This window comes from Pelecanus crispus, chromosome W (assembly GCF_030463565.1).
Source record: "Pelecanus crispus isolate bPelCri1 chromosome W, bPelCri1.pri, whole genome shotgun sequence".
NCBI lineage: Eukaryota > Metazoa > Chordata > Aves > Pelecaniformes > Pelecanidae > Pelecanus > Pelecanus crispus.
This window is the reverse complement of record NC_134675.1, coordinates 12,623,096-12,695,184: the sequence shown is the minus strand read 5'-3', so window position 1 is coordinate 12,695,184 and position 72,089 is coordinate 12,623,096. Positions and strand designations below refer to the sequence as shown.

The following is a 72,089-nucleotide window of genomic DNA, read 5'->3' as shown; positions in this document are numbered from 1 at the left end:
CACCCTCATCATAAAAAAAATTTCTTCCTTATATCTAGTCTGAATCTACCCTCCGTTAGTTTAAAACCATTACCCCTTTGTCCTGTTGCAACAGGCTGTATTAAAAAGTTTGTCCCCATCTTTCTTATAAGCCCCCTTTAAGTACTGAAAGGCTGCAATAAGGTCTTCCTGCAGCCTTCTCTTCTGCAGTCTGAACAACCCCAACTCTCAGCCTTTCCCCATAGGAGAGATGTTCTATCTCTCTGATCATTTTTGTGGCCCTCCTCTGGACCTGCTCCAACAGGTCCATGTCTTTCCTGTGCTGAGGGGTGGTTGGAGAGGGAACCAACAACAACAACAAAACAAAATTGTCCAGGGTATGGAGGATTATGAGTGGACCACCTCACTACTGGAAAGTAGCACAAATTTGGTAAGAAAAGTTTTGTTTGGGGTAGCCTTTTTTGATTGTAATGTCCCTGTTTTGTTGGTTAAATTCTGTTCTGTACAAAGCATTCTCAGGTGAGACACCGTCAGTATCATCTACAGCATTAATCAGGGAACTCTTATGTGGTAGAAAGCAATGAGGAACCATTGGATAAAAACTTCTAAATCAAGTGCTCCTTGATTTGTGTGGCTAGCTTAAACTTAACATGGAAGTCTGTAATACTCGAATGCATGCAAGGAATTTTCCTTTTTCAAAGAAAAATGCTTTATTCACTGTTACTTCATTGCTATAGTTACAGTGCAGGGAAGGTATCTTGGAATACTAATTATGCTGTGTGAAATATGTGGTGTATTAGCCATTGAAGAGTAACAGTTTTAGACTATATAGCAAAGCAGTGGCTGTGTTTAAGTGACCTTGTTGCTTGTAAGTATTTTCTGAATACAAGTTATGTTTGTCTTCTTTTAAGATGTTTTCTGAAGTCTCATCAATATTTATCTCGGTATATTTTTCTTTCCTCTTAAAGCATCAACGGCAACTTCCTTTGACACAAACAAAATCTTCCCTGAAGAGAGGATTTTTCAGGGAGGAAACAGATCATTTAATTAAAAACATTTTGAGTAAAAGAATTGGCAAGTTCATAAATTCTTCAGATGAACCTCCTAATAGCTTCAGGGAATTTTATGATAGCTGGCACAGTAAACCTGTTGACTATCATGGTCTTCTGTTACCTTGCATTGATGGCCCTGAAATCAAAGTCTGGGCACAACGGTATTTACAATGGATTCCTGAGGCCCAGCTTCATGGTGGTGGTACTGAAACAAAAATTTGCAGATACTATTCCTCAAAGTCCGAACCTCTCCGTAGGAGGAAATGGAGTATTCAGAAAGTTCCCAAAATAAAGCTCAATAGCAACAAAGTTACTATTAAGCAGGCATCCTTTATTACAGCACTGGGCAGCACTGGGGATCATTCCACCATGAGTGCTCCAATGATTTGGCAAACTTCTAAAGATTATATAGGATTTCCGAGAATTCATCTACATAAACATGAGACTCATTAACATATGCGAATGTCCAATCCGCAGGCGTAGTCGTCCTCTTTAGTGGTCTTCGGGGGTCCTCTGGTGGTCTCCGATAGTCTTCCTCACTTGTCCGCTAGTTGAACTTTGGGCCTCCTTTGTCCATATATGGTCACTGAATTAGCTCATCAGTCCTTCAGCCTTGGAATGTTACAAAACCAGTTCCTTGAGTGCTCATCTTGGCACAGGTGTCCTGAGTCTATGTTATCAGTATTTTACACAGGAAGCCTAACGAGCTTGCTTAAGATCTGTTTTAATTATGCCAGACAAGGATTCACCTTCTTCGAAATATCTGTCCTATTTGTCTACTCTGCTTCAGCAAATAACTAAAACTATCTAAGTCAGGGATTGTCAGGGGTTTAGCCCCTTTCAGTACAATAGCCACAGCTGCCAATATTTTGGACTTGATGGAGGAAGTGCAAAGCTTGCAGGTGAAAATGGATGAAGAACATAGTCAAGCTATTTCTGGAGATGTACATGCTGTTACAATGCTGAGAAATTCTGCTCATTTGTCATCCTTGTTTCCATTTGCTTCACTTCAGAGAGAGTCTATCAAACCAGCTTTACCCACTAGCACCTGGAAAGACTTGGAAGATGAGGATGACTTGGTCAAGAGGGATGATGAATTTGTTGATCTAAGTGGTGATATGTCATAAAGTGCATATAAATTAAAGTATGAATTATATGTGTCAAAGCTGAGTTTTAAATGTTGTGCTGTATCCTAATATAAGGAACTAGCTCAAGCTTCTGCAGCCTGTTTAATGGGCTTGTGAGGTTAAAAAAAAAACCACAAAACTTGGTTGGAAAGAACTATTTGCCATGATTAACTGAGCATATTTTGAATTTGAGTATTTATTGCAGAAACACATTTTAGCATAGGTGTAATAAAAACAGAAGTCTAGGCTGGAGTAGCCATATGGAAACTTTGTTAAAAAAAAAAAAACATTATTTTCTGATGTTAAGGTGGAATACTAAATACACAAATCAACAATTGCTATTTTAACATAAACCCTCTTCCCCTTATGTTAAGAATAGGATTGGAAATACTGTGACTAGGAACTGCTAATGCATCTGCATTCCTCCCCCCCCTGCCGCCATGTAAAATAAACAGGGGAAGGTACAACTAAATGTGCATTTAAAAATAAGCTTTTTACAGCTGAGCAATAAACTTGTGGTCACCAGGGGTTTTCTGTCTACTGTGGCATCAACTGAAGTCATGTGCTTGTCAACCTCATCTTTTCTGACAGTGTTCATCTTTTGGCTTGCAGAACTTCACCTTGTGTGGTATTATAATAGCAGCTGTGCATGTGCTTAGTTTAAGGATCAGATGCAAGAGCTTAACTACACATTTCAAGTCTTATTGTGCGGCTGCTGTGCTATACGCCCTTGCTGCCTTAGAATATTGTCCCAAATGTTTGCTGTTAATTGTAAGAAATGGCCTGACTGTGAGACTATAATTTGCCATGAGTGGTTTTTTTTCTCCTTTTAATAGAGTGAGATTTTCATTCTGACTTCCCCATTTATGCCAGTTGCTTTTGAAGCTTTCTGTAGCTTGCACTGAAACCCTCCACACAGAAGGGAAGACTCTCTTTTTCTGTAATCCTACAGTGAAGCTGGATTTGCAGTCTGTTGCCACTTGTCATGAGTTGGTAGTACAGCTTATGAATGTGACGTTCATACTATACGAACACTTGCATCCTGTTGCTGGATGTTATAACAGTACCTCAGTGAAAAAAGCCATAAAGAAATGCCTGTTGACTTTGATCTACTGTGTGTATGTTTATATATAAGGTATTTTTACTGCAAATAATCGTCCTTTGTGAAGTTGAATATTATTTGACTGTCAAATCTATTTTGAACCCTTAAATTCTAGAATACCCCAAGAATGGATGCAAGTCATAAGATCGGTTACAGTGAGATGGTATACATTGAATGTTTTCTCTATTCTCATACCAATTTAGAAATCCATGCTGGAAAATTCAGGTGGTGGAGAAACTGTTGCTTAAATTGGATCAGCTCAGTGTAGTCAGGTATATTTAAATGGGTCACTTCACACTGAATTGCAGTTAATATATATAGCAAAAATTTATCAGCAGACCTCAAAATAAATTAATGTTAAAATAAATGTATTAATGGGGCAAGGGGGAAAGCTTAATGCAACTCTATGCCAAACTGAAGCTTCTGGACTCTTGATTGCCTTAAGTCTTGGTAGTGTAAGGACAATACTTGTGTTTGTAGCATTTTATTTAAAAATGCACTAGTACTTATGCTTTCTTCTGTGATACATATGATCTTACAGCTAGCACTTGCTAGAATGGGCTGTCTAGCACATGTCCTTCAGACTTTATTATTGTAATGCAAGTGACTCATGTATGCAGTAATACTTTGCATGTTGAATGAGCAATGCATTTTTATGGGGAAGAAATGCCTATCATTCTAAGGTCATTTGGGTTCAAGGGTTTTTTAAACATTCCCATTAGAAAAAATATTAAAATATTAAATGGATTTTTCTATATTTTTGATCGAACTGTTGTAATGTTTGTCATGAAGATTACATATTTATATTAAAGAACAGATGTTGGACATCTTATTTGTACATAAGTTATCAGAAGTTTATATAGAGGAGAAACATGTGGAATTGAACATGGGAACACTTCTAATGTAGAGTAAATACCATTGTTAATTGGTTTTCTGTACTGTGGGATTGGAAATGTACTCAATATTTTTACTCCAGGCTTCTGTTTATACCTCCAAGTTTTTACAGTGAATGCAAGCTAGAAGCTTTACAGGTTGTTGGTTTGGGGTTTTTTTAGGTTGTTTTTTTTTGTTTGGTTGGGTTTTTTTGTTTAGTTGTTTTTTTAAATACTGTTATTTCTCTCTAGCGGGCTGTTTGGAGAGTGTCAATAAAATATGCTTTGATATATTTGTACTGAAATGAGGATGTTTAAGCTCATATTTTGCAAATGATGCTTTAAATCATAGCAAACTTTATCATCTGCAGTGACAAGGCTTTTCTAGTTATACACTGGGTATTTACAGACTGTAATGGGGAAGAAGCTGTGCAGTTTTGACCTGACTATGCTTATTGGAGATTTGCTGTCAGCTCAGGAAAGAGAAAAGTTCAGTGCGATGTAGTAGGATGACTATGGGAAGTTACTAAGGTGGTCTAGACAGTGTCTGCTGAATGTCAGTATTTGGGGGTTTACTAAACACTGCTTATTTCAGTCTTAACAATGTACTTGTCTTTCCCCCATTTCAAGGGGGAACATTGTTCTTGCAGTATTAAACTAAGCAACTTCTTGAAATTACTACAACAGACTATTTCTCAAACCAAATGTGTATTGAGCATGGATTGGGAGATTGTCACAGTAAACTGTAGAGTACAAACAAAAAACATCTAATTTTTTTTTCCAGAGATTACAAGTTACTAGCTTCTGCATGAAAACAGCACTAGCACAAATCACACCTTCAAAAATCATGCAACTTAGGATATTTCCTAAAGAGACTGTTATAAGACTGTGACAGACTTGTTCTTGAAGTCTCATACAGTAATAGCTTATGCAGCAGCTGTGAAATGCTGGGTCCTGTTGTAACACAAGGTGTGCCTCTGCCTCACCCACATCTTCTAAAGATCAGTGAGTGTACTTTAACCGCTTGGCTTTAAGACTGCATTCACTATAGTGAAAATGTTCAGCCATTGATGTATATACCATATTGGAATGCAAATGTGTACTTTATAAAGGTACTTACAGCCAACTTGGCCTCCTGATCTCTTGCTCCAGTTAAAGCTTTTTCTATTCATGCTTGAAGCATAACTTATTCGGCAGGTAGTATATTTTCTGTGGTGGATGTCTTATGATGGGTTACTTTTGTCACACCAGAGATTATCTTCATTCTAGCCTTTAGCTGGAAACTTCATATGCATTATTTACTGCCTGGTATGCACTTGAAAAGTTGAGCTGGAGAAACAATTTTTTGGGGAGGGCACCTCCACATTGAATACAAAGGGAGTAGAAATGAGGCTGTTCAGGCTGTGTTAGAAGAATGTGGCAGAGACTGCAAACAGTTCTGAGTCCCAGAGAGGCTTGCTTGGGAGGTAAGTTTGACTTTAAAGAGTGTCAGTTTTAAACTAGTTATGGAGGCTGAGAAGAGGTTAATAGAGGACTGCTAACATCTTGGCAAGTGTTTGTATGGGCAAGGGATGTTTGATGCTGCCGTGTTTTGGACTACTGTGAAGCCTTGTCCTCATGTGGAAACCCTGTGGAACAGTAAAATGCTGTTGCTTGCAGCCTGTTATTCCACTTCCAGCAGGCATTTGGTTTCTCAGGTTTTTTTCATTTCAGCAATCCAGTAAAATGAATTAGGTATTTCCCTTAATGTTTTGCCTGGATGCTTAAAGCAGGCAGATAACAAATGCACTTCCCAGGTAAATGTTAATTTATTTTGTGAACAGCAGAACTATGAAGACTGATTTCCTATGATGTCTTGTCTGGCCATATTACAGTTCCCTCAACTTCATCCTTTCTTCTGGCATTTCCTGCCCTTGCTCATACCATAGCATCTTTGGTCTTCCCTCCATCTCCTCTCTATTCTTAAGTCATGCACCTTATCAGCAGTTAATAGATTTGTCATTGCTACTAACTTGCTGGACAAGCCAAATTTAGTATCTTGGTTCCTGGGGGACCAAGTAAATGGACATGACTTGGCTTGGCCAGGCCATATAGTCTCCAGACTGCCTGTTGGAATCTAATAACTTTTGAAATCTATTTCTGTCAAATATAATCAAAATTATCTACTGGTTACCAAAGCTTTGGTGCAGGTGGGTGGAGAAGAAACTGATTAGCTGCCCCATGTGGTTACTAAGGAAATAAGGGTGAGAGAATGAAACTAAAACCCCTGTACCTGCAGCTCAGGCATGATTCAAATCTGCAGTTTTCAGGCTAAAAGCAATGCATCTTCCAAATAGGTAAATCTGCTAATTTACAGTCAGATCAGGTATCTCAGTTTTCTCTTAATAAAAAAAAAAAAAAATTACAAAAAAAAAAATTCTTGGTTAATGTCTATTTTTGTGTTCTGAAATATACTTTTAATTATACTGTAGGAGCCAAAATTCAGGCTTAGGAACTGTTGAGTTTCCTGGAAATCACCTGGCATTTGTATGACTTCTGAAAGGTCACTTATAATCCTTATTGCTAATTGTATTCCCATTTTAAAGAAAAATTCCAATTAAGAACAGCTAACACAGCTAGCATTAATGTACAGGTTTGCTAATTAAGAGTGTAAATCCTCAAGTATTTTATAAATACTATTAAGCTTTTAAATGTCAGAGCTTTGTGGGCTAGTGAGCTAGCTCACTTTGCAGTCAGTGGGATTCACTTTTTGTTTTCCTACAGGCACTGATTTAAAGTATGTTTATGCATGAATGCGATGACAGAGAAGCAAATTTTATGCAGAGGATGTGAGTGCTCATTGCTTCATGTTTTGGTGATGATGCAAGAATATATTTCAACTTTCACTATGACCCCAATTCACAAATCAAAACAGGATGCTTCTTAACCAAGCTCCTTAAGTTCTCTATACAGATGAACACAGTTTCCTATAAGCCACTTCCTGCATTTTTCAGTTTCCTAGCCTGGACTTTCCACTGTGGGCTCACTCTTAAAAAGGCTTTCTTGACATGCTTTTCTGATGTCTGTTCGTTTAAGTTTGAAAAAGATTGTTTTTATACCTGCCATCTATACTTAGTTTTTCCTGTTGTGTTCTCCTGAGGTGATGGGAATATCTGAAAGCCAGACAAGAAGTACTACAGATGACTTAACTGGTAACAATTAACATCCAGTCTTTTCAAAGTTCAAGGTCCCTCACTTCCTGGTCAATAGGGAGCATTGCAGCTCTGGTAGTTGTCATGTAATAATAAAATAAATAAATTATTTTGAATAAATAAAATCCTATTGTGCAGCATTTTTCACGAATGACACCTGCATCAAAGAAAAAGCAGAGTGATAATCCCAAGCTGTGTTTTCTAATGCAACATATCTCCTGTAGCTTTCAGTACTTTGCTGTACTGATGCCTGCAATGAAGAGTCATGAGCAACTGAAGAATGATGATCTGTTCTCCCAGCAGGGTTTGGGTTATACCCGATGTGGGGCAACTGTAGGTGGCTGCCAAAGGGGGTCCTGCTGTGCACTGTTAACAGTTTCCTCCACAACAAGCCTCTCAGTAAAAAGTATAATTGCTAACTCTCTCCATGAGGTGATACCTGAAGTACAGTAATGACTTCTGTATGAAACCCAAGTACCAAAGAATGCTCAAGGTCAGGGGTTTGATAAGGAATCTCCCAAGCAAAATATCATGAATCACTGCAGAGCATAGCATACTGCACAAACCACCACCAAGCTTTAACATGTACTGCAAAAAAAAGAACATGGTGCAGATGAGATGAACTAATATCGTGACCGGCAATTGTTAACAGACTCCTTAATACACTCTTGTTAATCTGTTATTATCTCAAACCCTTCATGCCCCACGTTGGGCGCCAAAAAGGACTGTCGTGGTTTAGCCCCAGCCAGCAACTAAGCACCACGCAGCCGCTCGCTCACTCCCCCTACCCCGATGGGATGGGGGAGAGAATTGGAGGAGTAAGAGTGAGAAACACTCCTGGGTTGAGATAAGAACAGTTTAATAATTGAAATAAAGTAAAATAGTAATGATGATAACAACAATATAGTAATGATAATAATAATACACAAAGCAAGTGATGCACAATGCAATTGCTCACCACCCGCCAACCGATACCCAGACAGTTCCCGAGCAGCAATAGCTGCCCCCCAGCCAACCCCCCCCAGTTTATATACTGAGCATGATGTCATATGGTATGGAATAGCCCTTTGGTCAGTTTGGATCAACTATTCTGGCTGTGCCCCCTCCCAGTTTCTTGTGCACCTGGCAGAGCATGGGAAGCTGAAAAGTCTTTGACTAGCATAAGCAGTACTTAGCAACAACTAAAACATCAGTGTGTTATCAGCATTATTCTCATCCTAAATCCAAAGCACAGCACTATGCCTGCTACTAGGAAGAAAATTAACTCTATCCCAGCCGAAACCAGGACAAGTAAGAATGTAAGGTAAACAAAAGCAGCAAATCCAGTCTATGGACTTCAAACACACTTTGATGCTCTTCAAGCCTGCTGTTCCTTAGGCCATGCTTTGGTTTGGACTGGCAGAGTTTTTAAATACCATTATGCTGCCCGGGCTGTGATTAAGCAGTGATTGAGAGTGGCTGTTGAAAAACAAAAATCATGTTCTGACTTATAATCTGAAAACAACCATTGCTCGGAAAGTGGTTTTTGGATTCCTGATGCATTCCTGCTTTTCTCTTCTAAGCTTCAGCCACACATTGCTAAGCTGATTGGTTACTCTTCCCCCTCCCCTCCCCTTTTTAACATATTCTACTTACTACTCATTTTTGTTTAGTTTTAATGTGGGTGATGTACTTTGTCCATACACAGTCCATTATCTGTCTCAGGTGTAGGATGGAGCTCTCCATTCTGATTGAGACATCCTGATTTTCTGGGGATATTTATCTACCTAGTACTCTTCTGAAGGCAGTGGCCCTTTTTATAATTCAAATTGCAGCTGAATAGCTATCTGGCAGAGAGGATGATAAAAAGGGCTAGTTACTGAAATACAGTAATAGTAAAACCATTACTTAATGTTTTGGTATTAAGTAGAGACTGCATGAATATGGAAACCCTCTGGAGTTCTGCAGGTAATAATGGATGCTGGAAACAGCTGAAATACAATTACCAGGGACCTAGACTCACTTAGGCAGCAGGAAATGACCAAACATAAACATTTCTTCATAATCTATAAGGCTGTTCCCCCGCCAAGAAATTTCTTTTGAAAAGTTATATTAAGTTAGTTAAATAATTTCTGAGCATACCGAACTGGAGTTGAAAGGTAAATTTAATCATGGGACTGAAAAGGAATTCTTTTAATACACCTGAACAATCTTAAGTGAAGAAAGGAGGATTAGCTCTTCTTTCCATGGACATGTGGGGGGGAAAAGAAACAAATAGTTGCACCCTTTAACAGCATCTGTTCATCTGTGAGTTTATGGAAAGCTTTTATGGTGGGATTTTCAGTCCTTAGTGAAAATCCCTTTAGATATGACTGAGTTATAAAGGTGTAGAATATGTATTTCATGCATTTATATTAGCTTTTGTTCAGTTAATTTAACTATTGGTTTGCCACTAGGTACTGCCCAGACAGCTACACTTGCAGGAATCATAGAATCATAGAATCGTTCAGGTTAAAATCACCCACTGATTCATATCTCTCCTGAATGTCTTCCTAGGCCTGCTGTGAGAGGGTACGTGTTGCATTAATGCGCAAGTAATCTCAGCTTTTGGCTATCACCAAATCCTCACTGCTGAGCTATGGCAGTCTAAGCAGTCTGTCCTGAGTTGGGGCAGGCAATAGCTGCATAACCACTCATTGGTAACTTTGGTGTGTCAATTAGATTTTTGAGACATACTCAACGGCAGTGAGGAGGATGAAATGTATTGCTCTATGGAGAACTGGTAGGAGAAGCCTTGTAAAAGGGTTTGTGGGTCACGTGCTGGCTGTCTCCAGCTTTGATTTATACTGTGCTCAAAGAAGCAGGGCTATATAATTTTGTAAATAAAACAAACTGCATCAAGGATGTTTTATTCCTAACTGGAGTAACCTATTGGACTCTGAGCTGGCCAACTGCCCAAATCAAGAACAATCTCTTCCTGTGGAAGGGAAACTGGCAGATGGAGCAGAATTAGGAATTTTGATAGTTTTTTTATTTTTGTCAGCTGTGCTGAAGAGACATAATAAAAAAGTCTACTTTGAATTAGTTTTATCTATCTATGCATTTTCAAATTTGAAAATTATTTCTGTGCTACAGTATTTTTCCAATATGATCTTGCTAATGGAAGGTGGTAAAAATGGCATCTTCTTTCTTAGACAGTTTTGGTCCTCCTGTATATAAGTTCCTGCTACTGTCAGCTGTGAGTACACCTGCATAAAAATTATTTGCTGAAGTTTTTAGTTCAGTTGCAGTAGTATAGCTGAGAGTAATGTGGCCTTGTGAAACATCAGAAATAGCTCCTGTCAGAAAACAGGATGTTAGAAACACTTTAGCACCTTGTATTAACCTTATATTAACAATGACTAGTGAACTATCCTGGGCTGCATCAAAAGAAGCATTGCCAGCAGGTCGAGGGAGGTGATTCTGCCCCTCTACTCTGCTCTGGTAAGACCTCATCTGGAGTACTGCGTCCAGCTCTGGGGCCCTCAGCACAAGAAGGACATGGACCTGCTGGAGCGGGTCCAGAAGAGGGCCACCAAAATGATCCGAGGGCTGGAGCACCTCTCCTATGAGGCCAGGCTGAGGGAGTTGGGGTCGTTCAGCCTGGAGAAGAGAAGGCTGAGAGGAGACCTTATTGCGACCTTTCAGTACTTAAAGGGGGCCTACAGGAAAGATGGGGAGAATCTTTTTAATAAGGCCTGTTGTGACAGGACAAGGAATACTGGATTTAAACTAAAGAAGAATAGATTTAGACTAGACATAAGAAAGAAGTTTTTTACAATGAGGGTGGTCAAGCATTGGAACAGGTTGCCCAGAGAGGTGGTAGAGGCCCCTTCCCTGGAAACATTCAAGGTCAGGTTGGATGGGGCTCTGAGCAACCTGATCTAGTTAAAGCTGTCCCTGCTCACTGCAGGGGGGTTGGGCTAGATGACCTCTAAAGGTCCCTTCCAACCCAAACCATTCTATGATTCTATGATTCTATGATTCTATGAACACTTATTCAAATGTGATGTTTATAGTTGAGACCAATTTACAATCCTGGGGTCATGCAGATGTAATTAATGCTTTGGTTTTGGCTGCAGGATGTTTATGACTGATGGTGAAGTGCCAAGTTGGTTCTCCAGTTCCAGGCTGAGTTTGCAGCTAGGAAAACAGAGCCCATTTGATTTAAAAAATCTGTAAGCAGCAAGAGATTGCCTTGCTGGATTTCAGCCACAGGTGTGTTTTGATGCTTAAGGCCAGTACAAGCTTAAATGTTTTCTGCTTGTGTGTTTGTTCTGCAGAAGCATAAGAGTTGCATTTGCTGCTCCATGCTGTAGGATATGAACAATGAGACTAATTTTAGTTTTGGAGGATTTTTTAAGGATTTTTTTTTTTTTTAATTTCTCTGTGAAGGACTTACTATGTAGTAAATAGCTGTTAAGTAAAATCATTGTTTTATCCTTTGGCAAAGAGAATTAAGCTGGTGCCTAAGTAAACATTAGGGAAAACATTTAGTGAGAAAAGACCATATATACCAAAGTAGGACACCCTGATACAGATGGCCAACTCATCAGTGTGACATATTCTGTGTTAAATATGGAAAGCTGAGATGTCATTTGTTGTAACTCAGCAAGAGCAGAAAGAGATTTATTTTATCTTCCAAAGATGATTTATAAGCCAGACAATTCTTGACTTACTGTCTATGCATGTGAAAATATTGATATGGTATGCAGCTTCTCTCATTCCTCGCTGCAGCCAAGGGCCTCCCTTGCAGATGCATCAGTGTTGTTTGGAGACTCCTGGACCACACCAGGGCCACCGTCTTATGCTGCTGGATGTATTTCTATTACCAGTCATCAGCTGGGTTTCTCTGCTAAGTTTTTGTTTCTAACTTCCATTTTAATTTGCGACTGGTGATACTTTAGCTGCTAACCACTTTTTCTCTCTCCTCCCTGGGGAAGTCATTGGAGTCCTGAAGGTCTAATCCTGGCTTCAGTGACATAGCTTATCACTGTGAGCATCAGACCGCCTCTGGCAGCTGCAGGAAGCAGATTTTTGGGAGGCCCAAAAGGTAGGCTGTGTTTTGTAGCTAGTCCTACAACTACCCGCATCAGCATGGGAAAGCGATCTGATAGTCATTTGCCACACGTTGTTGTTACTATACTAGCATGAGGCTTTGAGGTGGACAGGTATCAATGTCCTGGCTTGAAGTTATAGTTTAACTAACGGTAGATGGATTCAAGAGAAAAGGAAAGCTTCTTCTGCCCTGTTCAAAGCTAACTTTTGCAACAATTTAGTACCTTTAAAAAGAAAGATAATGCAAAAGTGGCCATCAGCAAGACAGTAGTTCATATAATTGAACAAGCAATGCAAGCACTCTTTTACACTTTCTTTCCTTTTCTTCCCAGGTATAAAAAAAGTATTTTGGGGAACTTTTCTCATGCCAAGTTTTTCGACACTATTTTTTTCAGGCTCACTGGCTCTCTCCTCGTGCTGCTGGGGTAATCTTGGTTACACATACAAATTGGGGGATGAGAGCAGCCCCATGGAAAGAGATCTGGGGGTTTGGGTTGATGGCAAGTTGAACATGAGTCAACAGTGTGCCCTGGCAGCCAAAAGGGCCAACTGGGTCCTGGGGTGCATCAAGCACAGCATAGCTAGTTGGTCGAGGGAGGTGATTGTCCCACTCTACACTGCACTGGTGCGGCCCCACCTCAAGTACTGTGTGCAGTTTTGGGTGCCTCAGTATAAGAGAGATGTCAAACTATTAGAGTGTGTCCAGAGGAGGGCAACCAAGATGGTGAAAAGTCTTGAGGGCAAGACTTATGAGGAGTGGCTGAGGTCACTTGGTTTGTTCAGCTTGGAGAAGAGAAGGCTGAGGGGTGACCTCATCACAGTCTACAACTTCCTCAAGGGGGGCAGCAGAGGGGGAGGTGCTGATCTCCTCTCTCTGGAGACCCGCGATAGGACACGAGGAAATGGAATGAAGCTGCGTCAAGAGAAGTTCAGATTGGACATTAGGAAAAGGTTCTTCACTGAGAGGGTGGTCGGTCACTGGAACAGGCTTCCCAGGGAAGTGGTCATGGCACCAAGCCTGTCAGAGTTCAAGGAGCATCTGGATGACCCTCTTAGTCACATGGTTTAGCGTTAGGTAGTCCTGTGAGGAGCAGGGAGTTGGACTCGACGATCCTTATGGGTCCCTTCCAACTCAAGATATTCTATGATGCTATGTCTGGGCATGCAGAGAAATGTACTCAGCTGCCAGTTCACTCTGGAGTCAGTGAGGTTTTGGTCTAGTGAGTCCCCCGTCCCCATTCCAGGATTCCCTAGGAAAAAAAGCCATATAACTTTTCCAGCTATACTGTGTATTTCTAGTGCTGGTTTTTTAGCACTTTTTGGCTTCATGAATGAAGCCCCAAATCCCCTTTCTTCTTCCTCAATCTAGTTTTCAGGGAGGGGAAAAAAAAGCCACTAAAAGGCAAACACATGAGCATGCTGTAGATGTACAAGGGTGATTGTAAATTTATTGCTTTGCTGTGAGTTTTCAGATAGTTTCCGATTACTAGTCAGGTTTCTGCTGTGTTTGAATCAACTGATTGCTACAAACACTAGTATTAAAAACTGGAGACACTCTATAGTCACACACCCTTGTGCCTCATGGTTAGATATTGTACATCTTTACTTAGTTATGTGCAGGTAGTCTTGTGCTTGGTGCTAAACAAGTACATAGCAGGAGTTCTTACATATTTATAGATCATTAATGAACTCCTAGCAATGCAATTGGTATTTATGAAAATGTACTTATTCAACTGGACAGCAACATGTTTTTAAATAACTGGCTAGCATCAGAAACTATGTTGTGTTTGATGCTCAAATGCTCATCAATCTATACTACGCAGGTAACGTCCTAAGTGTCATTTGTCACAACAATTCAAATTATTACTTTAATTTGATCTAAGAATGTGGTCTGCAGTGTAGACTTCATTCAAAAACTCCTTGCAGATCCCCTGTGAAGAGATTTCTATTTGAATAGCAGCTCTTTAGCATCAAATGTATTAATAAACATTTGCATGGATGGTAAAGTGATAGCCAGTGAGATCTCTTTAAAAGCCATCTCATAGAAATTATCTAGTGATAATATCATTTTACAATACTGAAGATAAATGGTGTTGTACAGATATAATCCAGTGCAGAATTAACCCAAAGAAAATCAATCCACATTTGGCTTGTTTTAACCCTATGGGAAAATGTTCACAGGACAATATTCTCAAGCTTTCTGCTTTGCAGTCAACAGAGGCACCTGGAATACAGGTCAAAACAGAAAAATGGCAATGCCTGGAGGAGTGCTCTGTTGCTGAGTGAGCAGTCTGTGCTGGTTTTGGCTGGGATAGAGTTAATTTTCTTCATAATAGCTAGTATGGGGCTATGTTTTGGATTTGTGCTAAAACCAGCATTGATAATACAGGGATGTTTTTGTTACTGCTGAGCAGCGCTTACACAGAGTCAAGGCCTTTTCTGCTTCTCGCACCACTGCATCAATGAGTAGGCTGCACAAGAAGTTGGGAGGGGACACAGCTGGGACAGCTGACCCCAACTGACCAAAGGGATATTCCATACCATATGATGTCATGCTCAGCAATATAAAGCTGGGGGAAGGAGGAGGAAGGGGGGACATTTGGAGTGATGGTGTTTGTCTTCCTGAGTAACCATTACGCATGATGGAGCCCTGCTTTCCTGGAGATGGCGCTGAACACCTGCTTGTGTGAGTGATTCAGATCCTCCAGGGATCAGTTTCGTCCTTATCAATGATCTTGAAGAAGCTATACTGAATTATCACCAAGTCACATTAGCAGATTATGCAAGAATTGGGGGTGTGGGAAATAATGGAGTGACTTACAAAGTGACTTGGAGCTCTTGGCAAACAGGGTGCACCTAAAAAAGAAAAAAAAATATTTATATAAATATTTTATTGATATCTTAGATACATATTATATTATTTTTAAAAAGTCTATATCTCAATATGGCCAAATGCAATATCCTAATTGTGGACTAAAAAGTATAGGTCATCCTTGCATCTCAAGCACATTTATTGTGCAATAAAATACACTACCTGGAAACATATATGGGATTTAGCCTTGAGAAATAGTTTTGAGTTTTTGGTGTGCCATGCTCCGATACTGAAAATTACGGCTTACGGAAACTCTCTAGGACTAATTTTGGAGCTTTAGAAAGCAGGCATTCTTTATTTACGGCACCGGATACATGGGGGATACTTCCACCTAACGTGCATGCCGCACAACCAAAGACATACAATTTATCTAGGACAGAAATATACATATTCATCATATTTATTGGAAAAGGCGGTCTTAGGATAATGAATTCCCGGAACTTATTTACATATTCTCTCCCCAGGTGTGCATGCTCCGTGATTTGGGTCGGTGGTCCTTGGGGGTCCCTAGTGGTCTTTGTAGAGGGGTCTTTCAGTGTCCTTTCTATGAACTCCGGATCCTTTTCCTATATACAGTCATGAGTTGGCTCACTGAGCAGCTTATCACAGCTTTGCTACAATATGTGCTAGTCCTAACTGGTTTCTCTACACTTATCTTGGGTGATGATGCTCCTAGTTCCTCTAATCTTGGTGTTTGCTGGTTCTTAACGAACTTGTTCAAGGTACAGAGGTACCGTTTCAAAGAATCTCTAAACAAGTCCGCAGTTTCTCTCCACTGAGAGTTAAAGTCAGAGGCCGAACTTTTGATGCAAAAGTACAGATCTTACGTTCTATATCAAATAAAAGGCTAAAGGTTTGAAAAAGATGCCTCATCGACAGCAGAGCAGAGGGACTCCATTTACTCGGTTTAAAGTCAAGACTGTTGAGAGCTTAATTGATGAGTGTGTGTGTGTGTATGTATATATATATGAAGATATATTCCTGGGGGGCTGCACTAGCAATCAGACATGGTCTTGTGGCTAAAAATTAAATCAAGGAGATTTAAGGTTTTAAATAAGACACTTTTTAAGAAAAAAAAAATCAATTTAAGAGAGTGTGTTAGCCAGCCCCTGGCGGGCACCGGCTGACTGGCCGTCCCCCCTCCCCTCCGCCCGGAGTGTTGGATTAACTGTCCTCCACAGCCCCAGGTAACAGTAACAGTCAACAACAGCCGGTACCGCCCGCACTCCCTGAGGCTGAGGGGGCTGCGTCCCCACCTCCTGCCCCACGGGGGGCTCCTCCCGCCCGCGGCCCTTTCCGGTCCCTCCCCCGCGCCTGCCGCTGCCACATCCTCCGCTGGCATCAGCTCGCGCCGCCATATTGGAGAAGCCGCCTCCGCTAGCTCGGCCGCCGCAGGGGGGGACGCCGGCCCCTACTGCCGTGGCCTTTGCCTCCCCTGCCGCGGCCGAGCCCTGCTCCCCATGATTCACCCCGGCCGGCCATTGCCCCGGTGCTGATAGGGCGGAGGCAGGAGCGGCTCCTGTCCCTTCTCCTCCCCCCATCTTGAACTGTCGCCCAGCCCCTCTCCCCGCGGCGGGCCTTTGCCCTCCCGCCGCCTCCAGCCATGACTTCCCTGACCCAGCGCAGTTCTGGCCTCGTGCAGCGCCGGACTGAGGCCTCCCGCAGCGCCACCGCCGACAAGGAGCGGGGGGTGGGGGGCGGCTCGGAGGATGAAGGCCGCCGGGACGAGCCCGGCGACGAGAAAGGCGACTCCAAGGAAACGCGGCTCACCCTCATGGAAGAGGTGCTGCTCCTGGGCCTCAAGGACCGTGAGGTGCGGCCGGGGCCGTGGTGGTGGGTCTGGGGCGGGCCGAGGTGAGGGCAAGGGATGGCTGAGGAGTCCTAGTGGTGCTGGGGGGCCCTGGGGAGGGGGTGCCTGAGGGGACACCGGTTATTCGGGGGCTTATGGAGGTTGTTGATGGGATAGGGGAGCCGAAGTGGCGCTAGGGTGGGGGTGGGATGGGGGCAAGAATGCTGCTGGGTGAGTGTTGCTGCGGGTTTGGGATAGAGGCGTTGCAGGGGACTGGGACTGTGGTGTTGCTAGGGGCGCATGCTGGAACAGGCTTGGGATTTTGGAGGAGGTGGGGAAGGTGCTTGGATGTTGGGCGAGAGGGAACCTGGCAGAGATTTCGGATCGTCCTTTGGATGGTAGGGTTCACAGAGGGGCTCTAATGTTTGTAGCATCTCAAGGAAGGCAGCGTAGAGCTTGGGGGGGGGGGGGGAAGATGGGGACCTGGAGTCTCTGACAGCGTTGGTGGTTGACTTGGAGGCCCTGGTTAGACCTGTGATATTTATACTCCTATACTTACCCGTAGCTCTAATGTGGGAGCTTTGTCTACTCCTATGTATTTTGTCAGACACAACTATATGGTACTTATGGGGTTCTTGGGTGCTTTAGGATGCTTAGCAGCCCTTTTTAATAAGACTTTCCAGACTAATGCATGTTAAATGTCTTAAACTTCGGGGAGATACATTTGACAAAAATGGGTCTTGAATAATGAGAAGTGTGTCAAAATGAGGAAATGACATTATTATGTAATTCTGTGTTTTTATTGAATTTATAGCTTAATTGGGTGTCATGATACTGTGAATAACAGTTATTGAGGAAGGTATACTTCTACCAGTGTGCTGGATTTTTTTACTTCATTTGAAAGAGGTAATCAATATAAAAAGTACGCACACTGCAGAGAGTCAGTCCTGTCAGTTTAGTTTGATGTGGTGTATGGTGAAGCATAATATGCCTTTATTTTATATAAGAGTTATGAATTTAATTAAGCAACCTGCTTTTTTTTTTTTTTTTTTTAGTGATAAGTAAACTAATGAAGCCAGTTTATTGATTTGGGTGGAAGTCGTCTTAAAACTGTGTGTTCATGAGCACAGAGTAATGGGGGGGGCAATCTGCTAAGTTATATGTTCTTTGACTGTACGTTGCATCTAAAATAAATTTGCTGGTTGATAATGAATAGGTTAAAGAGTAGTTTTCCTAGTTAACGTTTGTTTTTTAACGTGTGTGGGTATATCTGTATATATACCTGCCACAATGACATATTTTATTTCTTTCTCAGATTGTGTATTTTGGGCCATATTCTTGTAATCCCATTTTTTTTCAGATGGACCTTGCCATGGTATCCTAATAAAGTCAGTGTTGTGTTCTTCCACCTGTTGAATCTGAAGACTTGTGCATATGCGTGTTTCTCTTTCTACACACCTGAATAGTTGCAGGAAAGTAAATTAGGTGTGACAAGATAGATATTTGGCAGGATTGTCTAGGAGGTCTTGCCTTGAGGAAGGTGGGTGTCAGTGGTTTAGCCCATCAGCAACCAAGCACCACACAGCAGCTGACTCCACCCCCCCACCCCACCCCCCGTGGGATGGGTGAGAGAATTAGAAGGACAAAAGTAAGAAAACTCGTGGGTTGAGATAAAAACCGTTTAATAATTGAAAAATAATAATAATAATGATAGTAATAAAAATTGTAATGAAAAGGAGAACAGCGAGAGAGAGAAACAAAACCCAGGGGAAAAAAAAAAAAAAGTGATGCAACCCCTCACCGCCTGCCAACTGATGCCCAGCTAGCCCCCAAGCAGCGATCGCTGCCCCCTGGCCCACTCCCCCCAGTTTATACACTGAGCATGACATCATATGGTATGGAATAGCCCTTTGGCCAGTTTGGGTCAGCTGTCCTGGCTGTGCCCCCTCCCAGGTTCTTGTGCACCTGGCAGAGCATGGGAAGCTGAAAAGTCCTTGGCTAGCATAAGCAGTACTTAGCAACAACTAAAACATCAGTGTGTTATCAGCATTTTTCTCCTACTAAATCCAAAACACAGCACTATGCCTGCTACTAGGAAGAAAATTAACTCTATCCCAGCCAAAACCAGGACAGTGGGATAGACTGGGTGATCTTCCAGCCCTTTTTTTTTTTTTTTTTTTTCTTTTCTCCCCCCCCCCGACTGTGTTCTAAATCTTCTGAATTTGTGGGTATTAGGCTGTAAAGATTTCAAGGCAGGGAACGTTCTGTCTGCCTAGAAAGAATATATGGTGCAAGTATTCCTAGTATATCAAAAGTTAATTATTAACATTGGACCTAAAAATCCAGCTTTGCACCAGCGTGCATCAAAATTGTAAATCATGTAACTTTGCTAAGTGCAGCAGTGGCACACACTGCAGGTAATCTAATATTTCTTTGTATGGAAAAAGGAACTAAGTGATTACAGTGGCACAGAGATTCATGACTCCTTTGAGATTTTGCAGTTGAGATGTCAGACAAAAAGAATGATAATGTCATCTCTAGGGTAGGGGGCTTATGTGCACCAACTGCAGCATATACCGTTTCTGAGCTTTGTTAGACATGAATCACTAGGGTTTGTATTTTGGTTTTGTGTCTGCTTGTACTCTTTTCTGTTACACTGTGTAAACCGCTTTGTCTCTGTTTTTTCCCCTTTTAAAACTGAAAATAAAGCTATAGATTCATTTTCAAAGATTTTTTTTGTTTTGTTTTGTTCTTTATTGTTCTAATGATAAGTAAGCAAAAATTAGGTACTTTATGTATCTGGAAATGCTTTTTATAAAGTTTTTACTTCCAATAGAATTGATTTTCTGTGACATTTGTGTGAGATTTTGTCATGATAGCAAGCAGCAAAAAGCAATATAGGGTCTGTAAAGTATAATTGTGAAACTACAAGAAGTGTAAGGGAAAGGCAAAGGCAGGTATGTGAGCTATAAGCTCAACTGAAAGCCAGTAGATTTAAAGCTGATAACATCCTTCCTTTTTATTGCAACAGGATAAAATAATTTAGTGTTGAGTTATAAATAAATAAATTAGTCTGAATTGGCCTAAGAACATGTTTCCCTAAAAATAGCTTCTCTCTCAGATAAGTCACTGATAACTGCATTGATAACTTAGCTTTGAGGGGTTTTTTTGGTTAATTTTTATTTCTAATATTAAACACTGGTGAATATGGCTTAACACTATGTAAATTGTATATAAGAAAAAAAGCCTTGCATGTAAGGAGCTACCATTTATAATTTTTAAGTGTAGATGGCAGAACCTTTACTCATAGGAGAGAAGAGTTTTTCAGGAAGATTCAGACAGTGATGGATTGACGAGTTCAGTGTTTCTAGGAGATTGTTAGATATTTATGTGAATCCTGCTTTCAGGATAGTGCAACGATTGTAACAACCATAGCAAAACTTTTGAGTTGTTGCCTGGTTGTTGCTGCAGTATGTGTTCAGTGATGGGAATGTCTAGCTGCCCTAAACCAAACAGCATGCCTCAATTCCATTCTTAATACTTGAACACAATTAACTGCATTTGCATGTGGTTTCTGGACATGGTCTTTTTTCTGTTTGGCCTAATTAAAATGTAGTTTATGTATGTGGACTGGTTGCTTTTTTTTTTCCACCAGTGGTTCCTCTTCCATTTGTATCTTCTGTGTATGCATAACTATTTCTGTATTCCAAGGTCAAGATAGGTTTTAAGGGGTACGTGCTGAAATATGTGCATGCTTGCATAACATGACAGATGCTGTGTCCTTGGAGGAGCAGGTAATATACTGGCACAAAAGGAGCATCACAAGAACACCTACAACTTATTTGGAAACCCTTCAGAAAAATGACTGGAGAAGGGAACCGTGTTCATCCATTTAGAATAGAGCAATAGCCTGTTGCTATAGGAATAAAAAATACTTACCAAAATAAAATACTTTCCTGTATTAGGTTAAAAATAGTATTGCAGTAGGATAGGTCAAAGCCACAGCAAAAGGAGGTTATTTTGTAGAACTACTGAAGCATCTGAGGTCATCACTCCCAAAAGAAGGGAGTGATAAATATTAAGTTAGCTTACTTAAAAATGGCAGCTGAGAGATGGGTACAGGTCAGTTTGTTCATTACAGCTCTTCTAGACATCTTGTAACTGAGTCCCATAGAAAACTGAGAGGTTGCTAGGTGGCTGTGCTCTATAAGTGTCACTCCATTTAAGTTTTTTGTACGTGTAGGGGTTTTTATGGTTGGGTTTATTTTTTTTTCACTTTTTGGAGTTATCCCAGTACAAGTTGGAAATCTATTAAAATACAGCAATGCACACAGCTGTTCCTGTCCTCTATACAATATGCTACAACTAAACAAATTGAAGCAGCTATAGAGACACGGCACCTACTTCTGTAGTTCAGATAATTATATTTAGTAAGATAAAATACTTATTTGATCTGTAACTAATTCCTTATTTGCTGAAAGAAAACTCGGATAAATTACACTGAAATAATCGTCATGTACTGCAGTCTGCTGCAACAGTAAATACTTCTGGTTTTATTTAAGCTTTTGTTGGTGAAGACTAAAATGTCATTTGTGAGAGTGAAGTAATATTAAATCACTTTGTTAGGTACAGAAATTCTCTTGGATCTTTGCTACTCGTGTTTGGCTTTCAGAAACTTCATTTATTGCTGAAGATTTAGTGTTACCGCATAGCTTTTTGTCCAAATAGTTCACATGAAGGTCTCCAGCTTATGATACTTTTCGTTGTATTGAAATAAGTTATTAGGGAGCCAGTTTGCCTGCTTCAGATGTGCTCTTTTGTGTTGATCAAATTAGTGCTAAAATGTAGTTTCTTTATTCTTCTTACAAATATGAGTGGCTGGATTTGTTACTGAATTTTATATTTTAATCCAAAAGAGATTTTTCTGAAAGGTGAAATAGAAATTTTGAAAACATTCAAAATATGGGTGGCATTTTCCCTGATCTTAAGATTTGGCTTTGTGAAATTCATATTATGATACAGAAGTCTGGGATTTTTTTTGCCTGTGTAACAAATGATTGAGTTTTCAAAAGACATCCTCGTATCTTTTTAGTTGTGCGCCCCCCCCCCCCCCCCCCCAAAAAAAAAGTTTCAGCAACAGCCTGAATGTCAATTCAAAAGCTCCCAAATTTTGCTGGAAAATTTCTGAGACAAATGAGTGAAACACGAAGAGGCATCTACTGGGAATTTGCATTTCAGTTGAAGAATGATGTGTGAATGTGTTGAAACCCTGACAAAGGTGTGCTTTTTTTCAAATCATAGAATCATTTAGGTTGGAAAAGACCTTTAAGATCATTGAGTCCAACTGTAAACCGAACACTGCCAAGTCCACCACTAAACCATGTCCCTAAGCACCACGTCTATACATCTTTTAAATACCTCCAGGGATAGTGACTCAACCACTTCCCTGGGCAAAATGTTCAGGGCCTAATAACAATAAAGTATGTAATGTCTGTGATGAAAAATTCTTTCTTTCATAGTTGCCTACCTTTTTGGTCCTTTTTTTATTTCATGTCCATACATAAATTACAGGCTAGCGGAAGATAGGAGGTGTGTGAGGAGTACCCAAATTCTGTGCGCTACAAGATTCAGTGAAGTGCCTCTTTACTGTGCTGCTGAGTAAATCTTGCTTTTGAGCTCTTTGGAAGATGACATGCTGATTTGGAAGCAGCACTTTGGATACAAGTTGACTTTGTGTTGAAATGGTGTTTGTTTCATGGTTCTGCATGCACCTAGTATGGTTATCCCTGCTCTTACAGCAAGGTTAATCTGTAATCTATGTTATTTATTCATGGATAACTTCCAGTGTAGTGTAGTCCCTTCTTTCATGTCAAACTGTCTAGTGTAGGATAATGGCAAAAACATTGTTAAAGCCTTTGTAGTGACACTTCTCAGTTTTTCTAAGCACTCTTAAAAACAAAGCTGTAACTCTTTTTCCTCTTCTGTAGCAAGCTGATTTTATTAACAATTTTGCATAAAGTACATCTGAGAAAGTATTGCTGTTAATTGCTAGAAGGGAAGTAATCATGGAACTGAAAACTAACATTTTACATTAAAGTAAAAGTGATATTATTTCAGGTGTTCTTTGATACTAAAGTAGTTCAAGTACTGCAGCATTTATCTCAATTAGTTAAGCTACATGTAATGGTCCTTCTTTGCAATGCTAAATTGACCAGGCTAAGTGTTACAGGCAGTATAGTCAAGAATGACTTTCCTACTCACGGAGCAAACAATTACTACAGCACATATTCACTTCTGTGTTGCATTACTGGGGGAATCGTAGAATGGTTTCAGTTGGAAGAGACCTCCAAAAGTCATCTAGTCCAACCCCTGCTGCAATGAGCAGGGACATCTTCAACTAGATCAAGTTGATCAGAGCCCCATCCAGCCTGATCTTGAATGTTTCCAGGGATGGGGCATCTACCACCTCTCTGGGCAACCTGTTCCAGTGTTTCACCACCCTCATTGTAAAAAAATTTCTTCCTTATATCTAGTCTGAATCTACCTTCTTTTAGTTTAAAACCGTTACCCCTTGTCTTACTGCTACAGGCCCTACTAAAACGTCTGTCCCCATCCTTCCTATAGGCCCCCTTTAAGTACTGAAAGGCCACAATAAGGTCTCCCTGGAGCCTTCTCTTTTCCAGGCTGAACAACCCCAACTCTCTCAGCCTTTCCTCATAGGAGAGGTGTTCCATCTCTCTGATCATTTTTGTGGCCCTCCTCTGGACCCGCTCCAACAGGTCCATGTCTTTCCTGTGCTGAGGGCTCCAGAGCTGGATGCAGTACTCCAGGTGGGGTCTCACCAGAGCAGAGGGGCAGAATCACCACCCTCGACCTGCTGGCCACACTTCTTTTGACGCAGCCCAGGATATGGTTGGCTTTCTGGGCTGCAAGTGCACATTGCTGGCTCATGTCCAGTTTTTCATCCACTGGAAGGATGGGAAGGGGAAGCTAGTCTGGAGTAAACACATGGCTTAGTTTCCTCTACATAGACAACGTTCTCAATCTCTTTTCTCATAACTTTTAGTAAAGAAAAAAAAATAGTCAATTTATCATGTGCCACTTTTAACTGGTTTTTTCCCAGCTTGCAAACAGGTCTTAGATTGATTTCAGTAATTTATTTTCTTTCCTTTCAGAAATTCTCATAAAATGTTACTGCAAATGATTTAATATACACGTTTCAGACATAAAAATTACAAGGTTACACATAAAATAGTGCACAACTTCCCTTCCTCTAAGTGCATCGTATGTAAGCCTGGATGAGTAGGAGCATGTAGGTGTGTGGTACTATGACTAAGCTGTTAGTGTGAGTGCAGACCTCTATTATGCATGTCAAGTCTTCCCCACCTCCCCCTGTATATCTTATACTAAAATACTGCATTTCAACCCTTCTTTTTTTTTTTTCTTCCCCCTGTTTGTGATGGACCATTAAGATAATAAAATAGTATGCCTTGTAAACTAGATCTTTGTAAATGGAGAGCTGTTAAACACTCATAGGTCTTTTACTATTTGTGGATGTTACAGGATTTATTCATCACACCAGGAAATTAGGCTATCGGGCTTTTTGCATATCTTTGTATTGCTGATATTCTTTTAAGCACTTGTAAGCTACTTATTGCTATACACTTTCTAGTCATCTGCCTTTATGTTCTTACTAGATAGCATCGTGGTTGTATTAGTTAGAGAGTCCTTAACTGCCAGGCTAGGTGTCTTTTGTACATGGGCTGTGCCATGAGTTTTCTGTTTAGCAAATAATTTTTGCACAGCACATTGCACTTCCATTTTTGACTTCAGTAGACACTTGATTTTACTCCGGCACTTCCATATTTGACAGTCTCTACCATGAGAGAAGCATTCCATACATATTATGTTGCCATTTCAGTATGTATTCTACATTGCACAGTGGAGAAGGCAGGTATAACATTTATTGGCTAGGTTGAGGTAAATGCCAGATGGATGTTTGATCTATACTAATTGCTTAGGAAGTGCTAATTACAACTGCTTTGCCTGTGCTGGATGTTTAAATGGGACTTCTGCTTTAGCAGCATCTGCAGTCGGTGTCTGAGACTTTCAATTTACAGTTAGTATATGTTAAGTACTAAATGGAAAAACTTGTTCCTTTTAATGCGAGAACAGTGAAATGAGTGGAATTTTTTTATCTCGTAATGAAAATGTTGACACGGCATTATAGAATCATAGAATTGTTTAGGTTGGAAAAGATCATCCAGTCCAACCATTAAGCTAACACTACCAAGTCCACCACTAAACCAATTAAGGGTAGAGTAGTAATTTCATATTTCCTGGCTTGGTGGCAGGATTATTTTTTTAATGAAAGTAAAAACTAGGAATCATTAAGGTTGGAAAGGATCTCTAAGATCATCAGTCCGACCATCAGTCCAACACCACCATGCCCACTAAACCATGTCCCAAAGTGCCACGTCTACCCGTTTTTTTTAACACTTCCAGGGATGGTGACTCCACCATCTCTCTGGGCAGCCTGTTCCAGTGCTTGACTACCCTTTCCGTGAAGAAATTTTTCCTAATATCCAATCTAAACCTCCCCTGGCGCAGCTTGAGCCCATTTCCTCTTGTCCTATTGCTAACTACTTGGGAGAAGAGACCAACACCCACCTCACTACAACCTCCTTTCAAGTAGTTGCAGAGAGTGATAAGGTCTCCCCCTCAGCCTCCTCTTCTCCAGACTAACAAACCCCAGTTCCCTCAGCCACTCCTCATAAGGCCTGTGCTCTAGACCCTTCACCAGCTTTGTTGCCCTTCTCTGGACATGCTCCAGCACCTCAATGTCCTTCTTGTACTGAGGGGCCCAAAACTGGACGACACAGTATTCCAGGTGTGGCCTCACCAGCACCGAGTACAGAGGGACAATCACCTCCCTGCTCCTGCTGGCCACACTATTCCTGATACAAGCCAGGATGCTGTTGGCCTTCTTGGCCACCTGGGCACACTGCTGGCTCATGTTCAGCCGGCTGTCTACCAATACCCCCAGGTCCTTTTCGGCCAGGCAGCTTTCCAGCCACTCTTCCCCAAGCCTGTAGCGTTGCATGGGGTTGTTGTGACCCAAGTGCAGGACCTGGCACTTGGCCTTGTTGAACCTCATACAGTTGGCCTTGGCCCATCGATCCAGTCTGTCCAGATCCCTCTGCAGGGCCATCCTACCCTTGAACAGATTGACACTCCCACCAAGTTTGGTGTCGTCTGCAAACTTAGTGAGGGTGCACTCAATCCCCTCATCCAGATCATTGATAAAGATATTAAACAAGGCTGGCCCCAAAACAGAGCCCTGGGGAACACCGCTCGTGACTGGTCACCAACTGGACTTAACTCCATTTACCACAACTCTCTGGGCTTGACCACCCTGCCACTTTTTTACCCAGCGAAGAGTACGCTCCTCCAAGCCATGAGCTGCCAGCTTCCCTAGGAGAATGCTGTGGGAGACGGTGTCAAAGGCTTTGCTAAAGTCCAGGTAGATGACATCCACAGCGTTTCCTTCATCCACCAGGCGGGTCACCAGGTCATAGAAGGAGATCAGGTTGGTCAAGCAGGACCTGCCTTTCATGAACCCATGCTGGCTGGGCCTGATCCCCTGGCTGATCTACACTTGCCTGTTGAGCACACTCAATATGAACCACTCCATAATCTTCCCCGGCACCGAGGTCAGGCTGACAGGCCTGTAGTTTCCCAGGTCCTCCTTCCAGCCCTTCTTGTGGATGGGTGTCACATTGGCAAGCCTCCAGTCATCAGGGACCTCCCCTGTTAACCAGGACTGCTGACAGATCATAGATGATGGAAAGTGGCTTGGAAAGCTCCTCTGCCAGCTCCCTCAATACTCTCGGGTGGATCCCATCTGGCTCCATAGACATGTGAGCATCCAGGTGGCGTAGCAGGTCATTAACTGCTTCCTCCTGGTTTATGGGGTTTCCATTCTGCTCCCTGTCCCTGTCTTCCAGCTCAGGCATCTGAATACCCTGGGGATGACTGGTTATTAAAGACAGAGGCAAAGGCAGCGTTAAGTACCTCAGCCTTTTCCTCATCCTTTGTGGCAGTGTTCCCCCCTGCATCCAGCAAAGGATGGAGATTTGCCTTGGCTCTCTTTTTGTTGTCAATGTACTTGTAAAAACATTTTTTATCTCTTACAACAGTGGCCAGATTGAGTTCTAGCTGGGCTTTTGCTTTTCTGTTTTCCTCTCTGCATGACCTAACAAGATCCGTGTACTCTTCCAGAGTTGCCTGCCCCTTCTTCCAATGGCAGTAGACTGTCCTTTTTTCCCCTGAGTCCCACCAAAAGCTCCCTGTTCAGCCAGGCCGGTCGTCTTCCCCGCCGGTTTGTCTTATGGCACATGGGGATAGCCTGCTCCTGTGCCTTTAAGACTTCCTTCTTGAAGAAGGCCCAGCCTTCCTGGACCCCTTTGCCTTTCAGGTCTGCCTCCCAAGGGACTTTCCCAACCAGTGTCCCGAACAGGCCAAAGTCTGCCCTCCGGAAGTCCATGGTAACAGTTTTGCTGCCCCTCCTCCTTACTTCGCCAATGTCCTGGTTTCGGCTGGGATAGAGTTAATTTTCTTCCTAGTAGCAGGCATAGTGCTGTGTTTTGGATTTAATAGGAGAAGAATGTTGATAACACACTGATGTTTTTAGTTGTTGCTGAGTACTGCTTATGCCAGTCAAGGACTTTTCAGCTTCCCATGCTCTGCCAGGTACACAAGAAAGTGGGAGGGGGCAGAGCCAGAATAGTTGATCCAAACTGACCAAAGGGCTATTCCATACCACATGATGTCATGCTCAGTATATAAACTGGGGGGGGCTGACCGGGGAGCGAAGTGATTGACTGGGGGGGGGGTGGCCGGGGAGCAGCGATCGCTGCTCGGGAACTGTCTGGGTATCGGTCTGCGGGTGGTGAGCAATTGCATTGTGCATCACTTGTTCTGTATATTCTTTTATCATTATTATTATTATTACTTTCTCTTCCTTTTCTGTCCTATTAAACTGCCTTTATCTCAACCCATGGGTTTTACGTATTTTTTTTCCAATTCTCTCCCCCATCCCACCGGGGTGGGGAGGATGAGCAAGCAGCTGCGTGGTGCTTAGTTGCCGACTGGGGTTAAACCACAGCAGTCCTTTTTGGTGACCAATGTGGGGCTCGAAGGGTTGAGATAACAACATATCTGACCAGAGCGTGTTAAAACAAATTTCTAATAAGCATTTGTTATATTAGTTTAATAATCGCTGGTCACAATGTTGATTTACTTGCTCTCAGAGTTGTTGCATTTGTTCTCAGAGTTGTGTTATGTAAAACCTTACATACCATATATACTGTTTATCAGTATTTATGTGCTGTTTATTACCTCTGGGAGATGGATTAAGGTTATTGCTTTGCTGTACTGTGTAACACTGGCTTATGGTATGATAAAATTATTGGTCGTGAGATCTGTCGTGGTTTAGCCCCAGCCAGCAACTAAGCACCACGCAGCCGCTCGCTCACTCCCCCTACCCCGATGGGATGGGGGAGAGAATCGGAGGAGTAAGAGTGAGAAACACTCCTGGGTTGAGATAAGAACAGTTTAATAATTGAAATAAAGTAAAATAGTAATGCTAATAGTAACAGTATAATAATGATAATAATAATAATGATACACGAAACAAGTGATGCACAATGCAATTGCTCACCACCCGCCGACCGATACCCAGACAGTTCCCGAGCAGCGATCGCTGCTCCCCGGCCACCCCCCCCCCAGTTTATATACTGAGCATGACGTCATATGGTATGGAATAGCCCTTTGGTCAGTTTGGATCAACTATTCTGGCTGTGCCCCCTCCCAGTTTCTTGTGCGCCTGGCAGAGCATGGGAAGCTGAAAAAGTCCTTGACTAGCATAAGCAGTACTCAGCAACAACTAAAAACATCAGCATGTTATCAACATTCTTCTCCTACTAAATCCAAAACACAGCACTATGCCTGCTGCTAGGAAGAAAATTAACTCTATCCCAGCCGAAACCAGGATAGATCAATCTTGTATTTGTACTGAGCATTGCCGTCAACTCTGTACTTCAGGAGCCATCTATCAGAAATTATTAATAATTACACTTTTTTTTCCTCCTTGGAGAGCCAACCTATGGGGGAGACACCTTCCTCCATCTTCCCCTTCTTTTCCAGCCTAATTAAAATAGCTCTTGAGAATGTTGAATATCCTTGGGATGTTCAAACCAGCATGTTCCTATTCCTATGTCTCCTGAATATGTGTCAGGTCTTGCTTAGGGTTAACAAACTATTTAAGAATATTGCAGCTACTCCAACCCCGGTGACAGGCATCGCGGTTACTCCAACCCCCGCGACAGGCATTGTGGTTACTCAAACCCCAGTGAAAGGCACTGCAGCTGAACCAGAGAACCAACCTGTGCTGGTATCAGTCGTCCACATACCCAAGAAGAAATCTTGGAAGCAAAAGTCAGCTCGTTTAGAAAGGGATGATGAAAAAATGGGGCCATCACAAGGAGAGGAGGAGGAGGAAGAACTAGTAAATGAGACGGAAACCACCGGATCCTTATCCCTGAGTGAGCTGCGAGGTATGCGAAAAGATTTCAGTCAAGTCATCGTCCAGGTGAGCACATAGTCACCCGGCTGCTCCCATGCTGGGATAACAGGGCCAGTAGCCAGGAATTAGAGGATAAGGAAGCCAAACAGCTGGGAATCCCTTTCTAGGGAAGGGGGCATTGACAAAGCAATTGGAAAAGGGACAAAAGCGCTCAGCCTCTGGAGGCAACTCCTGTCAAGCGTGAAGGGAAGGTATCCCTTCAAGGAAGATGTTATATACCGCCCAGGCAAATGGATGGTAGAGAGCATGCTGGAGGTGATTTATAGTGACCTGAACAATGAGCAGTTACCCAAAGATCCAGATGAAGTCAGGTACACACGACCCATGTGGCGGAAGGTGGTACAGAGCACACCAGCATCTATGCCAACTAATTGGCAATACTGACCTGGAAAGATGACGAGGCACCAGCAGTGGAACAAGTGGCTAGACGACGCCGGGAATACTAAGAAAATATCTCTTCCTCCCTTGTCTCAGCTGTGGAGAAACTGTCCCAGGAGGTCCAGCAACTCAAAGATAATATGTCCTGCTCTCCACCTATACGGACCAATATCTTGGCCATTAGGAGTCAGCGTTCTTCTGCTCAAGAGAGAGGATATAGAGGATACACACCACGGGGCATCCTGTGGTTTTACCTGCGTGATCACGGAGAGGACATGAGGAAGTGGTATGGAAAATCCACCTTGACCCTAGAGGCACAGGTGCATGAGTTGCAAGGAAAAACAGTCACAAAAGGGGGTTCTTCGAGGAAAATTGCTGCTCCACCTTCCAGTGGGCAGTTCCCCAGACAGAGTAGAAGGGCTGATCTTACTTCTGATCTTAATAGAGGGACTCCTGATTAACATTTACAGGAAGTGAACAACGAATACTATGACCAGGACTAGAGGGCCCCTGCCTCCAGCCAGGTGGAGGAAAGGGACAACCGGGTTTACTGGACTGTGGGGATTCAATGACCTGGCACATCAGACCCACAGGAGTAGAAGGCTCTAGTGGACACCGGTGCACAGTGTACCCTAATGCCATCAAGCTATAGAGGGACAGAACCCATCTGTATTCCTGGAGTGACAGGGGGATCCCAACAGCTAACCGTATTGGAGGCTGAAGTGAGCCTAACTGGGAATGAGTAGCAGAAGCACTCCATTGTGACTGGCCCAGATGCTCCGTGCATCCTTGGCATAGATTGCCTCAGGAGAGGGTATTTCAAGGACCCAAAAGGGTACTGGTGGGCTTTTGGTACAGCTGCCTTGGAGACAGAGGAAAGGAAACATCTGTCCACCTTGCCCGGTCTCTCGGAGGACCCTTCGATTGTAGGGTTGCTGAAGGTCGAAGAACAACAGGTGCCAATCGCTACCACAACAGTGCACTGGCAGCAATATCACACCAACCGAGACTCCCTGATTCCCATCCATAAGCTGATTCGTCGACTGGAGAGCCAAGGAGTGATCAGCAAGACTCGCTCATCCTTTAACAGTCCCATATGGCCAGTGTGAAAGTCTAATGGGGAGTGGAGGCTAACAGTGGACTATCGTGGCCTGAACGAAGTCACGCCACTGCTGAGTACTGCCGTGCTGGACTAACTGAATACGTGTAGCCATAGCTATTCAGGTTGTGAAAACTGTTCAGGTTTTGAAACAAGTTTGTCCATTGAAGTGTCGGTTATCACTGAAGGGGATGCTCTTGCCTTTTGCTTTCTGTTCCAACCATGTTCCTTCCCTTTTCCATGCTGCCTCTGCAATTTGTTCGTATTCTCTGTGAATCAGGTGAAGAGACTGGCCATTCGACAGGCCACGTTCTCACCTAGTTGACTACACAAATGCTACTGTGGCATCAAGAGAGATAGTAGGAATGTGCTGCGATGGGGTGAAAAAATAAATACTTTGTGTTCAGCAGCAGTTTTTGTTTTGTTGGATTGCATTCTTGGGTTTAGCCCTGAAATGTCTAAAAATGAAGATATGGGGGAGGACGTACCTTCTCAAGTTACATGGTTTTGTGCAAGGTTAAAATGAGATGCTGTGACATTGATTTGAAAGGTCAGTAAAACTGAAATGACTTTCTTGAAGGAAGAATACTTGAAGTGGTGTGCAGAAAGTAGTGGTTCAAGAGAGATGCTTATGCTGGGAAAGTAATTAAACACTGGGATGTCATTTAGTCCTCAGTTTCTTTTCCTGCTTTTTCCCCGCCAGTGTTTCTCTCTGCCCCTTTAAGTACCTCTAAGAAAAGATACCTGAATTTTTAATATACAAAACATGAGTCTTTTTCTCAGTATTGAGATAACTACTCAAAGCAAGCATTCAGGTATTCTCGCTTCATGACACATGCGCTGTAAATGTTACAAGTAAGTAGGCTCTTTGCCAATTGTGCTATGCAACATAAAAATCAGTCTCACACATATAATTTATACCAGCAGACTACTCAATTTGCTTTGCCTAATCCTACAAATGACCTAAACTGACTTTCAAAGTTCTTCCAAGTTCCATATTTGCTTTAGCTAGTCCATCTCAGGCTATACATCTGTTGACAACTATTTCTTCTCATTCTCATCTTAAAAGTAGAAATGAACCTTCTATGTTTTACAGGTCTCCAAGTTGTATTTTTATTATGCTGTGTCATGGTTTCGGCTGGAATAGAGTTAATTTTCTTCCTAGTAGCAGGCATAGTGCTGTGTTTTGGATTTAGTATGAGAAGAATGTTGATAACACACTGATGTTTTTAGTTGTTGCTAAGTACTGCTTATGCTAGTCAAGGACTTTTCAGCTTCCCATGCTCTGCCAGGTGCACAAGAAACTGGGAGGGGGCACAGCCAGAATAGTTGACCCAAACTGACCAAAGGGCTATTCCATACCATATGACATAATGCTCAGTATATAAGCTGGGGGGAGTTGGCCGGGGAGCAGCGATTGCTGCTCGGGAACTGTCTGGGTATCGGTCGTCGGGTGGTGAGCAATTGCATTGTGCATCACTTGCTTTGTTTACTATTATTATTATTATTATCATCATCATCATTATATTGTTACTATTAGCATTACTATTTTACTTTATTTCAATTATCAAACTGTTCTTATCTCAACCCAGGAGTGTTTCTCACTCTTACTCGTCCGATTCTCTTCCCCCATCCCACCGGGGTAGCAGGGGTGAGTGAGAGGCTGCATTAAAGTGCACATAAAAAATATGCTGGGGAAGACAGTCTGGGTTACTTCCCCCTCTGGCAAAGGCAAACCCATTCATGGGATTGCTTTTGCTCAGGGGCCTGGGTGCACTTGGTGGGTGATGCGAAAGGATGGGGAAGTCCAATGTGTACCTCAAGGGAATTTGATTTTGGGTGAAAATAGCCAATAAACTGAATGTTATGATGTTAATTGCTATATAATACTGTATGCTATCTCTTGACTGTATGTTATCTCTTAACTGCTTGTTAATATTATAATATAGTATAATGTTAATATAATAATATAGTATGTTAGTGTTAAGTATATAATACTGTATGTTATGGTTGCTATATGCCACATCAATGGTATTACAGTAAGAATTGCCCAGCTTAATGAAAATGAACTTTGATGAAACCGTGTTGGAATGAGAACTGGCTTCAGCATGCAACAGTCCAACACTGCACACCACCTCTCCTGCTCTGAAAGACTGTGATGACGGATGGAACCCAAAGTCATGGAATAAATGAACTCAATGGACATTTTAGAGGGATGGCCCATAGACAAAGGGAATGATATCTGTGTGTATATATCAAGATAGGGAAAGTGGTGGTGACTAATTAGAACACATTGGGAAGGGGAGGGCCTGTGCATGATGTAGATGGTACAGAATAAGGGGTGGATACTGTCCTGGTTTCGGCTGGGAGAGAGTTAATTTTCTTCCTAGTAGCTGGCATAGTGCTGTGTTTTGGATTTAGTAGAAGAAGAATGTTGATAACACACTGATGTTTTAGTTGTTGCTAAGTACTGCTTATGCTAGTCAAAGACTTTTCAGCTTCCCATGCTCTGCCAGGTAAACAAGAAAACTGTGAGGGGGCACAGCCAGAATAGTTGATCCAAACTGACCAAAGGGCTATTCCATACCATATGATGTCATACTCAATATATAAACTAGGGGGGGTTGGCCAGGGAGCAGCGATCGCTGCTCGGGAACTGTCTGGGTATCGGTCGTCGGGTGGTGAGCAATTGCATTGTGCATCACTTGCTTTGTTTACTATTATTATTATTATCATCATCATCATTATATTGTTACTATTATCATTACTATTTTACTTTATTTCAATTATCAAACTGTTCTTATCTCAACCCAGGAGTGTTTCTCACTCTTACTCCTCCGATTCTCTCCCCCATCCCACCGGGGTAGCGGGGGTGAGTGAGAGGCTGCATGGTACTTAGTTGCTGGCTGGGGCTAAACCATGACATGCTGGCATGTAAATTTTGTGAGGATCATTAATGAGAGCTGGAGATAATTGCTTTCAATAACTTCCCATGATGCCAGTAGGCATAGAATATTTTCCAGTATGTTTGTCATCTGTGATTTCTGAGAACATGCCGTAAGAATAGTCTACCGCATATCAGAAAGAATAGATGGCAAGGAAGAAACCATTGTTTGGGAAAGCTAGATAGTTGTTTATGGATAAACAAAACAATAGTTTTATGTCTCAGAGCTTTTATATTGCTGCCATTGACACATTATTTGAATGCCATCTATGCAGAAGTAATAAAAGTAATAGCAAACTCCAGCACAGTTCAGGAAGTCTCATTTTTCTGTCTTTCAGCATCCAAGTAGAGCTGGCTGAAATATTCTTCTAATAGAAAACAGGCTACCTGTAAATTCAGAATTTACCCTTTGCTAAAGTGAAAGCTTTCTCTAACCTAGATTGTGCCTCATAGCTTAGAAACCATTAAGTTAGAGGTTTCATGTCTTGATAGACTGTCAGATATATTGCCTCAGAGCTAGGACTTTTGGACTCCTCAGGAACTGTAACTGTTGTCTGTCTTGGCTTTCTGTTACTTTCCAGTTTGGCCAGCTCCCCTTCTGATGGGTCTACCATTCCTAAAAAGGGTTAAAACAACATTTTATTTTTGCTGTCTCTAAATGAAGTTTCAGAAATTGCATTCTTTACTAAGTTTTGAAGTCTTTTTGTGTCTTTCATAGAAGAAGAATTTGGAATTTCCTGAGAACAGGAATTCAGGGTTTCAGGTAACTCTGGTGATGTTTCTCCTTCAGAAGGTTCCCCTTTGGTTTATTTCAGTTTGGTTACAATAGATCTTTTGTTTTGCTTTTAAGTAGAGGGTGCTAGGTGAGGGTTTAAGGAGTAATCTTAAGTCTGAATACAAACTGAAAAGGCATTTAGAAAGAGAAGTTTAGACTGGGCAGTGTTACATGCATTATCTCAGAGAAGCTCTGCTGTTGTGGTTCTTCATAAATGTAAATTGAGTCTGAGTCAAGGCCAAGACTTTGACCTAACGCTGACCTCTAATACTGAATATGAGTCTGTATGGATCTGAGGATGGGCCTGAGGGGCCTGTTGTTGCTAAAATAAATAAATATTTTATTTTATGGTAGCAGGCTATTGTAACCCTTGGTTATGTTCACAGACTATTACATGGCTTTATGATGCTTTTTTAAAAGACTTATAAAGCTGATTTCTATTTGCCATGGCTCTGTGGTCTGCAAAGTAATCTATAATAGATTGAGACTCACTGGGTTAGATCAAGGAATGCATTGGCAGCCACAGTCTATGTTGTTCTGTAGAAGGTTCTGTAAACAGGTGGCCTTAACCAAGTTAATTAAACACATTATTTTTTTTTTTATTACCATGTATGTATCTTGAAGCCTCAGGGTTGGAACTCTGCAAGTGCTTCTTTTCTTTTCCTTTCTTTTGAATCAGAGATTTTCATGGATTTTTAACTCTTCCCCACCCTTTTCTGGTCTGTGCCAGGTATAGTAGAACTGCTGCTCTCCTATTAGGAGTTAACTGAAAATTAGAGAGAGAATGTATATTTCTGTAGTGGGAAGAGATTTTTAGTAACTCTTACGGGTAAAACAAAGAAAGTATTCTGAAGTAAAACATTACATGGTCTCATATAAGTATTTTGTCCTCATTTTTATGAAGTATTTTTTTTTATCTTCACTCTGTAATCCATTAAAGAGACTTTCTTGTTATTTTGAGGTATGTAATGTCTATAAATGTGAAATGGCATCTGCAATTTACTAGCTTGACAATTGCCTGGAAGCTGAGTAGAACAATGTAAGAGGTAACTGACCGCTTCATGAAGGTTGGCTGTTTTGTGCTTAAGTGAAATGATTTTGAAGTTTCATGCAAGGAAACTTCAGGAACTTCTAAGGAAATCCATGAGGGCCACAGAAATTCAGATCTTTAACTTTTCACTTACAGGTTTATAATGTATTACATGTCACGGTAAGATGAGGTGGGGAAGGGGGCTGCAGTAGGAGAGAGTGTCACAGTTTGATTGTGGGGAAGTGCAGCTGAAGAGGCAAGGTAAAAGCAGGGAGTGGAAGATAACGTAGGTTGGGTAACATTGAGGCACAGGGCCATCATTAGAAGATTATCATCATTACAGGATGCCCAGAGAGGTAGTAGAGGCCCCATTCCTAGAAACATTCAAGATCAGGGTGGATGGGGCTCTGAGCAACCTGATCTAGTTAAAGCTGTCCCTGCTCACTGCAGGGGGGTTGGGCTAGATGATCTCTAAAGGTCCCTTCTGACCCAAACCATTCTATGATTCTATGACAGTATTTAATAAGTGAGAGTTTCAAGTGATTAATGGATAACTGAACAGGAAGACATGTGTGAACTTGGGAATTAGGTAAGAGGCATGGGAAGAGGAGAAAGTGAATAAATGCTACAAGAGGTGGTGGGAGAGAAATGGTCTAATGAACATGGATTTTGGATAACTTATTCTTTAAGCAGAAAGAGGATCTTAGTCTTAGCTCTGTGCTTTGCCATACCTGAGTGGAAAGTCTGAGTTTTTAATGTTAATATGGTAACAAGTTTCTGTTATAAACTTCATTTTCATTTCCCTTTATGCTTGTCTAGCAAAATTAGTTTTTACTTGAAAATTTCTAGGTCAGCTCTGACAAAAAATGCTTTTGTGCTGTCTTTGTTTAAATAAACATGACAGCTGTAAACATTCTTTTGATCTTTGAATCAATGTAGATTTAAAATTTTGTCTTGCGAGCTATTCATAGCTTAAAGTGCTATTCTAGTGTGATTGCTGTCAGATAAAAATAATTCCCTGCCTTGTAAGACTTCTCCCCCCCCCCGCTTAGCAACTTTAATGAAATAAGTATTTCATTGAGTTAGGATGTTTATAAAATTATAAAAGACTTGTAGGAAGACAGATAAAGCAAAAATATTTGGTGGTGTATTTGTGAGAATACTAGTGCTATTTAAGAGCATTAAATAGTGGAATGACTTGCATCTATAAATAGTGATCTTTGATCTTCAGTCTAAGTGTTTTGAGACTGTTAGGTGTTTGGAATATAATATGAGAACGGTGTTAAAAGTTCAAACCAAATCCTTGTTCCATAACCTGTAACTGGCAATGGTCAGGCCATGTTCAGGGAACATGGAATGACTATTCCTCCAGTGTACACTGACTTCAACTGGGTGGGGGCTTCCCAGGCCATGCATGGCTTACAGATCCATTGCTGTCTGTCAAACTTCATTATCAATCTCCTATGAATTTAACTCATTTTTTAAAGGGGGGTGTGTGTGTGTGTGTTTTTAAACTTTTGCCTTCCTATAAAAACAGTTGAATAGAAACATAGAAAAGAAGTTGGCCTTTGACTTTTCCAACCCATGAGCTAGCTTCATTTACCACCTTCTAGTTCTTGTCTGTGGAAAAAGAAAAAAAATAATTGTTTCCTCTGCAAATAGTACATTATTCTATATTGCTCTTCTCCCTTTATGTATGTTATTATTCTCTCTACCCCTTTTCTTCACTGTCCATCTATAGCCTCTTTAATAGGCACTAGTTCTATAATGCTGAGCATTATTGTTTCTCTTTTGTGCACCTTTGTGCACCTTTTTCTAGTTATGCTGTATGCCATTTAAAGTAGGTGTCAAGGAGCTGTTTGCAATGTTGAAGATAAATGTCTGCTTCTACTCTGTTTCAGGTACACCAGGAAGTTTGAGTTAATTTAAAGGATGATTTAGTTAGACTGTTGTGTGCTAAACTGACCTTCTGTGAAGGTTCCTTCAGTTGTTTGAGGTCTTTGCAGTAAGTGCCAAAAACGATCAGTCTATCTGCCTGAACTATCTGGAAAGATCAGTTTAATGGATTGAAAAATGTTCAGGATGACACTGTTATAAAATATCTTTTTCCTCACTGTTTAATAGCAGTATAATCGCTGTATATTGAAATATGATATTCCTTCTCTTGTGGATCACCTGCAAACTGAGCCTGGGAAAAAAAAAACCCACCAAAAAACCCAGAACAGAAGGTGAGGCAGTATACGTTCTACGACTTTAATGTCATCTAGTCAACTAGAGCAAGCAGTTCCATTTATGAAGACCATAATCTTTTTGAGCTGACTTTCAGGATCACTTGATTAAAAACTGTCTCTATCCTTGGAGGTTTTCAGGACTTGCCTGGATAGAACCCTGAGCAACTTGATCTGACTTCATAGCTGAACCTGCTTTGAGCAGGAGGTTGGACTAGAGATCTCCTATGGTCCCTTCCAACCTGAATTATCCTATGATCCTGTATTTCTCTGCAGCCCACAGCCTGAGGCCATATATGTTGAATAACTGCTGGAGCAGAGGAGTTTACATCTGGTAATTGCTACTGGGAGTGGTGTAGTTAACGTCACTTTGTTGAAAAATACTCACTTTAAAAATAAATTCAGTTTTCATTACTAAACAAGGGAAAAAAAAATTTCTAGTGCTTGAATTGTTTGCATAATAACACTTTTTGTGAATAGAAAAAAGTGTATATTTATCATGCCACAGCTGTAGGTTTGTCCAATAGATTTTTAGTTTGCATATGTGTTGTCTGATTTCAAAAATTATTTTTATGTAAAGAGGCTATTTGATTGAAAATAGTAGAATGTAGGAGTCTTTTTTTTTTTGTTGTTGTGGGTGGGGTGGTGTTTTTTTGGTGTGTTTTTTTTTTTTGTTTTGGGGTTGGTTTTTTTTTTTTTTTTGGTCAAGCAAATACTGCACCTTATCTTGCATGTTTTTTGGCAAAGAAATGTGTGGTGCCAACCAAAATCTTAATTTACAGAATGGCTGACTGACTTTGGGAGTATCAGCTACTCTCCTATCAGCTCTGAGTAGAAGGCTGATTAGATAACTTCTCAAATGCCTTTCCAACCTTATATTTATGGCCTTTAAAATAAATCTGTGACATATTTCAGTAATTACTTTCTAGAGATTCAGAGCTTTTGTAGAATTTTCAGAAGTATTGGTCATCTGTATAATACAGCTCTTGAAAATAGCTAAGTGCTAAATGGAAACAAATATTATCATGTTCCTAGAAATCTATATTTAATGGCATGTGTTAGTGACTGGTTTGTGTGTTTAGCAGACTTCAGATGTATGCATCTGATACCTCTGTACATTGGCAGCTTTTATTTGTGAATAGAATAAAATTGTATTGCTCTTGATTTAAGCTAGTCTTTGTTACTGGTTAGGATAAATTTTATGAAAGGGAGTGTTCTCTCCTTTTTTTTTATTTTTATTTTTTCTTGTTTCATGTACTTTTCTCTAAAGAATCCCAAAGTGAATGTTTTCACAGAGATGCATCACTAGAGGAGTTTTGGAAGGTCTTTCTGGATCATACCAAGTGTTTCCGCAATCATTTCTCAAAAGACAAATAATTTCTCAGAATTATTTTGTTTTGTCTTAGATACTGTTCTTGCATGTTTTTTAATATTTAACTGTTGGCTACTCTGTAATTAAAATAGAATCCTTTTTATAAGATTGGGGGGGGGGGGTGTCATAATTGTTGAGCAATGGAGTACCAAAGTCAATACATGTATTTCTAGATATTGAGTAAATGTGTTGGGTCAAATATTCTGTTCCGTCATTTAAGCAGACAGCGGTCAATGTAGAAATATAGATGAAAAAGCATGGTAGATGTGGTGTGGTTCATAGAATAAATGTGGCTTGCAGTTTTGCAGTCCATATAAGAATAACATACATCAAGTTTTAGAAGTATGTTTTCAAAGGATTTAAATGACAAACTAATAGCTGTTCCAAATATTTGCTTGAAAACTTTTGTCTTTTGGTTTACTATATTCAAGCTGAAAAATCTGTTCTGTGGTTTGTACTGATTGCCACATTTGTGTTTGGACTTTTAATTTCCAATATACTCCATATTTTATGTAATATTGATTTTTCAGGTTATTATTACTTCATCGGTGCCATATTGTTTATGGATGTAAAATCATGTTAATATTTCTCAGGAAACTCAAATAAGCCTGTGTGATGTCGGTGATGCCAAATGCTTGATGTCTTAAAAATGTAATAAGTTTATTTTGACTGCATATAAACTCCACTTTATATCTCTCAGTTCTTGATATCTTGCTGTTTTGTTTTGTATCACTTTCCTGAAGTTTCCCTGCTCTTCGAAGAGCAGAGACTAAGTGTCGAAGCTAATAGGGGATGAGTCTGTTTTTCATGTTTTACAGGAATGGTAGTTGACTAGTGATGCTACTTCAGAAGCATATGAGGGCCAGAGAAATGCTTAGAGAATGCAGTAAGCCTCTTTTTCTATTTGCTTTCAGGTGGAGATGGAAATATCTTACTGTCTTTCATTCTTCACAGGGCTACACGTCATTCTGGAATGATTGCATCTCCTCAGGATTGCGTGGCTGTATGTTAATCGAATTGGCATTGCGAGGGCGTCTTCAGTTAGAGGCTTGTGGAATGAGGCGCAAAAGTCTATTAACAAGAAAGGTAAGTGGAGGAAAATGGTCACGTTTACTTTTGTGTCATGCTCCAGGCAATACAGTAGCTATAAATTACAACTAGTAAGAAAAGAAAAAGACTTTTTTTTTTTTCTTTATATGGGGATAGGGATTCTGAGTAGTGACCTAAGTTAGATGCAGAGTTATTACCTAAAGAGTTTAAACGGTGAGCTGAAGTGCCTTGTTAAAATCTTCTGTACATGTTCTCTGCTCTTGTTTGTTCTCTTGATGTGTTCCTGCTGCTGTTGGGAACCTTGCACAAACAGTTGGCAGTGGCTCTGGCCAGGGTGCGGTGGCAGCATTTGCTGCTGAGAGCCAGTAGCACCAGTTGTAATTTGCTGAAGGAACTGGATTTTGCAATGTTGGTGAGATGTGGGCTGGGGCTGAGAGGAATGGCTAACTGACAGCCTGCCAGATGTATCCTGCAAGTCACCAGTTTAATTCTGGTGTACACAGTGTTGCAGTTAGTGCTTGCAATGCATGGGAAGGAAACGATCTTTGTACCTTGGGCCCCTGAGAACCCAAAATTGTATCTAGTTTAAGCATGTGACCGGTGCGTTAAATTTGTTGTACTTACTGACCTTTAAGATGGGCAAATTTTTAAGGTTCTTTAAACCTTAAAATTAGGCTGAAGATTTGAGGCGCCTTAAATTATTACTTTTGCCACTGGATTTTTTTCCTTAGTACAAAATGTGCAAAGTCACACTGTTTGAAGAATTTTTACTTCATCAGCTTTAGAGGATACTTGTAAAATAAGTTTATTTGAAAACATGGTCAAATGTTGTCTAACTATCACAGATAAATTCTTTTATGGCACACTTCCCTGTCAATATTATCCCATGCTAAATTTTTTAAAGTAAAGCTTACAAATTCCCCAACCTTCTCCCAGCTTCCTCCTCTTCTGAAGAATTGAACCTCTGTTCAGACAAACAGCTCCTACTACTTTTAGCTTCATTTAAGCATATTCAGCATTGATTAGTTTGCACAATTTTTTTTTTTTTCCTCCAAAGCTTTTGGCTCCTTAGGCATTCAGGAATCTTCTTTAGCAGTTATTTTCATTCTACACAAACCTTGTCAGCTCTATTTAACTGAAATTTTAACTGTGTCTTTTTAGGAAAATGGAAAAGTAACCTGTGCATATCTTCAATAAAGAATACAAGCAAAATTATTGTTTTCCTTTTTTTAATTTTATCATGTGATTTTTGGGGGTGGATTGGTGTGTGTGTTTCAGTTTTTATTTTTTCCCCATTGTTTAAGGAGAGCTAAAAGCTACCTAATATTAAATGCTTTGCTTTTTCTGCTGTTGTAAGGCAATCGAGAGATTTCTTTTTGCAGGCAGGAGGGTTCTATGAAAAAGGCTTAATATAAAATTCAAATGAAGATTGATTTCTGCTTAAGGAATTTCTTGCAAATAAAATCCCTAACTACTGATATATATGATGTTTCTTCTCTACTTGCCCCACCTCTCTCAATTTAGAAATCCTTCTCATGAATGACTTGTGTTGGTTTATATCTTATTTTGAAGTCTTGCATTAACACTAAATTTCAGTCTCATTTCTGTGTTTGCTAGATTTAATTGTCTCAACTCTACCAAGTGTCCCCCTTGTCCCCCTTTTGCAGGCTTTGCTCCCCTTGCCCTTAGCTTTCTCTGTGAATTAAATACTGTGCTTAGTGAGTGGAATGAGCTGTCTAGTTGCATCCAAGGTTGTGATTCAGCGAGGTGGAGTTTCAGTGGCAATACCATTTTTATATAGCTTCTGCCCCTCAGGCTAGCCCTTCTCCCTCCCTGCCTCTGCTCTATTCTGGGACTTTGTGGAAAGGTAAAATCTCATTAGAACTAAAGCTTTGATTTGTGACTCAAACCCCTGTATGTATCTTCAAGCCATGGTCTGAAGGGAGGAGTTAGGCTTCAGTCACTTTAGCCTGTGCTGCAGCTGAGAAGGGTAGTCCTGTCTTTGCAAAGAGGCTTATTATTGGAGTCTCTCTTGGGTTGTTACTAGTGTTTGTGCAGCCTTGTCAGGTAACCACTCTGGCTGAAAACTAATTCACTTCTTTGATCGGTTTAGTTTTTATTTGAATCACTTTCTTGATCTTGTCATCAGGTGGGGCACAAGTGAGACTGCTGGCACAAGCGATAAGGTGAGAACAAGAAGAGAGTAGAACTAGTTCTTTGGGCAGTAGTATGGATTTATAACCAGCTAACGGTGGTCTTGGTCACACAGCTGACTTAAAAGATAGCTAGCTACAATGATTTCCACTTCAAGCATTAAATCAGGTGGATCTTTGCTGATTATTTTTTGCAGTTTCTAAGACACAACTTCAGAAATTATCAAGATGCGTTAAATACATGCTTGAATGCCACAGAGACAAATGAGACTGAGAAACTGGCAGACAAGGACTTGATAAACGTTAGTGAAACTTCTGAAAGTCAATATGATGTATTTTATGCTGCAACATCCTTGTAAATTTGGCTTCAGAGTATGTAATCATTGCATCATTTTTGAGTTCTATCTACTGGTATCACTTTTAGAAACAAATAAATGAATGTTGAGGTTTATGTATAAATAAAGTAATTTCTAAGACTAGTGGTTATTGAAGATAGAAAATGGTACTCTGTGCTGTCTTACAGTCTCAGAAAGCAAGCCCAATAATTACAGTTCTTAAAAGAAATCCCAACAAATCCTTGGCAGATTAACTTCAATATTTTATAGCTGACAATTCTAAGTGATTAATGCATGAGTGAATTTTTGTATTAAAACTAAATAATGAATTTTACTTAAAAATCAATGCAAGAGGTGCTTCATCTTTAGCATTGTTTAATTGCAAAGCTGCATTGTGGAAAATTAAATATTCTGTATAATTGAAATGTCCTCAGTAGTTGGATACAAGACAAATCTAGTACATGATAAATCACTGAAAAATTGGAATAAATAAATATTCTTTGCAATAAGGCTAAGGACCATCATCTCTGAAGAACCAGGATCTTAGCTTCTTTCTCTACCTTAGCTCATCTATTAAAGAGAGAGAAAAAATACCCCCTTGTGGATGCTTAATCTTCTGCAATGATTCAATTCACAAGACCCCAACCCACTCGATTTCCCCACTCTTCTTGTGCTGTTATGACTCTGGAGAGAGTGAACCAAGAAGCATTCATCAATAAATCCTCCTTCAAGAGCAGATCCATGAGCATATGAGAGAGAGGTGGCTGGGCTTCCCCTGTTGCCTGTCTGCATGTGCTGGGAAAGGGAGGGGAAGAGAAATACCATGGAAGTGTGAACCAAAATACTTTTGAGGGGAAGGGTAATCAGAAGAATCTGTGCAGTGAATATGCAATGTAGCAGAGAAGTGAGAAGAAACAGTGCTGTATGCCTGGCTGCAGAGAACGGTAAACTTGGAAACAAAATCACTGTGTATTGTGGCTTCCCAAGAGCTTATGGATCCCTGACTGAGTTGAATGGAAGAGTCTATGCTCCTTACAGCTCTTTCCTCTAAATGCCTGCATGTTTAGGCTCATACTGTCATGGTGGATTATGTTCAGACTAACTTCTTAAACTTCTTTGCAGTGGTAGAAAAAAGTATCTTAACCCCAAATAAGCAAGAAAAGCTGTTTTCTAAACTTTTAAAAAAAAATCTTACTTAAATGCTTTTAAGTGTGGGATCTATCTCTTCAGTGAGGGGTGTGCGTGTGTTTTTGTTTTAATAAACAGGTCAAAAAGATGACTTCACATCTTACCTGTTAAAGTGATATGGTGAGTAGTAGGTTACCAACTGCAGCAGGCTGGAGTGGTCCAGTGTAACTAAGGTTACTGTGAAACAAATCATATGGGGCACATCAAAGAAACTAAAATACTGCTGGAATGTCATTTTTTAAAAAGAAGTAAAGATCAATAAGTTGGGTGTTTTTAGGATAATTATTAAAGGAATATCTGAAGGGTGGCTATTAATAACCACAGTCTAGCAGCTTAAAAACCCAACTTAAAAGTATGCTCCTGTATAATTAATTAAAGAAGAGAAACTTCCAAAAATTCCACATCTTGATATAAAACTGGAAGATATGTAATATCATTATATGTGTTTAATAAAGGTTTTGAGTGACTCTATGGCGCAAGCTTGTAAATCAGAAAGATAAAGATGCATTGTTGTGTGTTTAGTTTCAAATAGGGATTGTCTGGATTAAAATGTAGTTGTGTTCTTAAAGCAGAATATCTGAGATTTATGGTTGGAGTAATATCCAGCTTCCAAAAGTGGAGATCTGGACAGTATCTCAAGAGACCATTTAATCTTGATGTAGTAACAGAAAATCAGGTTTCTCTGGTCCCTCCCTGGCAGATGTTTAGTCTTAAAATTCTCCACTGAATGCAATTCAACAACCTCCCTGGATGTTTAATTTGCCTGCTGAAGTTTTTGACAATACATCCTGCATCTTCTGTATATCCAGAATAAGCTAGTATCTTTTATTTTTCCCGAAGTAGACACCCTAAACTACTGTTTGATACCCTCTTTGTAAAAATATCTTACATGCTGCTTTTTAGATCTAAACAAACGTTCTTTTTAGCCTGGCATTGTGGACTGGTTCATTCTTGCTGATTTCTATTAAAATCTTAGTTTCTGTGCTTTATAGACACTATCTAAATTGAACATAGTATTCTTATTTTGTCAAAAGACTTGGCTTTTGTTGATTCATTTGGTTCATAGTCGACTGCTAGAATTACTAGATGATTTCTTTGCCATTCTGAACTATATAGTCATTTATTATATCTTTTATATTTGTTGTCTGTTTTCTCATCCTGACTTATACTACTTTACATTTCTTTTTAATTTCATCTCATTGACTTTGTACACATCTCCAGTTTGGGATCATCTTGCCAGTATTGAAGCTGTCTTACCATTGCAATTCATTTCAGTGTCATCTACAGACCCTATGAAAATGTATTGTACTCCTCTATTGTTTGTAGTAAGGATCATTAGAACTACGGAACAGAACTGAACTTGGGATATATTTCAGTAGGACGCTTAAAGCTTTTCCAGGACACCTTTCTAACTACTGTGAAGCTTTACTAAAAATAAGATCTTTCACCTGCTGCTTCTCTTGTATATGTGGAATTGTTTTGATGTGTTAGTTTCTCTATAAATTGCCTGTTATCTTTTTACCTGATGCTTATAAAGTGCTAACTTGTAAAACTATTTAAATTGCCAGATTTAATCATTATTTTCATAAATAGCTTTGAAACAGTAGTAATTATTCTTTTCCTAAAGAAAGACAGAATTTTGTTGTTGTTCTGTTTTTATTCAAACATATTGACTTGGGCTAGTTAAATTTGTATGTTTTAGTTTGGTGCTCTTGTTTTTCTAACCAGAAAAAATTGTATTTGTACATGGTTTATATAACTACTAATACTGGTAAACAAGCAGTTACCCAAATTCTTAAATTTTATTATGTTAGTGTGAATGATTTCCTCCCCCCCCCCGTGCTCGCTTGGGGGAAGAACTCAAATAATTTTAGAAGTTATTAAATAACAAACTTAAGTGATATTGCATTTATTATTGCATATTAAAGGGTTTATTGGTACGTACATATTTTGCCTAATATGTGTATTTTAACTGTTAGTGAATGGAATGTAGTGTTGCTGGTCAACATGTTCTTCAGAGCTGTAAAACTTATAGATGTTGTCTTGAACCTATTTTTATCTATCGATATATGGAAGAAGAAAACCAGTTTTCCTGCTTTTTCACTTTCTAATTGATTTCTCAATTTCACATGGCCTAATTGTTTAACTGCAGTATTCTGAATAAATTGACTTGAAGCAGTAAAATTGACTGCCATCAGAGAGGAATTTAACACTGTAGTATACCTTGTTTTGGGGAGGAGGCAAAGGACCTGGCCAGGTTAGTGGATTATCTTCCTTAAAAAAATAGGTATTAAGCATGTTATTAATACTATAGTTTTAGTCAATTAAGGTTAATTAGGTTATAGATAACTTAAGACTTAATGTAGCTTTGTAATTAAAATCCTAAATAGCTTTTTAAACAACTAGGTATTTTTTAACTTGCATATTCTTAGAGAAGATTCCTCACTCCTTAAAATTTTCCTTGGTTCTGATAACAGGTAGATTTTTCCAGTTTTTATTGTTGGATGTTTATGGTATATGAATTAAGTCAAAATACTGACTGCATTTTATTCTGTCCTAGGTGATTTGCAAGTCAGATGCTCCTACAGGGGATGTTCTGCTTGATGAAGCTCTGAAACACATAAAAGAGACCCAACCTCCTGAAACAGTACAAAATTGGATTGAACTGCTTAGTGGTAAGCCTTGAACATAATGTATTTGCTCCTCTCCCCCCCCAATAAAGCTAATTATCTGGCATCACTAGAGATTATACTGTAAGATTTTTGGGGAGAAAGTATGCAAAAAAGTTAATTAGTCTGTCCTCTGAAGTAGTCTCTTGTTGATTTTGTAGCCTTGAATCAAATATAAGTAACTGTTGTTTTTGACTTAACTTGGTACAGAAAGGATCTAGATGGAAGTGTCAGAGGACATCTCTACTTTGTGGAAGAGGTTGTCTTCCGCTGACTCTGAAGTAAATCAGGACTGCACCCTGGAGATATAACTGCCTTTCTCTGTAATTGGAAATGAGGTTTAGTGGAAGTTTGGAGTATAGCCGTATGGATTCAGTATTCAGATCTTTTGATAAAGAAAGGAGATAAGGAGTTCATTGTTCAGATGTAAAAATTGAGGGTGATTTGGCCATTAATCATAAAGAAACAATAAAAAGACAAGAGTTCTTTCTATTTTTCCATTAACTGGAGAAATGTAACAAATATTTTCAAATATTAGATACTTCTAGTTGTTCAAAACAAAGTCTTTCAAGATGAGTACTTTGCACACAGCTCTTCCTGTAAAGCTAATAAATTGTTGCCAAAAAAAGAAATGTCAATTAGATTTCATCTTTACAATTGCACTTAACACTTTTCATATACCTCACCAACATTTGTATTCTTAGGCTGCATAAATTAAACTGAAATTAACAATGACCATCTTTTAACATGTAGTACTTTTTTGGTTTTTTTGTTTGTTTGTTTGGTGGTTTTTCTTTTTTCTGTAGCCAAAATTCATCACTAAGGTTTGTCTGTTTTTACAAAACACACAAAATGCAGCTTCCCTGGAGTAGATCAGAGTTGTACTTAGTTGTGCAACCAGTGCATGAAAAAAACCCACTGTTTTGTCAGCAATATGACTTTGGGAGGTAGGGGTTAATAAGACTTGAAGTTGTCTGTCTAAATCTATTTGTTACTTGTAACAACAGATAAGTAAGGGTTTCAAAAATGAGAAAAATCTCTCCAGCTTTCTCTGCTTTCTTGTTTTCGTTATGTTCTTCCCGTTTGTCCTGCACCACCTGAAACAGCCTTCCTTGCATACTCGCATACAGTTTATACTTGGTGCCCTTGCCATCCCTCCCCTCTTGCTCCTTGACTGTCAGGCAGAGGGGGGAGAGAGGAGAAGAAAGCAGCCCTTGTCAGTAGGGGGCATGGCTGCTGCATAGCCTTGCAGTTTAGTTCTTGATCAGCTCCCCTTCAATTTTACAGCCTGCAAAAACAATTAATTTTTCTTGTCCCAAATGCATAATTTCTGCTGACATTTCACCTTCTCTCACAGTGCAGAGCACATCAAGTTAGTACTGATTCAAAAAAGGCCAACTAATGAATGAACAATGTTGTAGGTTTTCCTTGAGCTAAGCTAAGGTTTTCCTGACCCTGCTAAGCTTTGGCTCTGGGAAGATAGTTATTGTCAGTGCTGTGGCTGAGACTTAGATCAATCATTTTTACTTACACGTGGGTATTTAATTACTAGTTCTTGGATAGTTGCCCTGGTTTCAGCTGGGATAGAGTTAATTTTCTTCCTAGTAGCAGGCATAGTGCTGTGTTTTGGATTTAGTATGAGAAGAATGCTGATAACTAAAACATCAGTGTGTTGTTGCTAAGTACTGCTTATGCTAGTCAAGGACTTTTCAGCTTCCCATGCTCTGCCAGGTGCTCAAGAAAACTGGGAGGGGGCACAGCCAGAATAGTTGATGCAAACTGACCAAAGGGCTATTCCATACCATATGATGTCATGCTCAGTATATAAACTGGGGGGGGGGGGGTGGCCAGGGGGAGCGATCGCTGCTGGGGGACTGTCTGGGTATCAGTCGGTGGGTGGTGAGCAATTGCACTGTGCATCACTTGTTTTGTATATTATTATTATTTTGTTATTATTATCATTACTATTTTACTTTATTTCAATTATTAAACTGTTCTTATCTCAACCCAGGAGTGTTTCTCACTCTTACTCCTCTGATTCTCTCCCCCAATCCCACTGGGGCAAGGGGAGCGAGCAAGCAGCTGCGTGGTGCTTAGCTGCTGTCTGGGGCTAAATAATGACAGTCCTTTTTGGCGCCCAACGTGGGGCAACAAAGGGTTTGAGATAATAACAGATTAACCAGAGCGTATTAAGGAATCTGTTAACAGTTGCCGGTCACAATATTAGTTCATCTGATCTGCACCGTGCTCCTTTTTTTTTGTACATGTTAGATTGGTATTGGTTTGTGCAGTGTGCTATGCTCTGCAGTGATTCATGATGTTTTGCCTGGGAGATTTGTTATTAAAACACTGACCTTTACCATTATTTGGTATCTGGGGTTTCTACTGAAGCCATTACTGTACTTGGGGTACCACCTCATGGAGAGAATTAGCAATTATACCTCTTCCTTCGAGAGGCTTGTTGTGGAGGAAATACAGAGTGGCACCTTTGCTACCTTCTTCTATGATGTTTCCTCCTTCATTACAACTTTTCAGTATCTTGAACATACCTGGGTAGTTAATATACATCTATTGCTATTTCTTGGGAATACTGTTTCTGTTTTGACAAAGGTTAGTAATCAATTTAAGAATATCATCCAGAGATCCACCCCAAGGCTGGATAGTTATGAGTGGCAGGGTGTGTGGAATAGTATGGGCAAGTACCTAGGACAGTGGGCACCTCCAGTGTTTTGGAACTTCACCCCTGAACAAGTGCAGAATCCTGAAGAACTAGTAAAGTATTTGGAAAAAGTATGTTGTCACCCTGGCAACTCCAGAGAGACACAAATCACTGCAATGTGCTGGGAGCTGGCCCATGCCCATCAAGCCCTGTTCAACATTATTCAGTACCCTCAAGGGGAAGAGGAGGACTCTGGATCTGATGACAAAGCGACAGGCACTGTGGCTACTCCAACCCTGGCAACAGGCACTGCGGCTACACCAGGGAACCAATCCGTGCCAGTATCAGTTGCCTCCATACCCAAAAAGAAATCTTGGAAGCAAAAGTCGGCTCGTTTAGAGAGGGATGATGAAAAAACAGGGCCATCACAAGGAGAGGAAGAAGAGGAGGAAGAACTAGTAAATGAGATGGAAACCACCCGATCCTTATCCTTGAGTGAGCTGCGAGGTATGCGAAAAAATTTCAGTCGAGTCGTCGTCCAGGCGAGCACATTGTCACCTGGCTGCTCTGATGCTGGGATAACAGGGCCAGTAGCCAAGAATTAGAGGGTAAGGAAGCCAAACAGCTGGGATCCCGTTCTAGGGAAGGGGGCATTGACAAAGCAATTGGAAAAGGGGCACAAACCCTCAGCCCAGGCAAATGGACCACTGTAGAGAAAGGTATCCAGTCCCTGAGGGAATTAGGCATGCTGGAGGTGATTTATAGTGACTTGAACAATGAGCAGTTATCCAAAGATCCAGATGAAGTCAGGTGCACACGACCCATGTGGCAGAAGGTGCTACAGAATGCACCAGCATCGTATAGCAACTCGTTGGCAATAGTGGCCTGGAAAGATGACGAGGCACCAACGGTGGATGAAGTGACGAGCTGAGTCCGGGAATACGAAGAAAGTAACTCTTCCTCCCTACGGGCCTGTGTCTCGGCTGTAGAGAAACTGTCCCTGAAGGTACAGCAAATCAGAGAGGATATATCCTACTCCCCACCTGTACAGACCACTATCTCAGACGTTAGGAGTCAACGTCCTGCTCAGAAGAGAGGATATAAAGGATATACACCAAGGGGCACCCTGTGGTTTTACCTGTGTGACCACGGAGAGGACATGAGGAAGTGGGATGGAAAATCTAGCTCGACCCTAGAGGCATGGGTGCGTGAGTTGCAAGGAAAAACTTTTACAAAAGGCGGTTCTCCCAGGAAAATTGCAGCTCCAGTTTCCAGTAAGCAGTTCCCCAGACAGAGTAAGAGGGCTAATTTTACTTCCGACCTTGATCAGGGGACTTTTGATTCACATTTACAGGAAGTGAACAGCGAATACTGTGACCAGTGTTAGAGGGGCCCTGCCTCCAGCCAGGTGGAGGAAAGGGACAACTGGGTTTACTGGACTGTGGGGATTCGATGGCCTGGCACATCAGACCCACAGGAGTATAAGGCTCTAGTGGACACTGGTGCACAGTGTACCCTAATGCCATCAAACTATAGAGGGGCAGAACCCATTTGTATTTCTGGAGTGACAGGTCGATCCCAACAGCTCACTGTACTGGAGGACAAAGTGAGCCTAAGTGGGAATGAGTAGCAGAAGCACCCCACTTTGACTGGCCCAGATGCTCCATGCATCCTCGGCATAGATTACCTTAGGAGAGGATCCAGAAGGGTACTGGTGGGCTTTTGGTACAGCTGCCTTGGAGACAGAGGAAATGAAACATCTGTCCACCTTGCCCGGTCTCTCGGAGGACCCTTCTGTTGTGCGGTTGCTGAGGGTCGAAGGACAACAGGTGCCGATCACTACCACAACTGTGCACAGGCGGCAATATCGCACCAACCGAGACTCCCTGATTCCTATCCATAACCTTATTCATCGACTGGAGAGCCAAGGAGTGATCAGCAAGACTCGCTCACCCTTTAACAGTCCCATATGGCCAGTGCGAAAGTCTAATGGGGAGTGGAGACTAACAGTGGACTATCGTGGCCTGAACGAAGTTACACAGCCGCTGAGTGCTGCCGTGCCAGACATGCTAGAACTTCAATATGAACTGGAGTCAAAGGCAGCCAAGTGGTATGCCACAACTGACATTGCTAATGCGTTTTTCTCCATCCCTTTGGCAGCAGAGTGCAGGCCACAGTTTCCTTTCACTTGGAGCGGTGTTCAGTACACCTGGAACCGACTGCCCCAGGGGTGGAAGCACAGCCCCACCATTTGCCATGGACTGATCCAGACGGCACTGGAACAGGGTGAAGCTCCAGAACATCTGCAGTATATTGATGACATCATTGTGTGGGGCAATGCAACAGAAGAAGTTTTTGAAAAGGGAAAGAAAATAGTCCAAATCCCTCTGAAGGCTGGTTTTGCCATAAAACAAAGTAAGGTCAAGGGACCTGCACAGGAGATCCAATTTTTAGGAATAAAATGGCAAGATGGACGTCGTCAGATCCCAATGGCTGTGATCAACAAAATAACAGCCATGTCCCCACCAACTAGCAAAAAGGAAACACAAGCTTTCTTAGGCATTGTGGGTTTTTGGAGAATGCATATTCCAAATTACAGCCAGATCGTAAGCCCTCTCTATCAAGTGACCCGGAAGAAGAAAGATTTCAAATGGGGCCCTGAGCAACAATAAGCCTTTGAACAAATTAAATGGGAGATAGTTCATGCAGTAGCCCTTGGGCCAGTCCAGACAGGGCAGGATATTAAAAATGTGCTCTACACCGCAGCTGGGGAGAATGACCCTACCTGGAGCCTCTGGCAGAAAGCACCAGGGGAGACTCGAGGTCGACCCCTAGGGTTTTGGAGTCGGGGATACAGAGGATCCGAAGCCCGCTATACTCCAACTGAGAAAGAGATACTGGCAGCATATGAAGGGGTTTGAGCTGCTTCAGAAGTGGTTGGTACTGAAGCACAGCTCCTGCTGGCCCCCCGACTGCCGGTGCTGGGCTGGATGTTCAAAGGGAGGGTCCCCTCTCCACATCATGCAACTGATGCTACGTGGAGTAAGAGGGTTGCACTAATCACACAAGGGGTTTGAATAGGAAACCCCAGTTGCCCAGGAATCTTGGAAGTGATCATGGACTGGCCAGAAGGCAAAAACTTCAGAATATCACCAGAGGAGGAGGTGACACATGCCGAGGAGGCCCCACTGTATAATAAATTGCCAGAAAATGAGAAGCAATATGCCCTTTTCACTGATGGGTCCTGTTGTCTTGTGGGAAAGCATCAGAGGTGGAAAGCTGCTGTCTGGAGTCCTATACGACAAGTCGCAGAAACTGCTGAAGGAGAAGGGGAGTCGAGTCAGTTTGCAGAGGTGAAAGCTATCCAGCTGGCTTTAGATATTGCTGAACCAGAAAAGTGGCCAGTCCTTTATCTCCATACTGACTCATGGATGGTGGCAAATGCCCTGTGGGGGTGGCTGCAGCAATGCAGGCAGAGCAACTGGCAGCGCAGAGGCAAACCCATCTGGGCTGCCCTGTTGTGTCAAGATATTGCTGCCCGGGTAGAGAACCTGGTTGTAAAAGTTCATCATGTAGATGCTCATGTACCCAAGAGTCAGGCCCCTGAAGAACATCAAAACAACCAGCAGGTGGATCAGGCTGCTAAGATTGAAGTGGCTCAGGTGGATCTGGACTGGCAACATCAGGGTGAATTATTTATAGCCTGGTGGGCCCATGAAGCCTCAGGCCATCAAGGAAGAGATGCAACATATAGATGGGCTCGTGACTGAGGGGTGGACTTATCTATGGACAGTACTGCACATGTTATCCATGAATGTGAAACATGCGCTGCAATCAAGCAAGCCAAGCAGTTCAAACCTCTCTGGTATGGTGGGCAATGGCTGAAATATAAATATGGGGAGGCCTGGCAGATTGATTATATCACACTCCCACGAACCCGCCAAGGCAAGCGCTATGTGCTCGCCATGGTGGAAGCAACCACCGAATGGCTGGAAACATATCCCGTGCCCCATGCCACCGCCCGGAACACCATCCTGGGCCTGGAAAAGCAAGGCCTGTGGCAACGTGGCACCCCAGAAAGAATCGAGTCAGACTATGGGACTCATTTCCAAAAACAACCTCATAGACACCTGGGATACACATTGGGATACACATTTAGCAAAAGCCACCTGGTTAGTCAACACCAGGGGATTTGCCAGTCGAGGTGGCCCTGCCCAATCAAAACTTTTACGTACTGTAGAAGGAGATAAAGTCCCTGTAGTGCACATAAAAAATATGCTGGGGAAGACAGTCTGGGTTACTCCCCCCTCGGGCAAAGGCAAATCCATTTGTGGGATTGCTTTTGCTCAAGGACCTGGGTGCACTTGGTGGGTGATGTGAGAGGATGGGGAAGTCCGATGTGTACCTCAAGGGGATTCGATTTTGGGTGAAAATAGCCAATGAACTGAATGGTATGATGTTAATTTCTATATAATGCTGTATGTCATCTCTTTTATGGTTCCTATATGCCACATCAATGGTATTACAGTAAGAATTGCCCAGCTTCATGAAGATGAACTGTGATGAAACCGAGCAAAGTGCAGTAGTGTTGGAACTGGCTTCAGCATGCAACAATCCAACACCACGCACCATCTCTCCTGCCCTGAAAGACTGTGATGACAGATTGAACCCCAAGTCATGGACTAAATGAACTCTGTGGACATTTTGGAGGGATGGCCCACAGACAAAGGGAATGATATCTGTGTGTATATATCAAGATAGGGAAAGTGGTGGTGACCAATTAGAACACATTGGGAAGGGTAGGGCCTGTGATTGATGTAGATGGTACAGAATAAGGGGTGGATATACTCCTGTCGTGAGACTGTCGTGGTTTAGCCCCAGCCAGCAACTAAGCACCACGCAGCCGCTCACTCACTCCCCCTACCCCGATGGGATGGGGGAGAGAATTGGAGGAGTAAGAGTGAGAAACACTCCTGGGTTGAGATAAGAACAGTTTAATAATTGAAATAAAGTAAAATAGTAATGATAATAATAGTAATGATAATAATAATACACAAAGCAAGTGATGCACAATGCAATTGCTCACCACCTGCCGACCGATACCCAGCCAGTTCCTGAGCAGTGATTGCTGCTCTCCAGCCAACTCCCCCCAGTTTATATACTGAGCATGACGTCATATGGTATGGAATAGCCCTTTGGTCAGTTTGGATCAACTGTCTTGGCTGTGCCCCCTCCCAGGTTTTTTTTTACCTGGCAGAGCATGGGAAGCTGAAAAGTCCTTGACTAGCATAAGCCATACTTAGCAACAACCAAAAACATCAGTGTGTTATCAGCATTCTTCTCATCCTAAATCCAAAACACAGCACTGTGCCTGCTACTAGGAAGAAAATTAACTATCCCAGCCGAAACCAGGACAATGGTATTAGAGTTCTTTGCATTTCCCATGGTTTAGAGAACTGCACTTTGAAGAAAAATATTTTGGTGTTCTTTTTTGGGTTTTTGATAATCTCTTAGAATTTTGCTGTAGGGCCTGATCCTGGAAAATAGCTATCCATAATTATCAGTGATGCAAAGAATGCTGCTTGGAGTTAGTATTCAGAGCCATCATGGAAATATTTATATGCACATTTAAGACGATGTTTGCCAGGCTGATCTTGTTTATGTGATGGCCTCTAAGGCAAGCAGGTATAGGGAATACAGAAGTTTGGATCAAAATGTTAGGTCTTCCTGTAGCTGTAACAAACAGCTGTGTGTTTGAACAAGCAAGTGCCTGTGTAATTGAGGAGATTGGTCACAAGGTGTCACCACAGTACTGATTTTTATTATCGTATAGCCACATCTACGTAACAAATTTAGAAACATCTAAGAAATTACCTTTGCCCTGTGAAACACTGTAAGGAGACGACTTCCCCCCCCCCCCCCCCCCCCCCCGCGTTTGTGATAGCTTAATTTCATTCATGGTCAAGCTGGGGAACTGCATTCAATGAGAATGTAATTCCTACAGGGACTTGTGGAGTTCAGGCCTGGGTACGTTCTCTACCTTTCACTATGCAGTTCGTGTCACCTCATTGTTTACTTGTCTGCTATTTGGTTACAGTGTACGTCACCTTCAGTCACAGTGGGAGAAACCTTAAAGTAATCTGTGTGTTATTATTCATTAACCAATGATTTTTTAAAAAAGTTTTCTGATATATAAATTCTCACATCATTTATGGGAAAAAAAAAACATCTATGTAAGAAATACTTTATGCTGTTTCTTCCCTCGCCTCTTAAAATGCATAGGCTCTTTTATATCAGGAGGGGATTTTAATCCTTACAATAAATACTTAGGTAGGCTGGACCTAAAGTTTTAGCTTGTTAAGTAAACTCTTAAGCAAAGATGGATTTCTCAGTGCTTAGCAACTTTAGCTTTCTCAGTAGCTGTTGATGCTGATTTTGTGCTTTTAAAATTCCCTCCTCTAAGCTCACACACTCTGAAGTGCCCAGTTCTCCTGCCTTAACAAAAAAACATTAGAAATAATTTTTATAGAAACATCAAAGCCCCTGCCCAACATGTGCCTGTGTGTAATGCACACACCCACATTCACACAGTGCATGTCACTTTCACCTGGTGGGGGCAGGAAGGGAGAGAAGAATGTAAACCTGAAGAAATAGAGAAGCGAGGGGGACATATAGGGTAAGTGTGTATTAGCTTGTCTCTAGCAGAAAGAATGGCAATGACACTTCTTCCAGCTTCTGAATTGATAAAAGGCTGGAAGTAGACAAATGGACAAGATTGGAGGAGATGCTTATTTTTGTTTTTATCAACTCTTTCTTCATGACTGTGTGTGGTGTTTTGTTTGGTGGTTTGTTTTTTTGGTTTTGGCGGGGGGGGGGGGGGGGTCCTTTTTTTTTTTTTTCTCTTTTCCTTCAGTACAAACGGGTAGATGTGGCACTTCGGGACATGGTTTAGTCTAGTCTACCCTTGATTAGTTTAGAGTAGACTTGGTAGTGTAGGTTAATGGTTGGACTGGATGATCTTAAAGGTCTTTTCCAACCTAAACGATTCTATGATTCTGTGATAAGAGTGCTTATTTGTCATATCCCTAATCAAGACATGGCTTAGCTAGCATTTCATCCAAACTTTAAATGTACACTGAAACTCCTCAAAGAGGCTATTATGGTCTCTGCCTCTGTGCATATGTCTGGGTAGGTCAGAGAAATGCTGACATGAGCACAATATCTTAGTGTAATAGTCAGCTATATGAATTTGACAGCTCATTCTGCAGCAGGGGGGAGAATTGCTGTAATAGTACAGCTTAAACTTTGCCTGACTCTTGGCTTTTTTGCTTGTTTTTTAGGTGAAACATGGAACCCATTGAAGTTGCACTACCAATTGCGAAATGTCCGTGAACGGTTAGCTAAAAATCTAGTGGAAAAAGGTGTACTGACAACAGAGAAACAGAACTTCCTTCTTTTTGACATGACTACGCACCCTCTCACCAACAACAATATCAAACAGCGCCTCATCAAGAAGGTTCAAGAAGCAGTCCTTGACAAATGGGTGAATGACCCTCATCGCATGGACAAGCGCTTGCTGGCACTCATTTACTTAGCCCATGCTTCAGATGTTCTGGAGAACGCTTTTGCCCCTCTTTTGGATGAGCAGTATGATTTAGCCACAAAGAGAGTGCGGCAGCTTCTGGATTTAGACCCTGAGGCTGAATGTATGAAAGCCAACACGAATGAGGTTCTGTGGGCTGTTGTAGCAGCTTTCACAAAATAACTGCGTTCAGACTGCAGTGTTCTCTCTTCTTTCATGTAAACCAGTTGTTTCTCTTCTATTGACTATTCATGTTTTCTGTAATTTGTACCTTCTCACATGATGAATCAGCTCTTGTTTAATGGGAATTATAAGTGGTGTGTTCCCTCCTTCTCTGTGTATCCGTATACAGGATTCTGCTGGTACAAGAGACCTTCCTGTTAAAAAACAACAGAAAAAGGGTTTACTGCCATATTGGCATTCTATTTTGTATTCAGTTTGAGTTATCTGAAATACTTCGTTTAATCTGTTTTTCATCTTACTGTTATTGAAGTGGTTTAACATGGAAAGTACCTCAAGGAGGAAATGTGCATGCAGTTGGATCACTAGTCTCAGCTGACACAGATGTGTGCATGCATCAATACTTCTGCAGTACAATTCATAACAGACTGAAAAAGGGCCTTTTAAAATCACCAAAGCTCCATGTTGAAGTGTCTGTCAGGACATTTTAAACACAGATATTGTTTCAATTATATCTAACAAATTTACTTTAAAAGCAGAAATGCCATTAAGCAGCTTTGTCAATAGTTCCTGTAAAATGCCCTGTAAATTTTACATGAAAAGTCTCTTGTACACTTATGTTTTCATTAGAACGATAGCTGAGTTGTAAGGCTAATGTAGAAAGGTCCAATTGTTTCATAAAACAGTTTTGGGATGGGATACATTCCATTATATTGTATATATAGTTCAAATTGTATATTAACTACTGCCCCATCTTAGTATTTTGCAAGATCTACATAGTTGTACACCTGGTGCCCCTTATTTGCTATCAGCCATTGCCATTTGATGGAAAGAAAGGCCTCCTATAAAGAGCATGTATGTGAAAGCTGTTTGTTTCCAGTGTCTACAGAGTTTGCCATCCAGGTATTCTCAGTCTATGCATTGCCTTTAATAATTAGTGTATAGAAAGAGACTACTTTCTATCATCGTTTGTACTTTTTTTTCTTTTTTTTTTCCCCCTCTTGTATAGAAGAGGCTTGTGACCAGTACAATTCTTGAGTGCACTTTTTAACTTTGTTTGTACGCAAATTAACATTTGTCTCAAACTTTGTAATCTATTTTACACTTTAAAAACAAAAAGTCAGTCCTAGCAGGTGTTGCATGTAAATGGTTAGCAAGTAATGACTGCAGTTCAGATGATTAAAATTTCTGTAATGGGACGCTCTGCTATATTTTAATTTTTTATATACAATTATGCTGATTAGCACACTCTTGTAAAAAAAAAATATATATAAAACTTTGGCTTTTAAAAATGTATTGCCTCTTTGCCATTGCTTGTTATCTCCCATTGGTTTCACAGTGTAAATATTATGCATTGAACAAATTAAGCATTGATTTATATTTTTTTTTCCTCATAACAATGAAGATTTATAGTGGGGCTTACAGGTGTTTAGAAAGTTTTTTTTGGTTAATATTCAGAGCAAGAATACTAGATGGTATATAACTGTAGAGTTGAAATTTAAGGGATCCCTTAATCTGTATACTAGCTTTTTACCTACAGTAAATAAACTATGATCTTAAAAGTGCCTGAAACAGCAAGCATGTAATTTTTATTTTTTGTTGCTAATTAGAAAGGTTTTATTGCTTAACTGAAAGCTTTAGTTAATATCCTTCTTATTAGAAAGGGAGAGTTTATATTAAGTAGATGAAACTGACCTAATCAGCAGTGTCACTCAGATCTGCAGGATTCATGGCTGAGACAGACTGAGTTAGCTTATGAGTGTGCAGCTGTACCTGCCATGGGTAGACCCCTTCTATCTTGAGCACAACTCTACAGCATCATCTGTGACTGGACTTCCAATTTTGCACTTAGTTTTAAAATACAACTTAAATTCATCATACCTATATAGCCATTTTTAATAAAGGGGTTTAAAATATGGTCCTTAACATTTAGTGGCACACTTGTTTCAGTTCTTAAATGATGTTTCTTTAGAAAAATTAAATTAAAAGTATATTATAAGGTATTTCAAACTTTGGTTTACAAATAAAAAGATAAACGGTGTTCTCCCAGTTGTAAGATGCTGTGTTTAAAACTTTGAGGAGCTTGGGCATGAACTTTGGACATTTTCTTTTAAACATTTTCAAAACATGATTGCTTTAAGTGGAGGGAAAATGAAAGTTGCTATTTTGCTCTTATATTTGACAGCTTACAGAATACTTTGTACTTGATAGTATATGCTAACTCACTGCTTTCATTGTCTCTCTCTCCTGTGATCTGTTTTCTCATTTTCTGTTGCTCTTTGAGAGGAGAGAAAAGTAATTAGGTGGAAAAGTCAGAAAAAATAGTGGAGTATTCAGGAGCAAGTTGAGTGCACAAAACTTTTAAAATATGTTTGAAAATCTGAGCTACTTGAAACATGCTTCAGACTGAAAGTATCTTTCATAGTCCCTTTTCTGTCCTCTCATCTTCATTCTGTCAGTATTTTTCATGTTCCTGCTGGTTTCATGTTATATTGTGGAGGATATTGGGTTTTTGTCACCCTTACAGCCAGCATGGTTTTAAAAAAAAAAGTCACCCTTCTTTAATCCCTTCCAGAGAGAGGGTTTGTTGTTTTGTTTTGGTGGTTTTTGTTTGGTGTTTTTTTTTTTTCCACGTAGAAGATAACTGCCTACAGTATTTATCAGCTTTATTTTGTTTAAAGATAGAACCTCTGTCTGTGATGGGGAGAGTTTGTATTGGGTGTATCAAAGAATTTTGATGTAAGTAACGAAGGGTTTGTGAAGAGTGACAGTATCTTTTGCTAGACCACCTGGCATAAGCCTGGATTTGCAAAGGAAATAGATGAGCTTTTGGAGTCTTGAGTCCTATGTTGTGCTTTAAAAAAACCCAAAGTCTCATGAGTGCTACCAGACCTTATATCTAACAATGAAGGTAAGTTTGGTAGGTTAACAGGGACTGATTTAGCAAACATCCTTGCCTTCGTTGCTATTTCAGGTTCTAATAAAATGATTAAACATGGGAGACTGTTCTGCTGAGATTCAGGTACCCTTTTTCCTATTAGCTGTTACTGCAGCTCACAGAGACCTGGAGACCTGGTTTTAAGACAGTTTTGGCTGCTCCGAGTCCTCAGCTCTCCATGGCTGCTTAAAGTGAAGATTGCTATCATAGCCTGAACTTGAACCTGTGCCTCAAGGAAGAACATAGATTATTCAGGGACTCATTCTTTTAAAACAAACTTGCAAGTTAATGTCAAAAACATGATTCTGAAAGATAAATCCACAAGCAGTATATATATAATTTTACATCCTCCTCTCCTGTGTTTCTAGAGATGATGTTACAGTGCTCCTATATGGGATGTTAGTGAAACCTGTGTGCTTTAGAGGCAAATATTGCATAAATTAGCTATGAAAGGCTGGTGACTGAGTGCTCATGTGTTCATGCCCATTTCTCCTACAAAGTGAAGATATGTATTAATTAATGTGTTCTCTGTGAACTGGACTGAATCTGTACCAAAACAAAATAAAGCACCCTTTCAAGCTATAAGCTGCAAATGGTTAATGTGTATCACATGCATGCAATCCTTAAAGGAATTTTTTTACTTTTCTAAGTAATTTCCAACTTTTCCTGAGGCTCTGGTCTTCACCAGTTTGGGAAACAGAACTTTAAGATCAAAGACTCAGTTCTGCCTAAACTGGGCTTCAGGCACTTCAGGTAGTCAAAGCCTAGTTTCCCCTATTGTGTCCATCTATTTTTCTATATGGAAGTGGGTATCCAGATTCAGAGAAGTACAAATTTCTTGAAAAACTCAATCATTTATTCTGTGGTAATGCTTTTCCCCACTCCGTCACCATCCCTTTCTCCTTCAGCCTAGTTACAACAGCTGTTGAGAATTTTGAATATCCTTGGGATGTTGTGGGTTTTTGGAGAATGCATATTCCAAATTAGAGTCTGATGGTAAGCTCTCTCTATCAAGTGACCCAGAAGAAGAACGATTTCAAATGGGGCCCTGAGCAACAACAACCCTTTGAACAAATTAAATGGGAGATAGTTCATGCAGTAGCCCTTGGGCCAGTCCAGACAGGGCAGGATATTAGAAATGTGCTCTACACCGCAGCTGGGGAGAATGACCCTACCTGGAGCCTCTGGCAGAAAGCACCAGGGGAGACTCGAGGTCGACCCCTAGGGTTTTGGAGTCGGGGATACAGAGGATCCGAAGCCCGCTATACTCCAACTGAGAAAGAGATACTGGCAGCATATGAAGGGGTTTGAGCTGCTTCAGAAGTGGTTGGTACTGAAGCACAGCTCCTGCTGGCCCCCCGACTGCCGGTGCTGGGCTGGATGTTCAAAGGGAGGGTCCCCTCTCCACATCATGCAACTGATGCTACGTGGAGTAAGAGGGTTGCACTAATCACACAAGGGGTTTGAATAGGAAACCCCAGTCGCCCAGGAATCTTGGAAGTGATCGTGGACTGGCCAGAAGGCAAAAGTTTTGGAATATCACCAGAGGAGGAGGTGACACATGCCGAGGATGCCCCACTGTATAATAAATTGCCAGAAAATGAGAAGCAATATGCCCTGTTCACTGATGGGTCCTGTTGTCTTGTGGGAAAGCATCAGAGGTGGAAAGCTGCTGTCTGGAGTCCTATACGACAAGTCGCAGAAACTGCTGAAGGAGAAGGGGAGTCGAGTCAGTTTGCAGAGGTGAAAGCTATCCAGCTGGCTTTAGATATTGCTGAACCAGAAAAGTGGCCAGTCCTTTATCTCCATACTGACTCATGGATGGTGGCAAATGCCCTGTGGGGGTGGCTGCAGCAATGGAAGCAAAGCAACTGGCAGCACAGAGGCAAACCCATCTGGGCCGCCGCATTGTGGCAAGATATTGCTGCCTGGGTAGAGAACCTGGTTGTAAAAGTTCATCATGTAGATGCTCATGTACCCAAGAGTCAGGCCCCTGAAGAACATCAAAACAACCAGCAGGTGGATCAGGCTGCTAAGATTGAAGTGGCTCAGGTGGATCTGGACTGGCAACATCAGGGTGAATTATTTATAGCCTGGTGGGCCCATGAAGCCTCAGGCCATCAAGGAAGAGATGCAACATATAGATGGGCTCGTGACTGAGGGGTGGACTTATCTATGGACAGTATTGCACAGATTATTCATGAATGTGAAACATGCACTGCAATCAAGCAAGCCAAGTGGTTCAAACCTCTGTGGTATGGAGGATGATGGCTGAAATATAAATATGGGGAGGCCTGGCAGATTGATTATATCACACTCCCACAAACCACCTGGAACACAATCCTGGGCCTGGAAAAGCAAGTCCTGTGGCAACATGGCACCCCAGAAAGAATCGAGTCAGACAACGGGACTCATTTCCAAAAACAACCTCATAGACACCTGGGCCAAAGAGCATGGCATTGAGTGGGTATATCACATCCCCTGTCATGCACCAGCCTCTGGGAAAATCGAACGATGCAATGGACTGTTAAAGACTACCCTGAGAGCAATGGGTGGTGGGACATTCAAACATTGGGATACACATTTAGCAAAAGCCACCTGGTTAGTCAACACCAGGGGATCTGCCAGTCGAGGTGGCCCTGCCCAATCAAAACTTTTACGTACTGTAGAAGGAGATAAAGTCCCTGTAGTGCACAGAAAAAATATGCTGGGGAAGACAGTCTGGGTTACTCCCCCCTCGGGCAAAGGCAAACCCATTCGTGGGACTGCTTTTGCTCAAGGACCTGGGTGCACTTGGTGGGTGATGTGAGAGGATGGGGAACTCCGATGTGTACCTCAAGGGGATTTGATTTTGGGTGAAAATAGCCAATGAACTGAATGGTATGATGTTAATTGCTCTATAATACTGTACCTTATCTCTTTTATGGTTCCTATATGCCATATCAATGGTATTACAGTAAGAATCTCCCAGCTTAATGAAAATGAACTTTTATTAAACTGTGTTGGAACAAGAAATGGCTTCAATATGCAACAATCCAACACCGCGCACCATCTCTCCTGCTCTGAAAGACTGTGATGACAGATGTAACCCAAAGTCATGGAGTAAATGAACTCAATGGACATTTTAGAGGGATGGCCCACAGACAAAGGGAATGATATCTGTGTGTATACATCAAGGGTTAAACCCTATGCTAGGGTTAAACCATGACAGAGCCTTATGCTTCTTTTTCATGCTTTGGTAGCTGTATTTGGATAGAGTTAACCTGGTGCTGATAGTGTGCAAGTGTCCTGCATTTCTAAGGGTGGTATCCTGACTGTAACTCCGAGCTGTTATATTGTGATATTTTCCCTCTGAAGTGGCATTTACATTGTAATTAAGTCACCTCACAATGTTTTCAAAGACAGACTGAACTGTTTAAACTCCTTAAGGGCATATCGGTACAGAAGAGTAGACACGTGTCGTGCTTTAGCCCCAGCCAGCAACTAAGCATCACACAGCCGCTCGCTCACTCCCCCTGCCCCGGTGGGATGGGGGAGAGAATTGGAAGAGTAAGAGTGAGAAACACCCCTGGGTTGAGATAAGAACAGTTTAATAAGTGAAACAAAGTACAATAGTAGTAGTAATAATAACAAAATAATAATAATAATAATAATAATAATAATAATAATATACAAAGCAAGTGATGCACAATGCAATTGCTCACCACCCGACGACCGATACCCAGACAGTTCCCGAGCAGCGATCGCTGCTCCCCGGCCAACCCCCCCCCAGTTTATATACTGAGCATGACGTCATGTGGTATGGAATAGCCCTTTGGTCAGTTTGGATCAACTATTCTGGCTGTGCCCCCTCACAGTTTCTTGTGCACCTGGCAGAGCATGGGAAGCTGAAAAGTCCTTGACTAGCATAAGCAGTACTCAGCAACAACTAAAACATCAGTGTGTTACCAGCATTCTTCTCCTACTAAATCCAAAACACAGCACTGTGCCTGCTACTAGGAAGAAAATTAACTCTATCCCAGCCGAAACCAGGACAACATGTTCTCTTTGCACAATTATACCAGTAAAATAAACTGCCAGGCACCAACAGAGCTCCCCACAAGGACAATGTTGTTTTGGGGTTGAAGTAGTTCTTCTTTTGATTTTTTTTTAAACTTCTTCCAAAGGGATCTTGGAAGGTCTCCCTGTGTCCCCTTTCTGCTTGGGGAAGGATTTGGAGGTGGGTGAGGAGCACCTGAGCCTCGGCAGCAGCTTCATCTCAGCTGCCACATGTAAATCAGGAGATGTCCCAGGTCCACAGACCTCTTGGCTGCGGGACAGAAGCTTTCACAAGGACTAAGGAAAGCTCACAACGGTCCCTGGCACTTCTTATCCTTCTAGGTAAGCCCAGCACCCTGAGCCCTGTTGAGACCCCACTTGGCCCTCATAGCTCATGAGACTCATGAAATGAACTGCTATAACATTTTTTCAATCACTTATACAGAATAGCCATTTCTGATTTAAAACTTAAGGATAGAGTTGCCCCAGAGGTTTTGGGTTTTTTTTTGGTAAGTTAAGAGCAACCTGAATATAAAGGCATGAAAGTTCACCGGAGCCTGTTTCGGCCTGTAAGTGGGTCACAAGACGCCGAAGCACTGAGTGAAATAACACCCACACAAATCAAATCAAAGAGTAGCTAACCTGTATTTAAAAAGAATAATCTTTCTGGATGCCTTAGTCATAGATGTCTTAGCTGTGAAAAATTCAAGACACCAAGCACTTAGTGAGGAAACAGCCATAGAGGGTGCCTCCAAACCTAAGCACAAAATTATCAGACTGACATTAGCAGGTAAATCACCTCCCCTTGATGCTCCAGGGACCCAGGATACACTCAGTTTCCATTGGAAATAATGAAATTCATGAGTATGAACCTTGGAAGTGGTGTCTAGTGAGGGCTTTAGGGCAGAAAATCTTACCAAAATATCTCATCCAGAAGTTGGCCTTAAAAAACAAACAAAAAACTTGAAGAACTGGGGAGCAGGTAAAACTGTGTGAAACCCTGCACAGTGACCAGCTGACATTGCTGAAAGACGGATGCTGCTGCGGAGAGCGCTGCTAAGCTGAGCAGAGTTGTAATCTAAATAGTTTGAGAGCCTGCTCAGAGATTTTATCTTTGCTGCTGGTAATTACAGCACAGCCCCAACCAGCACCGCAGTTTGTAATTACCATGGGCCTACAGGGTTCCTATAGGAAATTTTACATGTTCTGGTGACTGGGTCTGACTGTTAAGAGGCTGCAGGCAGACAGCCAGCCGTGGATGTGCGAGGCTGAGCAGTGTGGAAGGATGGGGATTCATCTCCCAAGTGTGTCTGCTTGCAGGAGTCAGGCACGAAGGAGGAGACTGGGAAGGGAGAGATGGGAGGTGGCGAGCCCCATCCCAAATGCCTGGAGGAGTTGGCTAACATGCTAACAGACCCCTCAGCCTTCCCCTTGCTGGGGGTGGCAGTTGGTAAACCCTTGGCATGCCTGGCCGAGCCTTGCACCCTTTGCTTATGCTGTCCTTCTTATGGGTTTGCCCACCGAATGCCTGTGGTCTCTCCATCGGTATTTTCCCCAGTTGCACTGCCCTGGGTGAGGAGGACCAGCTGGCTCCAGCTGTTATGTTGTAGTACAGCTGTTGGGTTGGAACTTCCCTGTGTTACTTCTCTCAGTTTTGACCAACAGAGATGGGATTGTGCCGTAGCACTCGATCTGGGCTCTGCCTGCCATATCAGCCTCTGGAGTGAGCTCCCCTGTTTGAGCAGAGTTTGGCTTTCTCTTATCAAACCTGCTGAGTCCCTGTTTACCTCTACAGCAGTGGGATGTGAATCAGGGCAGTGAGTTGCTTGGTTTTAACTTACCTCTGCTGGGAAATGGAGATAACTGGAGATAATGCAGTTATTATTCTGCTCTGGGCTTGCCCTGTCATTGTCCCATGCTTTCCTTGTGAAAGAGAGGAGAGAAGGGTACCTCTCCTCTTGTACTAATACATTGTACCTGGGCATATCTATGGGCTTCTGGGTGTTTGACAGCAAGGAATACTGTCCTCCCATCAGCACTACCTCTGATTTTTTTTTTTTTAATTGACAGTAAAAACCAGAATGGAATAATTTCACAGTAAGTGAAAATGATGATAAAATGGTAACAACTAACATATAAGACAGCAGGGATGTAAGATTATTTGCACCTATTGTAATGTTCTGCATGCATTGTCCTGGCAACAGAAGTGGACCTTCCTCAGAGATGGTTTCCCACCATCTGCTTGAGCCTGAGCTTCGATGTGTCCTGATGCAGCAGCCCATGAGCAAACCCAGGGTCAGGGCCCCCCACCTGCACCATCTAATCCAGCTCCCCGCACACTGATGGTATAAAAGACCAGGGTACAGACTAGCTAAAGAGGAGGATGCTTTGTATCCAAAATTTGGAACACCAAAATAAAAATCAACACCACATTATAGAAATGTTTTCTGTATTTGTCAAAATAGCTTCATGTTTGGCATCAGCTTATGGTCAATGCTTTCATGGTCCCTCAATGCATGAAGGATGTGTGACTGTGGAAGTGCAATTAGTGGGACTTTTCTCATCAAGCTGCACTTGAACTCTGTTTTTGGATGCTGATGAGAGCACAAAATACCTTTATTGACTATAAATACAGACCCTGAAATCTGTAGGAATCCCACTTTACCAGCTGAAAACCCACTTAAGGAAGAAAACTAAACCTCTTGACCTTGAAATAGCTTCCAAATTCTAAAAGCAGCACATCTAGCTAGCTAGCTGCCTTAGTTACAGACATTAATCACTGCCGTATTTTACACAGCATGTAAAATTTAAGTAATAGAATCACTGTCCCCATCGCCATATTTGCAACTAAAAGCTGATAAATAGAAGCACTGACCTCAGTTGGTTGATTTAACCTGATGAGTCATGGTCTTGGGGCCACATATGCTTCCTCTGCTAATATTCTTGTTCCTATTTATTTTTTAAAGCACGCTGGCATGCTGTGTACCACAGAATAGCTTCTCTAATGGGCAATTCCAGAAATAGAAATATCCCATTTGTTCCCTCTACTTTGTCAGGGTTTCACAGTCACCACTTATTCTATACAGAGTCTCAGCATCTCAAAGAGATGAGGGCAGGAGCGCTGCTGGGAGAGATTGGGCAGATTTAGGCTGTCAAGCAGTGAATTCCTCTTGAAGTTCTCCATCTGAGAAGCACCCTGGTATCTTCTTGCTTTTTGCATTACAGGGAGCTAGGCTGTAGAGAAAGACGCAGCAGATGTGGGCTCCTCCACTTTAGCTGCTCTGGGTAGCTATGTACATGCTGCAATGGAGGGATCTGCCCACAGCAATAGCTTTAGTATTGCTCTCAATGAGATTTTTTTTTTCCTCTGCAAAAAGCTGGCTTTTTCATCACAGCTGAACCAAAGAGAGAACTGAATCACAGTCAGTATGGTGTTTCAGTCGGGGTGGTTGACCATAGCAGACCACTTGCCTTGGACTAGGATCCCCCTGGGCTGGGTGCTGTGCAGAAATACAGAGCGGAAAAGCCCTCTTACTCTCCCAGCCAGATGTTGTTTGCAACTTAACTTCCTAACTTTGCAAGTTAGTATTCACATGTATGATATTTAAATGAATGCCAGCTGACCTCATCACCATATCACTGTTGATCTAAGCTGGTGAATCATGGTCTTGGGGCCATGTGTGCTTTCTCCACTACCATTCAGATGGGTACAGGCAGGGGTGACTGTACAGGGAAAGGATGAGATGAGGCTGGGCAGAGACAGGTGCTCAGCACCCCTGGCGATGCAGACGCCCCGCAGCAGATGGGCTGCCAGGGTAAGAAGGGATGTGAAGGAGGACTATGGTGCTTTGCATATCGCTCTGCGTTAAGGAGCATCAAGGGGAGAAATATCATAGAATCATAGAATCATAGAATGCTTTGGGTTGGAAGGGACCTTGAGAGATCATTGAGCCCAACCCCCCTGCAGTAAGCAGGGATTGAACCTGCAAACTTGGCGTTATTAGCGCCGTGTTCTAACCAACTGAGCTAACCCGGCTGGGACTAAATATGGAAGTGACTGATGAAAGGTGTACTACTAGCGTGTAATCTGGCACCATCAGAAATGGCATTTGCTCAGTGACCTTCCATCAACCCCATAATTACGACCTCAACAATACTGCAATCAATATAGTTACCAAATGTATCTGTACTCAGCTGTGGGCCATGCTCCAGAGGCCTCCTTCACGCAGGCAAGAACCTGTCTGGTTTGCAAGACAAAGACTTCGCAGAGCCCAGGCTGTCACACAAGGCCCCAAAGGCCATTGCTTTCACCAGCCTGTAGATGCTCCCATGCAAATCTGGCCCCTTGCAATAAAGATCTGATGGGGACCATTTCTCTGCTGGCCTCCAGCTGAGAAACCAAACGAAAGGCAGGTGGCTCCCATGCTTCCACTCCATCCCCAGCTCACAAAGTGGGTATGTGGGACGTAGCCTGGGGGTGTACGTCACTGCGTTGCCTTTTCCTCTCCTGCAGGCAGATCTGTGGTGCTGCAGCTCTCTCAAGGAGCGAAGCAAAAGCAGCCACTTGCACCTGGCTCCATCTCCCCCCAGAGCAGCACCGTGCCAGCGGGGAGTGGTGGGTTTGTACCTGGATGCCCCTGCACCCCTTTGGCCCAGGGTACCTGTTCAGATTGCAAATCGGCAATGAAGTATTTAAAAAAGGCAAAATCCTTTGGCTACCTGCATAACAAGCCCTTGTATTACACAAGCTTCACTTAGACCCCTTTGATATTCATACTGTTTATGGCTTCAGACTTCTTTGCTCCAAGCAAATTAACTCAAAATCAGGCTAGGGCTTCCATTAAGCTCAACAGATTCACAATATGGAGAAGGCTCGTTCATTTACCGCTCTTAGAAAGAAATAGGAGTATAAACAGCTATTGTGCTGACTCACTTCCATGTGTGAATTCACCAGGCTGGAGAGCATAATGGGCTGCTAATTATGGCCCTTAGCTGGATCCTTGTCTCTTCAGGCATATCTCTATTTTGTCCCCTCTCCTGCTCAGCTCCCTGGATGGTAATTCTCTGTCTTCTGACTCTTTAATGTCACCGAAATGGGATTTATATGGGGGATATTTAGCGGAATTGCATTAGTATTTGATATTTCAGCTCTTGGAAGTTTTCAATTATGTTATTTGCAAGGATGTTTTTTATCACAATTGCAATTCTTCAGGAGTGGTATAGCAGTTTAATTTTCTAGGTCTGTCTGTCACTCCCTCTCTATCAGGATTTCTGGTGATTGATTTGATTCACTGGTCCTTTTGATTTCTTATGCTTGTTACAACACACCTGTGTCTCAATGATATAGAAAAATGTTCATTTGAAGTAACAGCTCTGACTTGCAGTGCTTTGGATTTGATACAAAAATAGAACTGTTTAGAAAAGTTTTTTATTAGCTTTTTTTGAATTCTAGACCCCAGGTAGTTCAAGCTGAATAGCAGCATGCTATACTTAAAAAAGGAAAACAGATATCAGTTGCTTGAAATGGCCACTGAAGCAAGATCTGGGAGCACTTTTGCTGCTTCACAAGACTTCACATCACATGCTCTGAGGACTACAAAAATTCAAGTGTGCAGCTTTTTCTATTAACCAGTTTGTATTTTGTTAGCCTTGGATCTCTCTCTTTTTTTTTTTAATAAGTACAAGAAATACAAAAGAAAATATTACAGTGCAAAAGCCTAAATGAAAAGACATTCAGAACAGGCTGCTGTGGATATGCAATCTGTGTGATAAAGAAATACTAACTGCAGCCTAGGTAGTTAGTGGTAGGTTTAGGGTTTTTTTTTTTTCAGAAAACTCTTCTGATGAAGAATTTCCAACTGTAACAATAGAATTTGAGGAGAAACCAGGCCAATTCTAGGAACAACAACAACAACAAAAAGGATGCTGCACATACCATAGTGGTAAAAACTGACAGATTAAACTATGAAGTTTCTCCTGAATATCAAATCTCTGTATGCAGTATTACAGAGAACTTCATGATCCACAAAGACATTCTGACAGTGCACTTCATTTCTGCCTTGCAGTTCATTTCTGACTGCAAAAGATTATAATGATTAACATGTGTGACAAGTATTTTATGAACAACAAATAGACTGTTTATGGGCTTTGTCCACGTCAAGTGTTTCCTGCTCCCATGAGGAGAGGACATCAGACTGGTGGTTTATGTTATGAAATCAGGCTGATCCCCTCACTCCTGGCAGACTGTGAACATGGTCGTGTTGGAGAAAGCAGGAGTGCTGCCGGTATCTGGGAAAAGGGCAGTGCTGGCAGCTGGCTAGCTATGGGGCTGGCTAGCTTCTCCAAAACTTGGCTAATCTCTTAAAACACTTCTCTTTGCACAGCCCTTGATTAATGTAATACTGGTAAGGCACTGACCCTGCTATTTGCACATTAAAGATGTGGACATTTCCCTGGTGACAGATTGCTTTGTCAATGTTTAAGCAGGACTTGGTTATCTATTGCACAGAGTTATTTTACAAATCCTTGGTGCCAGTTCCGTGCAAGAAAGGGTTTTGTCAGTGTTTTTCTTATGATCCTGTCAAGACAGCACAGACTCAACAACTGTTGTGAATAAAATATTCTGTTTTCTCCTACAGGTATGTGCAGATAAGGATTTTTGTGCAAAGATGATGTTCAAATTGAAGAAGGTGCTTTGAAACAGTAAATGACTCTATATGTACCCACATATTTAACAATGAAATCTAATAAACCCTAAAATGCACAGGAGCACTACTGTAGACAAAGGGAGGAATGATGAGTTGATCACCTAAGAATAGAAATCAAAGAAATCTAAACTTTATTACTTCAAAGAAATATAAACACAGCATCAGAGCAGGTTTAATAACCACTGCACAATATAAAGAGGAGGATGACTAATTTACTAATGAAATTAGGAAAAAATCTTATCTTGATGAGAAGGTCTAAGATGATCTTTAGTACCTGATTTATTTTTAACCTTAGCCTTTTCGTATCTACTTCTTTGGTGTCTGCAAATATTCTATCTACAGTCAAGTTCATCCAATGGATGAATTTGATCTATGATATCTTATACCACTGAAATAAAAAAGAGACTTGATCTTGGAATTATATGGAAGAGAGTCTTTAGAGAACTGTAATTTATATATATTGCAAAATAATCTTAGAGAGGCTTTTACCCTCAGGAGCTTGGAAAATGAATGTTTCTATGAAGATTTGTAGCTGAGTGTTTGAATATGAGACAATTTGACTGTTGCTATTGACTTATTTTGGTCTGTTAAGGGTAGTATTTATACAGAGTACATATCTTAGACTTTTGCAGCAAATGAATAATTTAATGGATGGTATCCACAAACAACTTCTACTAAACGTACCTAAGAGTATATTTTCTCACTTTAAAGTTTAGATCTTGTTGATAGCAGCATTTTTACTCCCTGCTTTCACCCCCCAGTATGTTTGAAGCAGTTATACATATATGTTTCATTCTAATTTAAATTAAGTAATTCTAAAGGGTTGCCCACTGTGGCAGATTGACCCTGGCTGAACGCCAGGTGCCTACCAAAGCTGCTCTATCACTCCCCCTACTCAGCTGGACAGGGGAGAGAAAATATAATGAAAGGCTTGTGGGTCAAGATAAGGACAGGGACATCACTCACCAATTACCATCATGGGCAAAACAGACTCAACTTGGGGAAAATCAGTTTAATTTTATTACCTGTCAAATCAGAGTAGGGTAATGAGAAATAAA

General features: G+C 41.4%; 1 protein-coding gene across 1 annotated transcript; it reads left to right on the top strand.

The window, feature by feature from the left end:
- Positions 1–16,874: 16,874 nt before the first annotated feature.
- Positions 16,875–57,362, top strand: LOC142596504 (Golgi phosphoprotein 3-like). The gene is made up of 4 exons (XM_075725631.1): positions 16,875–17,084; positions 40,487–40,618; positions 46,819–46,933; positions 56,927–57,362. The coding sequence occupies exons 1-4, from the start codon at positions 16,875–16,877 to the stop codon at positions 57,349–57,351; spliced, it is 882 nt and encodes a 293-aa protein (XP_075581746.1). The 3' UTR covers positions 57,352–57,362.
- Positions 57,363–72,089: the final 14,727 nt, after the last annotated feature.

What these genes read in the sequence shown, in the direction of transcription:
- LOC142596504 (XM_075725631.1), top strand. Translation starts at nt 16,875, where the DNA reads ATGACTTCCCTGACCCAGCGCAGTTCTGGCCTCGTGCAGCGCCGGACT. An exon ending in TGGGCCTCAAGGACCGTGAG is followed by an intron (nt 17,085 to 40,486) that starts GTGCGGCCGGGG and finishes CATTCTTCACAG; the next exon opens with GGCTACACGTCATTCTGGAA. An exon ending in AAAGTCTATTAACAAGAAAG is followed by an intron (nt 40,619 to 46,818) that starts GTAAGTGGAGGA and finishes ATTCTGTCCTAG; the next exon opens with GTGATTTGCAAGTCAGATGC.